This window comes from Cryptomeria japonica, chromosome 2, assembly GCF_030272615.1.
Source record: "Cryptomeria japonica chromosome 2, Sugi_1.0, whole genome shotgun sequence".
Taxonomy (NCBI): Eukaryota; Viridiplantae; Streptophyta; class Pinopsida; order Cupressales; family Cupressaceae; genus Cryptomeria; species Cryptomeria japonica.
The window spans coordinates 292638518-292710606 of NC_081406.1; positions in this window are offsets into that span (position 1 = coordinate 292638518).

Here is a 72089-nt window from a genome sequence, read left to right on the forward strand (position 1 = left end):
GTATGTATGTATGTATGTATATATATAATGTTTATATATTTATATGAATCAAATGTGTTTATAGTGGTTTTAGAATTTTAAATTGACTTAGAGAATATTGATTTGAAATTTTTATTGAATTTGGGATATTACTATTAGTAATTGATTTTTTTCGAAATTTAGGAATTTTAGAAAACTTGGTCAAATGTGAATTAGATGAAAAGAAAATAAATCTTTATTCTAAAATGAATGATGGTGTTTGTTTCATTTATGATTGGCTTCATAATTAAGTCATATTGCAAGTCCTTCGGTTATATGTGGAATTAGATATTTTCTTGTTGTCTTTCCTTCTGTAGTTGTGTCTCGTGAGTAGATCAATTTGACCAAGTGGTTAAACCTTTATGGTAGGGCTTGTGTGACAAAGTGTTTTACTCAATTATTTTTTAACTCCTTTTGCAGGATTGGCTTTTGTATTTTTGCCTTGGAGTTCTTATGGGAATTTTGTGTAGTGTCATAAGGAAGAGTGGCTTTCAAGTGGAGGTCGGGCCCAAAGAGGTTAGCAGGATAACCCCTTGAAAGTTGGATAATTAAGTGATAACCTAACAATATATTAGAGGTTTGGGTAACTTAAACATTAATTAAGATTAAATGTACCCCACTCATGGTTGAGTGCTTGTATAGACTCAGGATGCAATGGGAAGGCTTGGAATGGCAAACCAACAACCTTGTCCTCATGAAAGGATTGTTGGGTCTGCATGAGACTTGGATGGAGTCGAGGGTTTCAGAGAGGCTACTAGGATAACCCAAGATGGGGGTCGGGGCCTATGGAGGCCTGCTAGGATAACCATTCCAAGCTATGTGATGACACTCCTCCCTTATGGTCATTAGTGTGTATTCTTGTTGATATCACCTGGAGTTTTACTGTGGAGTCATTTTTGTGAGTATATTCTTTATGAGCTTACTCAATGTCGTGTCTAGACCATGTGTGCATTCTTGTAGTTGCTAGTGGGTCTTATTGCTATCTCCTATCATGTTGGGGTGGTTCTTTTTGAGCCACATGGTCAGGTGGTAGTGTCACTTTCCATCAAGTGTTTGCTCATTCCTTTTTGCGAGAATTTACTTCACAGGTGTTCCAATTGCTCATTTGGATTTGACAATCTCGTATTTCCAGTTTGATCCTATTTGTTCTTCTTGGATCATTCTTGTAGTTCTTGGACCTTATATGGTCAGTTGTATCATATGTTTATATATGCCTTCATGGCAAATTGTAATTTTGATGTAATCTTTATGTACTCTTATGAGACTTAGTGTTTAAAGTGCAATGTAATATTTTTTTAATCTTTCAATGTAAAGGAAATGTGTTTGATGAAAATTAGATGGTAGGATTTAAATCTTAAATTATTAGATTCATTGATGTAATGTAATTGAAAGTATTATCATGAATGAAGCATAGAATGTTAATGATATCACATGCAATTGTATGAATCAATCATTGTTTAGTGTAATTAAGTTCCTAATGGTTAAATTTATCTTAAGTGGATTAATTAACCTTAAGCAATGTTTAGTTTAATTAAGTAATCCATGTGGGGAAAGCCTTTATGAGTTTAAGTTAACTCTTACATTTGTGCAATTTAAATGCAATGTTTATCTTGATGCATCTTTTAGTTTATTCATGTTTTAAAAAAAATTATTTGCACTTTTTTTCAAGTTTTTTAGTTTAATCCTTTAGGGTTTCTTGGTGAGGCATTACAATTGGTATCAAAGCCCAAGTTTCAACACTAGGTACTCTGGTTTTATTTGAGCTCGTCTAACTATACCAATTGCTAAGTCTTAGTGCATGTGTCTTCCTTGTTAGTATCCTTGTAGTAGATCTAAAGTTTTGTTCTTGTGGTGTTGTTGTTAGGATTATGGCTGGTAAGGGTAAAGGTCATGATAGAGGTAGAGGTCATGGTCGTAGTGTAGGCCATTAGAATCCTTCACCTCATCCTATGCATGAGAGTGTTGAGTATCTTCCATCTGTTCACCAGAGTGAGCACGGGGATGCTAGTCAACATAGCAAGCAGCCTATTGTTCAACATGTTTCTAAGAGGCAAGAACTACATCAAATGTTCCAGGAGGTCTTGGCTCGACTGGGCCATAGACCTAAGCCTGAGCAGCAGGGTAATATGCAGTTCAGGGAATTGTACTAGCAGGATCATGTGGATAGAGAGAGGGAGAGGTCTCCTAGGAGGAGAGAGTATGTAGTTGACCAAGAGGCAATAGTCATTGGTCACATGAGCGATTTGTTGAGATCTTACCCTCCTACTTTTGATGGTTTGGGTAGTGGACTAGAGAATGAGACCTGGCTTATAGATTTGGATTGGTGTTTTTCCATGCATTTGTATGGCAGTAACACCAAGGCAAGATGAGCCATCATGCATCTCAGAGCTTTTGCTTCCACCTGGTGGAGACTTGAGCAGAAGATCAATGTGGATATAGGTTCAATGTCATGGGAGTTATTTTTGGAGAGGTTTGGGGCTCGTTTCCTATTAGCACAATGGAGACAGCATCATGCATATAAGTTCCATGAATTGCACTAGTTGGGTATGACTATAGAGAAATATGAGCACAAATTCTATGAGCTCAAGCAATATGTCGATATCGGGAATGATGAGGTGATGTTGATACAACACTTCATGAGGGGTCTGAATGATCGTATCAGTGGAGGATTTTGGGTAGAGTCGACTTCTATCAGGTTAGTCGTAGAGAAAATCTCAGCTAGTGGAGTAGAATCTTTCCTATGCACATGGTTATCAACCAAGGGTTCAAATTGGTAGTGTACCATTTGGTGGATCTAAGGATAGAGGTAGTCAGTCTCAAGCTATTGTACCATTTAGGAGTTTTCAGACACCCGCCAAGGATGGTTAGCAGCAGTAGTAGTAGCAACAAAAGCTCCAACCTAGGCCGAAGCAATTCTAGGGTTAGCATGGGGGTAATCCTTAGTTCAGGAAGGATAGGAACTGACAACAAGCTAGGCAGAATTTTTTGGGACAGTCCTCGTAGAGTGTTTCTCAAGCCCCTAGTACAAGTGGCTTTCAGCAATCTGATGGGCCGAGTGGAGGTAGAGGACCCAACAAAGGAGCAAGTTTCTCCTATGGTCAGTATGGCCACATAGTTGTGCATTATCCTCAGAGATCACATCAAACAGCTAGTCAAAGATTGTCGGCTTCAAATCCTATTGTTGGGGATGTAGGTCGATCTCACATATATTTTTCAGTGGTTGATAACTATCAAGAAAAGCATCAGGGCACCATAATTGAGACCATAGCTATGTTGGGTGGTATATCTATTTTAGTACTATTTGATTTGGGTGCTTATGATTCCTTTATAGCTTCCTCCATTATGGAGCGGTGTGGACCCACATCTACTAGACAGGCAGATAGGTGGCAAGTAGATTTGGCTATTGGTTTTCATGTGGTTGTAGATTCCTTCATTCCCAAGTGTGAGTTGGACCTAGAACCCTTTGCTACCATAGTTGACCTTTGAGTCATTCCTTTGCGGTCTTATGGCGTTGTGTTGGGGATTAATTGGTTAGCATCACATAGTTCTAGTATGGACTATCATCAAAAGACAGTAGAGTGTATATATGATCATGGCAAGAAGTTGGAGATAGTTGGGATTCCTAGAGTGTTATCACTCTGTATGATCTCCACTATGCAACTTAAACAATGTATGCATCAGGGGTGCCAACTTTTTACAGTTTCTCTTGAGAACTTGGATGAGGAAATAAGTCAGGAAATAGCTTTTGATAGTCACCCAATCACTTATCTTCAAAGGAAAGGGAAGAAGTATGTTTGGTCAAAGCAATGTGAGGCAACCTTTCATACTCTGAAGGAACTCCTTGTTAGTGCACCAATTTTGGCAGTTCCTAATCCATCTAGAGACTTCATGGTTTGTATAGATGCCTCTCTAGAATGCATAGAATCAATGCTTATGCAAGATGCTCATGTGGTGGCCTATGAGTCTCACAAACTCAAGGACCACGAGCTAAACTATCTCATTCATGACTTGGAGTTGGCAGTTGTAATTTATGGTTTAGTCATGTGGTGATATTTTCTATTAGGACATTGGTTTGAGCTACACAGTGATCACCATAACTTGCATTATGATTTTACTTAGCCAAACTTGAATGCTCGACAGCAGAGATGGATGGAATTCCTCTACAAGTATGATTTTAAGGTTTGATATATTTAGGGGAAAGAGAATGTAGTGGAAGATGCTTTGAGTCATAGATGGCATGAGGTTTCAAGATTGTCCCTTGGGGTGGATTTGAGAGAGAGAATCCTTGGGATTCTTCCACAAGACACCTGGTATCAAGAGGTTAGAGTCATGACTGAGACTGAAAGACCATTAGAGGGTAGATATTTTGGATATAAACTTGAGGCAGATGGTCTTCTTCAACATCTTGGGTGTATCTATGTACCTCCTTTGGATGGACATTGTACTTCAATCATGACTGGGGCCCATCATGCACCTTACTCATCACATCCTGGTGTCAAGAAGATGCACGCAGATATGAGATAGATATATCATTGGGTTTGCATGAAATGTGACATTTCTGATTTTACGTCAAAGTATTTGGAGTGTCAGTGGGTTAAGGCTGAGCATCAACACCATGCAGGGCTTTTACAACCTATTTTGGTACTATATTGGAAATGGGACATCATTTCCATGGATTTCATAGCTGGGTTGTCAGTATCTTTGCATTGTTGTGATTCCATCATGGTCATTGTTGACAGGTTGACCAAAGTTGCTCATTTTGTTCCTATTCTATCTTCTTATATAGCAGTAAAGGTGGCACAAGTTTTCATGGAAGATGTGGTGAGGCTACATGGGATTCCTAGGCATATCATCTTAGATAGGGATCTTGTCTTTACTTCAGCATTGTGGACCTCACTTCAACATGCTTTAGGGACCCAGTTGAACTTTAGTTCATCTTATCACCCAGAGACCGATGGTCAGACCAAGCGCATGAATCAATTTTTGGAGGACATGCCTCGCGCGTATGTTATGGACCGGCAGTCGCACTAGGAGGACTATCTTTATCTTGTGGATTTCATAGCTACATAGGTATGTCTCCCTTCTAGGCATTGTATGGTCATCCTTTTCATACTCCTTTGAGCTGGGATCGGTTAGAGGATAGGGTGCATATAGGTCTGGATATGCTTTAAGAGATGAAGCAACAGGTTGAGTGGATTCGTGAGCATTTGGTAGCAGCATAGGTTAGGCATAAGAAGTATGTCGATGCTCATAGAGTGGATAGTCAGTTTTCTATTAGAGACCAAGTATTCTTGAGAGTGCATATGTGAAAGAGTTTGATCTATTATGGAAAGGATTCTAAGTTGGCGCCTCACTTTGTTGGCCCTTTTGAGATCCTTGAGAGGATAGGACATGTTGCCTACCATCTTTCCTTACTACCAAACCTATCCCGCATCCACGATGTCTTTCATGTTTCTATTCTTATACCACATCATCTTGATGTCATCCACATGTTCTTGATTGGAATGCATTCTAGGTTGAGGATGGGAAGCTTTCCATGGAGCCCATGCACATTCTTCAGTGTCGGGGTTTGACCCTTAGGGGTCATACCATCGATCAGGTAAGGATCCTATGGGACCCGAATGATGAGACCTCAGCTACATGGGAGGATGCAATGAAGATGAGAGAGCTCTATCCATATCTATTTGAGGCTTCCAGGAGTAAGCCTACTTTTGGGGGGGGAGGATGTAGTATCCCTACCTCAATCAGACTTTTTCAATACTCATTTTAACCATGGTTGACTTTTTGGTGGTTATTGTGGATACACTATGTGGTGATGTTTTTATTCAGATATTATGCTATGTTGGATTTGTGTAGGGGAAAAAGTGAGACTAAGCATGAAAACCCTAACCCCACTCTCATAAACACTCACAAAATATGAAAGAGCCTAGGGAGATGACACACTTAGAGCTACTTCTTGTATGGAAGAGAGAGTCAAGAATCACCTCTTAGAGTATCTATTCCCTTGCTACAAATGAGAGAGGGGGATGATTCAAGAATGCAATCTAACCTAGGATGCAAGTAAGAAAGAAAACCCTAATCTAAGAATGCGGATCAAAGGACAACTGATATACTACTAAAAAGTACACTTCAGAAGGAAAAATTAGAGGTGCACCTGTGTCCAAAATCTGAGCAGAAATGTCTCGGACCAGGATGCCACACCACTATCCTGATTCTGCAATTCTGGAGTTGCAACTGACAGGATGGGTTCTGAAGCCTGCAAGACATTGTTCTAGAAAATCTTACTGACAGAGGGAAGGATCGTGGCACCACACCACTGTCTTGGGAAGGACCAGGGTTCCACATCCCTACCCTTAGGGTTTTTGCTAAGATCTGCAACCAAAAACTGTCTCTGTCTACTCTTTCGGTCTCAAAACTTCCAGCAATGCTCGGATCCGAACCTGTACCTGAAGCTGAAAAATAGGGTTTAGGTGGATATATAGGGTCTTACCTTAGTCAAACCCTATGTTGGTTATTTCCACATCCACAAATAGCTGATAATGTACTAAAAATGTGTGTGCAAGAACCTTGTGTACATGCAAGATCCTAAAATGAAAGCAAACATTCTAGAGAAACCCTAAAGAGTAAACCCTAATTGCTTATAATTGACAAAGTAAATGCTCTAAATCCATGATGCAAAGTTATCTAAAGCATTAATATGAATCAAAATGAAGCTTATGCAAAGACATGAAACCATACCCAACCCCAAGGGAGAGGTACAAGTCAATCATCAGTCGGTGATCTTTTATTGTTCTTCTACATCTTCAAAAGCCCCCAATTGATAAAATGATGCTTGATGAATGTTTGGTGGATGAACGTTCAATTTTTTGGAAGACTTCAAAGATCTACTCTTTTGCTGCAAAGAAGGCTCTTATGCTCCGAAAACCTGCTCTTAGATTCCTAGAAGAAGCTCCCTTCAAATGAAGAAAGAGAGCTCTTAAGTATGAAACACTCGATCTTAATTTCATGTTTAGTCCGACCTAGGATTTGAATTGCCCGTCGATCTTTTGGGGTTAATCATTATTATATCATAGGATTGTGCTCCCAAAATTTTGGGAAAAAAGTCGAGGACCATGTGCATTCCCACCACAATCCGACTAACTTTTCACCAAATTTTCAAGATCGTTAGGTATGATAATATTAGAGTGAATCCCAAAGTTACAGCTGATTCTGAGATGTTTTGATATGCAAATTTGGGCCTAAAAGATCAAAATAGGACATAATTAGGGTTTATGATTAAATGATTCATTGGAGGAATAAAATGGAAAGGGGCACGCTTACTATAAAGGGCCCAACTTTATAACATGTAAAGTGATGAAACATGACTTTAGATTTAATTTAATTAATTAATTAAATGATTAAAGAGAAATTAGAAATGCAAGCTGCAAGATGCAAGACATACTAAGGTGGATGCTAACCTAAGTGTGAAATTGTACCATCCTAGCAAGGGTGTACAATTTACGACACTACAGAATTATGCTTTTATTTGAGATTCAATGAATGTTGTTTATGCATTATCTCCTTATGGATGATTAGATGTTAATTTTATTTGTGTAGTTGACCATGGACTAACACATTTACCTTATGCATGAGATGCTTTATGTATATGTCTTCTTGTATGTGTGGCATTTGTATGAGGTGTGAGGAGATGATTTCCCGTCACTCACTTTGGTGAGACACAGAAAGTCATGATTCTCCTTCACCGGTGTGTTTACCATGTTTGTATGTGTGTGTGTGTGTGTGTGTGTGTGTGTGTGTGTGTGTGTGTGTGTGTGTGTGTGGTTCAGTGATCCAGGAATTGCAAGTACAAGGTACTGACTTCACATGGTTCCACAGGTCTGAGCGTACCTAATTAATCTGATGGAAGTGGAGGAGATAGTCTTAAGGCCCTAAATTTCATTCCCATCCTTGCTCGATAGTGAGCATTGTCAGTCGTCTATCAACCTTCCCTATCTGGTATGTGGATCGTGTCTCTGCTTTGTTTAGTTGAGTTTGTGTGTTATGCGTTTTGTGAATTTATTTATTCTCTTCTAGTGTTATTTAATGAGAAATTAATTTTTAATACCTTATGATTATTAATAATTAATGGGTATTGTTTTTATAAATTAAGTTAAAGATAAATGTATTATAGGCATCTTTTATGGCTAAACAAATAAATCAATTATTCTTAATTGGTTAGTTAAATTAATGGTTTTATTTATTAGTGAAATTTATATTATATCTTGTTCATTTTTTTAAAAAAGAAGAAGAAGAAGAAGAAAGTCATTTTTACCTTTTTGTAATTTAAAATATCTAAATTGACTTTTTAGTGTGTGAGCAATTTGAATTCAAATTAAAAAAAAATGTAAATGTATTGTTTTGGGAGAAAAGAATTTAATTTTCATTTTAGAAAAGGGGAAGTTTTCTTAAGGAAAAGAATTTTTCCCTAAAAGATATTTTTTGGGCAAAATCCTTTATATTGGGAAATTTCTCCAGATTATGGAGTCTTGGTTTTTGGGAAATTTTCTTCTATGTTTGAAATTGGTTTTGCTAGAGGAGTTGAAAAATTGGTGAAAGGTTGATTTGGTGGAGAGCCCCGGGATTCATCTTCAAATTTCTTCCAACAATAGCTTGCAAGGTTGGATTTTTAACTTCTGTTTTAGAAACTTTAATGTTAAAATTGAACTCTTTGTGATTTGTTTGTGTTTTATGTTTTGAAAAGAAATTTATTGTAGTATTTTGTTAAAAAAAGAGGGGTTTGAATTTTATTTTAGCAATGGAAATCCTCAATGTTGTTTGTTTTAAATCTCCATGTGAGTCTCAAGAAATATATTTTGTTAAACCTGAGTTTGGAAATTTTTAAGAATTCAAAAATCTATGGTTGTTGTTTATATACAACTATGATTTCATGAATTTGTTTCAAAATTTTGTATTATCAAGCTCTGTAAGAAAATAATTTGTTATTTGATTATTTTCAAATGGGGGGTTATGTTGTCCAATTTTTTATGTTTTTATCAGACCTGTGAATCTATTTTCTTTATTGTTATTGTTTAATTTTTTTTGTTTTTAAGAGAAATTGAGGAGACTAATTTATACTCTGTGTTTTTTAATCAAACCTAGGAAATTGTTATTAAAATTTTTCTATTTAAATTCTCGGGGCATTTTTATTTTATAAGCTATTGTTTAAAAAAGAAAAAAAAAAAGTGTTTGGGTTTCCCTTGTGGGACTCTCCTGCATGTTTATGGTGGTTTTGGAATTTTAAATTTATTAAGCGAATATTGATTTGAAATTTTTATTGAATTTGGGAAATTACTGTTAGTAATTGATTTTTTTCAAAATTTGGGAATTTTAGAAAACTTGGTCAAATGTGAATTAGATGGAAAGAAAATAAATCTTTATTTTGAAAAAAATGATGGTGTTTGTTTCATTTATGATTGGCTTCGTAATTAAGTCATATTGCAAGTCCTTTGGTTATATGTGGAATTAGACATTTTCATGTTGTATTTTCTTTTGTAGTCGTGTCTCATGAGTAGACCGATTTGTCCAAGTGGTTAAACCTTTATGGTAGGGCTTGTGTGACTAAGTGTTTTACTTGTTTATTTTTGAAATCCCTTTGTAAGGTTGGCTTTTGTATTTTTTCCTTAGAGTTCTTATGGGAATTTTGTGTAGTGTCATAAGGAAGAGTGGCTTTCGAGTGGGGGTCGTGCCCAAAGAGGTTAGCAGGATAACCCCTTGAAAGTTGGATAATTAAGTGATAACCTAACAATACATTAGGGGTTTGGGTAGCTTAAACATTAATTAAGATTAAGTGTACCCTACTCATGGTTGAGTGCTTGTACACACTCAGGATGTAGTGGCAAGGCTTGATATGGAAAACCAACAACCTTGTCCTCACGAAAGGATTGTTGGGTCTGCATGAGACTTGGATGGGGCCGGGGGTTCAGGAGAGGCTACCAGGATAACCCAAGATGGGGGTTAGGGCCTATGGAGGCTTGCTAGGATAACCATTCCAAGCTATGTGATGACACTCTTTTCTTATGGTCACTAGTGTGTAGTCTTGTTGATATCACTTGGAGTTTTACTATGGACTCATGTTTATGAGTATATGCTTTATGAGATTACCTAATGTCTTTTCTAGACCATGTGTGCATTCTTGAAGTTGCTAGTGGGTCTCATTGCTATCTCCTAGCATGGTGGGGTGGTTCCTTTTGAGCCACATGGTCGGGTGGTAGTGCCACTTTCCATTGGGTGTTTGCTCATTCCTTATTGCGAGAATTGGTTTCACGAGTGTTCTAGTTTCTCTTTTGGATTTGAACATCTCATATTTCTAGTTTGATCCTATTTGTTCTTCTTGGATCATTCTTGTAGTTCTTGGACCTTATATGATCAATTGTATCATATGTTTATGTATGCCTTCATGGCAATTTGTAATTTTGATGCAATCTTTATGTACTCTTACGAGACTTAGTGTTTAAAGTGCAATGTAATATTATTTTAGTCTTGCAATGTAAAGGAAATGTGTTTGATGAAAATTAGATAATAGGATTTATATCTTTTATTAGAATCATTGATGTAATGTAATTGAAAGTATTATCATGAATGAAGCATAGAATGTTAATGATATCACATGCAATTGCATGAATCAATCATTGTTTAGTGTAATTAGTAGGGATAACTTTAAGAAACCACCCCCCGGGCAAAAGTGTAAAATCCTAGCGAATTAGACATTATTTTGGGGTGGAAATTTTCATATTGGTGGCGAAATTTTTTTTCAAAATAGGGAAAAAAATTATTTTGTATTGGCGATTTTTTTCTAGGGTACAAAAAATTCCATAAATTTATGACAAATAATACCTTGTTCTATGGAGAAAATATATATTGTAGGAGGCGAATATTTTTTGTTAAAAGAAACAAATATATAATTGTATGGGCGAAAAATTTTACTCCGAAGGAAAAATTATTTAAATGTATTGGCGATTTTTGTCCACCACTTGAAAATTATTTAATTTGTTTTGGCGAATATTTTGTTATATATGGAAAAATATATAATTTATTGGTGATTTCATGAATTCATTGTCATTAATAGACAAGGCACATCACATCACATATGTACATCACATTGAGTCTAGACTCTACACATGTATCAATAAGTGTGGCCTCTTTGACACGTGAAGGGTGACACATACCTAAAATCCATCAATAATTTTAAACCGTTCGATGATCGTAGATCAATGGCTGAAGTTTTATTTCGGCCCAATTTTTTGAAGAGAACATAGCTCACCAGAAAGTGCCCAAAATGGAATTGGATTCATTAGACACGTATCAAATGTCACGAATCATGATCAATAATTTCCATCATTTAATATATATCTATTCACTTACTACAATCCACTTTGTCCCCACGACTTCCAATGTGGTACTTGCCAACTTAGTACTGGTTTATAGTTGTTTCCAATTTCACACACTCATGCATTTATGGGAAAGATTTGTAGAGATACGAAAGATTTAAAAAAATTTAAAATAATTAATACGATTAGAGAAGTAATTATTACAATCAAGAGCTTCAATTATTTATATACGATCTCTGCTTCTTTCATCTTCAATTAGCCTTTGCCATTTGGTAGATAAATCGTTGAAGCTCGCAGTATTTAAATTCTTCCTCTGGTTTAGGTTTATAGGCTCGGGTTGTTTAATTTGTTAATCTATTTTCTCAAGATGGACACTCCCATTTTCTTGAGAAGCATTTCTGTAGAGGACCAGAGGGCCTTTCTGGGCTCCGTTAGAGACCCAACCCTCCAATCAGTCTACAAGGAGGTTGGGTCATTCACCAATAAGGCTGTGCAAATGGTGTTGGGTAGATAGTTTCTACAAAATGAAAATAGATACTGTGTTAACACGGACATTACATCTCAGTTCTTAGTGTCTCTTCTGGACCTCGGAGGAGACAAGGTGGATATGTTGATGTTGTTGAGTAAGGTTTTTAAGGAAGACTTCATTGGAGATTACATTACTGTTGTCATCCTTGCAGAAGTAGGGGTGGGGATCCCTTGGGCGAGTGAATTATCCAAGCTTATCCTCCCTGACCAAATAGTGTCAGTGGCCAGGCAAGCATTTCTCCTGAACTTGAATGCGGAGCACTTGATGCGTCATAGGAAATGGGCGCAGATTGGTAGGGACTTCCTCCAGAAATGGTTGCTCCTAGATGACTTTCCAATCTATATGTGGCTTGAAGAATTCTCTCAACTTATGTTGTCTGAAGAAATCTACATGGAAGGAGGGCCAAATTCTTAGGGCAAAGTTGTAAACCATCCACTACTTGTGCCCTAGCCCCACCCCCTTGGGCCCCTGGTAGTTTTTTTTTCCTATGTCCTCGAAACCTAACAGGCTCAGTGGCTCACTCATTTTGGCTTCTAAGTTTTTGAGGGACTCAAGTCTTAGACGTAAAAATTGTAAATTTCCAAAGGATAAATATTAATGATAATTTTTCAAATTCCAATTTGTTTCAATTTGCCTCTTAGAGTCTTATGGATATAAAAATGTTTTCTATAATTCTATTTCATTTTTATTAATTAAAGTTTTTCAAATTCTTTTTGTATATGAGCTACGTTATTTCAATAATTTGTTAAACAATGGAAATAAATTTAATACTGTGATCTTTTTTATGTAATCCTTATTCCTCTATATTTAATATATTAAAAAAATTAGTTCGTTCCATTAATTATTTGTACATTGATTATGGTTGATTATAATTTTATAAATATATAGTTAAGATCTGAACTAAAACTCCAACTTACTTGTTGTTGAACTTGAAGTTTTGAACTAGCACATGCGTGGGTTGGTACTGGGTACATGCTATGGTTTATAGTTAAGATATTGTCATAATGAAGAAATTTGAGATATTTATGAAGGGTACCCGGTAGATGGGATCACTTTCATGGAAGAGAACAGAGGGCAAGGATGTCCCAACTTCACACAAAATTTATCTGAAGTAGGATTTAGGAATGATAGCAAAAATGACATCTAAGCACTTAGTACCAACCTTAATGGGAAGTGGAAGATTAATAGAACCTATAGTAGGACAAGAGAAACCATCTAAGATCTTAACCACTAAATAAAATTTATCATATCAATATGTTACTTCATGCAATTGTAAAGTATAAAGATATTCTTAACTTATTACATTCACCATACATGTTGGATCAATCATCAATGAGAACCCCTCGTGAGAGTATGTCTTTCATCTTTGTAGGTGATATATAGACTTATACTGGGCCATCAGGTGTTTCAAATTTCAATTTCCAATAGTCTTACTAGGATCAAAGGTAATGCATATTGCATAGGTCCTTAGGAGGTGCGGGTTTATCAATAAGATTCACCACATTATTTATCAATAAAATTATATTAAATTAAAATTTATATTAAACTAAATTTATGTTGAACTTGTATATATATTTTTAGTCTTTATTTATTTATTAAATTAAAATTTATATCACACTAAATTTATGTTGAACTTTAATATATATTTTTAAACTATTTTTTAAAATTATATATCGTAAACATATTTTTAAAGAACTTTGTTAAACTTTAAATTAATATTTTAGATTTAATATTGAATGTTTTCTTTTTTATATTAAACTTTTACCTTTCAAATTGTATATAAAATTTTATATTTTTATTTAGTTATTTTTTTTTTCTAGAAACTAAGTTTCATGGTTTATACTATTTTTGAATTTCATATTTTTACAAATAATATTAACATTATATTTAATAGTTATCTCAAACTATTGCACATCTTTAAATGTCTCTTATTATGGGACTAATGACATCTGACAATAGGTACCATCATCTGTTGGATGAGCAAAGATCAACGGCTTAGGGTGGATTTCGGCCCAAATGTGGGAAGTGAACACATTTGTGAGAACTTCACCCAGAATTGAACATTTTAAATTTAATTAAATATAATTAAGTCTATAAAGCTCTTTTTCGAGCAGAAGTTTAAAATGATTAAACACACTTAAAAAACAAACCCGAAAAGTAACATGAGTATGGTGATGTGCCCGAAAAATGGCAAAAGTCATGGGACCCACGACATCTAACAACAGGTACCATCATCCGTTGGATGAGCAAAGATCAACGGCTTAGGGTGGATTTCGGCCCAAATGTGGGAAGTGAACACATTTGTGAGAACTTCACCCAGAATTGAACATTTTAAATTTAATTAAATATAATTAAGTCTATAAAGCTCTTTTTCGAGCAGAAGTTTAAAATGATTAAACACACTTAAAAAACAAACCCGAAAAGTAACATGAGTATGGTGACGTGCTCGAAAAATGGCAAAAGTCATGGGACCCACGACATCTAACAACAAGTACCATCATCCATTCAATGAGCAAAGATCAATGGCTTAGGGTGGATTTTGGCCCGAATGTGGGAAGTGAACACATTTGTGAGAACTTCACCTAGAATTGAACGTTTTAAATTTAATTAAATATAATTAAGTCTATAAAGCTCTTTTTTGGGTGGAAGTTTAAAATGATTAAACAGACTTAAAAAACAGACCCGAAAAGTGACACGAGTATGGTGACATGCCCGAAAAATGGCAAAAGTCATGGGACCCACGACATCTGACAATAGGTACCATCGTCCATTGGATGAGCAAAGATCAACGGCTTAGGGTGGATTTCAACCCGAATGTGGGAAGTGAACACATTTGTGAGAACTTCGCCCAAAATTGAACGTTTTAAATTTAATTAAATATAATTAAGTCTATAAAGCTCTTTTTCGAGCGAAAGTTTAAAATGATTAAACAAACTTAAAAAATAGACCCAAAAAGTGACATGAGTATGGTGACGTGCCCGAAAAATGACAAAAGTCATGGGACCCACGACATCTGACAACAGGTACCATCATCTATTGGATGAGCAAAGATCAACGTCTTAGGGTGGATTTCGACCCGAATGTGGGAAGTGAACACATTTGTGAGAACTTCCCCTGGAATTGAACGTTTTAAATTTAATTAAATAATTAAGTCTATAAAGCTCTTTTTCAGGCAGAAGTTTAAAATGATTAAACAGACTTAAAAAATAGACCCGAAAAGTGACACGAGTATGGTGACATGCCCGAAAAATGGCAGAAGTCATGGGACCCACGACATTTGACAACAGGTGCCATCGTTCGTTGGATGAGAAAAGATCAATGACTTAGAGTGGATTTCAGCCCGAATGTGGGAAGTGAACACATTTGTGAGAACTTCACCTGGAATTGAACGTTTTAAATTTAATTAAATATAATTAAGTCTATAAATCTCTTTTTTGGGCAGAAGTTTAAAATGATTAAAAAGACTTAAAAAACAAACCCATAGAGTCACACGAGTATAGTGATGTGCCCAAAAAATAGCAGAAGTCATGGGACCCACAACATCTGACAACAGGTACCATCGTCCGTTCAATGAGCAAAGATCAATGGCTTAGGGTGGATTTCGGCCCGAATGTGGGAAGTGAACACATTTGTGAGAACTTCGCTCAAAATTGAACGTTTTACATTTAATGTCCTCAAAATTTATACTCAAGTAATGAATGTTTTGTCCTTCTATTAATGCATTAATAGCTTCTGCAAGATAAGACTTCTCTAACCCGTTCATCTCCTTTATTCTGTTATGGTTTATTCATCTATGCTATTAGATTATCTGATTTATGCTTTCCAAACTGAATATGTTTATCAGATTGTAACATTGATCATGATTATGATATTGGCATTAGATAAAGATGGATTAGATCGATGACTTGCTTAACATAGTTAAGTATCGATCTAAATGCTATCGGGCTAATAACCCGATAGCATATTAATGTCAATTCATTTATGAATCGGCATTAATATGCTATCGGGGTATTAACCCGATAGCATATGTAATGCTATTTGTTATCGAGTTTAGTTCATACCGATAAACATTTATAATCGGGCCATCAACAAAGAATCATAACTAACACCATTTCAACCGAGTGTTTAAGTATTAAATGTTAGTTACCAAACATAACCGAAATCAGGATGTGCAATATGGAAAGACACCGATCAATAGGTGCCTTGATCGGTCATGTCTTAAAGACATGATCGGTCAAGACATCTATTGATCGGTCTTCTAAAACATATAAAGCCTGACATGAATCATTTGGAGAAGACATATAAAAATATTAATGATCACTCTCTTTCAACCTGCAACAAAACAATTAGATTATCAGACAATATAATAATATAAAATTCTCACATATATAATTTGTTCTTTTATTACAATTGAATAAAACTTTACATGGTATCAGAGCCAGGCTAATCGAATCTGAGGCTATTCAATTTATGAATAATTCAAGAACAAAATTATATATTACATCACATTTCCAAAATGGCCAGCGCTATTAGATTCGAAGATAGACTCGGAGGTAGCAATGATTTCTCAGCTTGGAAGTTTAGAATCAAAATGATTTTGAGAGAAAACAAAATTGATTCATATGTTCAAATTGAAAGTGTAGCACCCAAGAATGAACCTGACAAAACAACATGGATTGAGGGAAATTAAAAGGCTATTAAAATAATAGTTGATGGGGTAAGAAACAACATAATTCCCATCATAAAGAAACAAGAGACGACTTACAAAATGTTCAAAGTGTAAAGTTCAGATGCCAATAGCTAACAAGATGAGAGGGGGGGTGAATCATATAAACTTAATCTTTCATAAAATCAACAAATTCAACCTTGGTAACTTATACTTCAGCAACATAACCAAAAACTACTAAACATGCTAACTCATAAACACATAATCATCATAACGCATATAACACCAGATTTAACATGGAAACCCAAATAGGGAAAAACCACTGTGGGATTTCGGACCCACTAAGAAATATACTCTTCTAGAGTATGCTCAGTTAAAAGCAAATCTTGTTAAAGATTACAAACACATTGCTAGATGTGACCCGGTTAAGGGATTTCCCTTAGATTTGTTAGGATCTTCACTTTGTTAGAAGTGACCTTGTTAAAGGATTTCAAACACTCAACTAGAATGTCACCTTGCTAGAGGATTTACAAATAAGACTGATAAGTCCACTCGGTTAAGAGATTTTCTATCACTTACAAAATAAACAATAGTAATAAATATATCTACAACTTCACATCTAAAATGCTAAAGCAGATTCTTATTTGCTCAAAACAATCTTGTCATAGGACTTATTTTGTCCCTCTATTGGGCTCCTTACTTTGTTATTCAAACAGGTCTTCAAGCTTCAGTTCTCAGTAATCACTATGTAGCATCCCTATGCTTACACTTGCCCACATGCATTGTTCATCAATAATTTCTTGTTTATAAACAATTTGCTAACTGTTGAATCTCCTTGATCACATTTCCCATGATCAATCTTAGCCATCAGATCTTCAATCTTGACTAGGTTCAATGCATCCTTTGATCTAAAAATGTTTTACCTCACCTTGGGACTTGCATTCCTTTCTTGGAACTTGCACAAGTTTATTGCGGTTCAATCTGCACTGTAGATCTTTCTCTTGATTTTCCATTGCCGTAGGTCCTTAACAAACTTCATGCACAGCATACCAATCATTTATACATCTCCAGCTAATCATTGTCCTTCATTAAATAATGTTTTTATCCATCCAATGCAATCTGTCATAACTCAGTTGCAACTCGGTAAATACTAAACTTTACTCGGTAGACATTCTGCCTTCATTAACCGATATCGATAACCTTAGGGTTTACCGACTAGGTTCCTTAGGGTTTACCAAATAGGTTCTTTGCTCAATGACATAGTATAGTATTAACCTTACAATCAACATCATATGTAGGATATCAAAATAATCTAAACATCATGATCTCATCATTGTCTAACTCGGTAATAGTTGCCCATTGAATAACATATTTCTCCCCTTATCATCACATTCTTTCTGTGTCTTTTACCGACATCTTAATTCTCTTCAAATCAATCTTCTCAAGACATGGCAACATTAGACTGAATCAGATAATCAATTTCTTCACATCAATGACAAAATAATGTTATAAAGACAGTTATCATCCTTTTTTAGTTATATCAATAATCTCTAACAACCTTCTCAATATCCTTAATGAATATCAACAATCTCCTTCTATTGAAATGCCAACAATCTCTCTTTCTACTGAAAATGCCAACAATCTCCCCCTTTGGCATTGATGGCAAAACCAACTTGTAAATGTAATACCAACAAGATATTCAAATTGATTCTGATTCTGATTCTTTTTAGACTTCTGTTATCCTTGACCTGTTAAAATCTCCTAAGTTCATCTCCCTTTTTCATTAGGCTTCTGAGTTGTTGTCTTGCATTTAGTCTTCTCCCTTTTGCAGTAATCTACTCCCCCTATCATTAGTCTTCCGTTCTTCTTCATTTAGGGCTTAACCATTCAGTCAACCATTTAGTCTTCTCCCCCTTTGACAACAATCCCAAAAAGTAAAAGAGCTAAATCATGATTTGTTCCTCTATGAAATGATTTGCCTTGTTGTGTATCATCTCAGTCTCGGTCAGAGCAACTTGTCTCTATTCACTATTTCCTACACACCTTTAGAAAACCTTCTAAAGTACGTAAATCAGCATCAATCCACACATAATATTTTGTAGATTCATTGAATTGATGCTTTCACCGAACTTTGTCAGTGAGTAGAAGATAGGGGTAGGACCCCTAACTTGCTTCTGAGATATTCAAAAGTGTCCCTTGGCAATGGCTTTGTGAAGATGTCTGCTAATTGCTCCTTTGAACTGATATATTCCAGCACAATTTTCTTCTCTTGAACTTCTTCTCTGAGATAATGATACTTTATAGAGATATGTTTTGTCTTGGAGTGCATTACCGGATTCTTTCAAATATTAATGGCACTAGTATTATCACAGAATATAGTTACTGGCTCGGTAACTTTCTCATTTATACCTTCCAACAGTTGTTTGATCCATGCTATATTTGTGCAATTCAATGCTGCGGCAACATATTCAGCTTCTGTTGTTGACTGTGAGATACATCCTTGTTTCTTGCTAAGCCAACTCACTAGTCTTTCTCCTAAAAAGAAAGCTCCACCACTTGTGCTTTTCTTGTCATCTATGTTGCCTGCCCAATCAGCATCAGTATAAACTTTTAAATCAAAATCATTCCTCTTTTCATATACTAAGCCATAATCTTCAATGCTTATCAGGTATCTGAAAATTCTCTTGATTGCTGTCATATGGGTTTCCTTGGGATCTGCAGAAAATCTTGCAACAATACCTACTGCATGTGCTATATCTGGTCTACTATGTACAACATATTGCAACTTCCCAATCATAGATCGGTAAAGTGTCTCATCAATAGATGTAGATTCATCATTTTTAGATAGTTTACAATTAGTACTCATAGGAGTACTTACTAGTTTAGAATCCTCCATTCAGAATTTCTTCAAGATTTCCTTTATGTACTTGGATTGAGTAATGAAGATCTCATCTTTCATTTGTAGTATCTGTAAACCTATAAAATACTTTATCTCACCGATTAGTGACATCTCAAATTCTTTGCACATTTCATTTCCAAAGTTTTTGCATAAGGATTCATTACCACAAAAAATAATATCATCAACAAATATGGTTGAGATCACTATTCCATTGTCCTCATCATTCTTCATGTACATGTTGATGTTTTCACTTGTCCTTATAAAACCAATCTTGATCAAATAAGAGTGCAGTCTCTCATACCATGCTCTAGGTGCTTGTTTCAGATCATATAAAGCTTTGTTTAGTTTACATACCTGATCTTTACTCTTGTCTTCAACAAATCCTTCAGGTTGTTCAATATAAACTTCTTCTTCTAGTATACCATTCAAAGATGTAGATTTAACATCCATTTGATATACCCTGAAATTTTTGATAGCAGCATATGCCAACAATGTTCTTACTCCCTCAAGTCTAGCCAGAGGTGCAAAGGTCTCACCATAATCTATTCCTTCTTCTTGAGCATAACCTTTGCAAACTAGTCTTGCTTTGTTGTGAATGACCTCACCTTTTTCAATTAGCTTGTTTTTGAAAATCCACTTAGTACCGACTACATTTTTGTCCTTCGGTCTTGGGATCAATGTCCATGTGTCATTCTTCTTGATTTGATCAATCTCTTCTATCATAGCATTTACCAAATCTTCACTATTAAATGTCTCTTTTACTATTCTCGGTTCAAATTCAAATATCAGACATGTGTTCTGTCTCAGTTTGTTCCTTGTCGTCACTGGATCATCCTTATCTCCTATAATCTGACTTGATGCATGATGTCTTTTGACATATTTGGCTAATATAGGCTTGGTAGGTTTTGTTTGATCTTCTTCATCACTCGGTAACTGGACATTATCTTCATTTTCTTCAGCAGCTTTCTCGATAGGACTTCTTGGTTGAACATAAACAAATTCTTCAAAATCTTCTGGTTCTTTGGAATTTCCTTCATCATTTCTTTCTGCAAATTCATCAATTTTCACATTTGCACTTTCCACTATTTTATTAGGTGATTTGATCAGACATTTAAATGCTTTACTTCTAGAATAATAACCAAGAAATGTTCCTATAGCTAGGAAATCAGAAAATCATCACAAGCAAATCAATACTAATCTAGCTCAATCACAAAAGCTCCAATGCAATGATCAATCTAAAACACACTCAATAAAGACATGAAAGAAAAACATTCAAAATTGAAAATTAAGCAAACCAAATGCAGATCTGAATGTCTCCTTCATGCGGCTCCATTGTCCTTCTTTCTTCTTCAAATAGCCTTTGTTTGTGGATCTCACCTTCAAGTGCATAAACCTAATGTGAAAGCAAGATTGACAAGTAGCGCAAGAATACTCAAAGCGTGATTGATTCGACCAGGTAGTAGTAGTAGGGGGCTTGATTGAAGAAATTCAATCAATTTATAGAGAAATTGGAGAGATGACAAGATTAGCATGAGAAGATTCGAATGGAAATTGCAAATCAAAAATGTCAATTATGACAAATTATGACAATTTTGCACTTTCTATGCAAGATTGATTGATTGATAATTCATGACAATTTATGACAAATTTCTATGTCAAAATTGATTGATTGTCAATTATGACAAATTATGACAAATTGAAATGTCATTCCCATGAAATTAGGAGAAAAATAGGAGAGAATTGAAAATAGATGAATTAGAAATTAGGAAAATTAGAAAAAGAGGAAAATTGATGAAAATTAGGAAATTAGGTGAATTGGAAAATTAGGTAAATTAATTAATAATTTGTCATTTATTAATTAATTCACAAAAAGAGGAATAATTAGTTAACCAATTAAACAAACATTTAATTGTGACACGAAGACTTAGGATAAATAAATAGTTTATTAATCCTAGAGGGAGAAATGACAAACAAGGTTAAATGATTAAATCATGAAACCCTAGAAGATGAAATGACAATTAGGTCTTGATGTAAGATTGATTTGATGCTGATTCAATCATGATTTTGAATTGATAAATGACCAATGTGATAAATGATTTGATTTAGAAACTGACTAAGATTGATAAAGAGACCAAATTGATAGGTGCCAATTGATGAGGAACAATGACTAATTGATCCAAATTGACATGATTGAGAAAGACGACGATCGATGACAAATCGATCGCAAAAATGACAAAATTGACAAGAGGACAAGGATCAATGACAAAATAGATTACAAAATGACAAGATTGAAAATGACCTCGATCGATGACAAATTGATCTCAAGATGACAAGATTGAAAATGACCATGATCGATTGACAAATCGATCACAAGATGACAAGATTGAAAAGAGGACAAAACCCTAATTAGGATTGACGATGTCCAAAATGATAAGATTGAAAATGACAACGATCAATGACAAATCGATCGCATGATGATAAGATTGATAAGAGGAAAAAACCCTAATTAGGATTGATGATGTCCAAAATGAAGACAAATTAGCACGCACATTGATGCGACAGGATAAGATTGACCAAAATCATGACTGAAGATTGTTGTCGACAAGACCGAATTCAAAAGCAAGACAAATGAAGAATGCAGAAGAAGGACTCAATGCTCGCAAATGATAAAGACCAAGAGCGCAACATGGAAGAAATGTTAATGTGATGCAAAAACCCTAAAATAAGGCAATGCGCAAATGTTAAAGTATGACTCCATAAGCGTTGACCATTTTTAGACGTCTACATTTTGCCCCTCTTTGAGACAATGCGATTCTAAGTGTTGTTTCAAAGAACAATAATGAAAATGCCCCAGACAATAATGATGACATATGCATGCCCCCTCGAGGAATTGGTCAGAAACATCCAGAAAAGAGGCCAATTGATCGATAAGAATGATAGAAAATGATAGGTTCAAGACTGCCAAGACTAACGGAAGAAATCTTAGTAAGCAGAAATTAGACAGAGGACAATTAGAGATGAAGGAAAACTTGCTTTCACAAATGCACATAAGTAGGTGAGAACCTTTATTTAATGTAGCAAAGTGGATGCAGAGCATCATGGCATTGAAGGCCAGAGCTAGAAATGCAACCCTTTTTGCAAAAGACAGACACATCGCAGACAAAAAGCAATCACAACAAAAAAAGAAAGGGACCATGAACCATCTCGGTCACTCTAAATCACTCGGTGACCTCATCGAGCAACATAGGAACATGATCGAAGAGAAATCAATAAATGATAAGACTCGCTAATTGCAACAAGTCAAACAAACATCTTGATCTTCATTGTCAAAAGTTGAAAGCGCTGAGAGGACGATCATGTTGTCTGGCTTCAGGACATGTGGTACCCTGTCTAAAACAGGACACAGTCTAGTTTCGAGTATACCACACCCTGTATAAGACCCATGATAATGTGCCAAGGATGAACGATATTGATGTTGATTGATTGATATGACAATTTTGATCAGTTTGAATGTCTGGTTTGACTGAAAAAGGTCATCTGTTAACACATGATTTCATTAAAGCACAATGTGTGATTACGTGGCGTTGGAGGTATGCTCAGCAAGCTGTCTATGCACAAAGGGATCATTTATTTGGATTTTAATGTTTTGAAATTTTTATTTTTTTTGCTCATTTTTTCAGGACTTTATTTGACTTTTTAGGGATTTATTCAAGACATTTTTCAATTTTTTTGGATAATTTCAGGACATTTTTCATTTTTTTTGATTTTGCCCCTAGTGTCTAGCAAGGCAAGGAATATGATAGGTGAATAAATAGGCTTTCTGAAATGATGGTGGATAGAGGGAAGACAAATGCCTTTTATTATGGAGACAATATGGATGCAATTTTCAAGGGCTATTGCGTGATGGGACAAGAGATTGGATATGACAATGTAAAGCAATGACATGGCATGAGGGATATGTCAAGAGGTTTTTGAAACCATGTTTAAATTTTTGCATCTTTATGTCAGATCAAGATCAAGGAATGAAAAAGAGTGTATGGATAGTGATAAGATATGGATAGGATAAGCAAGACCAAGAATGAATAAGGGACATGGACTGAAGGTCGGGGCAGGATATGGGATAGTGGCAGAAAGTTGCAATAAGATAGGGAATATGGATGAAAATTTTTAATAAGCAAATGGATAAAGACCAAAAGCTATGATGGACTAAAAGCTACAAACAAGATGCATGATGCTCATGATGATCCTCAACCTTGTCAAGATCAAAGGTGGAAAGAGGAAATGGACATGAGGGACAATAGGATAATGGAGGAGTATGACTTGGTATGATAGGATAATGAAGGGCAATAGGATATGAAGGAGGAAACTTGCCCCCAAGTGTGGTGTGCAAGAAGTTCATAGATTACACATGATCCCTGTTTGCCAGGTTTTCATCATGGTACTTTCCCAAGGCACTTGTTTGCCAGGTTTTCACCAGTAAATGAATTATTTTTGCTTTACTTTTTTTTTCTTTTTTTTTTCACTTTTTTTTTTTTTGATTTTTTGACTTTTTCAATAGAAGATGGACACATGACAGGGGATGGAAGAAGGACTCAAGCGTCTTTTTTTTTTGGATAGTAGCCTTGAAAAAAATGGACCATGACCTTTAAAAGTATGCTCAAAGACGTTGGTAGGATAAGGACATGGAAAAAGAGATGAAATTAAGGCAAGGATTTATGCAAAGGATTGGACTAAAGGGATTGAAGGATGTAAAATATGCATTGGATAATGGATAGGGTATTGGAAGAATTGGGCTTGAGTGGATGGAAATGAAGGCAAGATCAACATTGGCACACACCTTGAGGGGTGATGGACTGATGGAGGAAGAGTGGGTTTTGGATATGGAGATTTGGATGGAGGAATAGCTTGGGATTTTGGGACATACGGGCCCAAAATAAATGAAGAAGGTGATGGAGGAATAGAATTGGAAGGTTTGGATGGAGGAATAGCAATTTTAGATGCCAATTTTGTTGTTTCTTTAGGCTTTTGTGCTTCAAGGAGCCGCTTAGGGATCCACATGGTTTTTTATTTTTCATGCTTTTGTGGTTCCTTGGAGTGCATTGCTTGCACAAGGGATTTAGGAACCCATATATATTTTGACTTTGCTTTATTTTTCTCAGTGGGCCTTTGTGGCCTTTTGGATTTTTCTTTTTCTTTATAGATCAATTTGTTCTTTGTTTTGACATGTGGATTATATTGGACATGTTGATCCTTGAATACTTGTGGATTGCTAGACTTACGAATTTTATGCTTGGCATCCAAATTGCTTGGAGGGGGAAATGAATGCATGGATGAATATGAATGAAATTGAGTTCTTTTGGATGGATGAAATTTACTCAAGGATGTGTGCCTCTGTCGACCTTGCATAGAGGACAAATGGATATAAGGAGCTAAGATGGATGGAAGGTATGAAGGGGAAGGGATATGTTTTGATTTTGATGGAGGGATACCAACGTCTTGAGAGTGAGTTGTGTAGACATGACCCTTAATATTTCCTTTAACATGAAGGGATTCTTGCTTATGGAGATCTACTCCTTTGCCTTTATGAATATCTTGACTTGTAGGATACTCTTTTCTTTGGGAAGAAGACGCGAGTCCATTATGAGGTGGATATGATATGAGAGAAATAATGAGATCTTGAAGTGGATCAAATTGCAACAAAGTGGAAGAACCCATTATGCATGTCGAGGGTTCATGAACATCTTGCACTGACACGTTAGAATCATGAGGGGGAATAGGATCATGAGGGGGACTAGGATTATGTAGTGGACATGGTTCAATGACAAGCTCTTCAAGAGATGGAATGGGAGAAATAATGGGATCATCAAAAGAAATGTGATCTTGGAGTGTATATGGAGCATTAAGACAAGGATATGGAGGAACAAAAGGATCTTGTGGAGGATTTAAAGGAATAATTTGATCTTGACAAGGAGGAAGATCATTGGAATCCTCTTTAAAGGTGCTTTGCTCTTGACTTTTAATGGGATCATCGGAAAGGATGGAAAGGATACCTTGATCTTTCTTAGGAAGTGGAATGCCAATGGGATTTGAAACGACATTTTTTTCATGAAATGGAAGGGGATCGTTTGGGATTGGATGGACTGGGATATCTTGATCTTGCTTGGGGCATGGAGTGTCAATAGGACTTTGGATAGGATGGACAAGAATAGGGGAATCATCGTGAGTGTCTGGGAAGATGGGATCTTGGTCAACAATTGGATGGGATGATGAGGTTTCAAGATCTTGATCTTGATCTATTTCAAGACATGTTTCTGCATGCTCTAAATTATCCTCTTGACATGGGGTTGGACTTTGGATATGCATGGGGGATTTTGGCAAGGAATCAGTGTTTTGGCATGAAGGAAATGCACTTTGAACATTTGTGATGGATTCTGGCAAGGAATCAATGCTTGAACATGAGGAAGAGGGACTTCAAATGGGGTCCTCTAAAATAGGTAATGGCAATAAAGTGCATGGTGGCATTGGGTCTTATATTTCTAAAACATGACAAGGATGTGCATCATGAATTGGATTATCTTGACAATCAATTATGGATAGCCCTTGGATAATCGCATCCTTGGGTGTATTATTTGATGAGGACAATATGGAAGGTTCTTGTGAAACTTCTAGAGGTGTAGGGATAGATGCCACTGGAGAGTCAATTTGTTTGTGGGGAGATGAGGCATTGCTAGAATAAATTGTATTATCTTGATCTTCCTCAAAGAACTCACTTGGTAATTTCCTTAAGAGCATTGCAATAAAGCCACCTTTCTTTCGAGGTTTTGACATGGTTGTATCTGGAATTTGAACTTGTTTGGCAAGGAGTTGGTTCTGGTCTGATGTCATGTTTTGATATTGGACTTGGTTCAATTGTTCTGAAACTTGGCTTGGTGTGGGCTACAACCTTTGTTTTGAATGTTTGGTTGTGGTTGTTGATATTGATATGTTGATTGAACTTGTTGATATTCCACCATTGGTTGAACTATTTGTGGACAATGTATAGTTGGTTGGACATATTGTTGAAATTGGACCATTGGTTGTGTTGGTTGTATATGTTGGACCATTGGTTGTGTCTGTTGGAAATGTTGGAGCTGTTGAACAATTGGTTGTGATGGTTGAAAATCTGATTGATAGTAAACACCTTCTTGTTCTTGTTGTGGAGGCACATAATGTTGAAATTGATGTTGTCTCTTTTCTTGAAATTGTTTCATCATCTCTATTTGTGAGAGGAGAGCTGGTACGTCTGATCATTCAAGAAGAGATCTTACATCAATTGGCTCAATCTTTGGATTTCGACCTGGAAATTTTTGAAACATTTTGGACATTTGTGATCTATTCTTCTCAATGTTTTTCACTCTTTGTTCCAAAATCTCATTTTCTTGAGCTAGTTTCTCCTCTAGTTTTTGTATTTGGACATTTACATCATCATGATAAGTTTGATCCAAGTTCTAAGACATGTAGATATTGGATTGACATGATTGATTTCTCAATTGTGATGACATGGCTTCGTAAGAAGGTTGAGACCTCATTTCAACAAACATATCACTATGCAATGCAACTAATGGGATTGACAAATGCAACCTAAAAGGATGACAATGCAACTTAATGTTTTTGTTGTTTTTTTTCAAGATTTTGACAAACTCATGAATGCAATTCTAAAAATGAGACCCTTAGGAAATTGAAATGATGTCTAGACCTCAAAGGACAAAAGGACCAAGTGACAAAAGGACAAATTGACAATGTCTCACCTATATGCTTGGATACTAAGCTAGGTTTGACAAAATGACAAAAGATAAAAGTTTGATAAGGTCAAGACTTCTTAACAATGACTTAGGGTTTATCAAAGATTTGGATTACTCAAGTATAACAAAACCTAGTTTTGACACTATATGCAAAGGGACAATTACTATGCAAATGACCCTAATATGATATGATAATGACCTAAGCTTAATGAAGAGACCTAGGGTATGCAAATGTGACCTAATGTTATGAGGACAAAGATGCAAATGCAAATGGATGACCCTTATTGATATGAAAAGGAGTATGACCTAAGTGAAACTTAACCTTGGTATTTACAATGACTTTGCAAAATGCAAACCTAGGATGAACCTAAATCCAAGTGACATGAATGTTGAGACAAGATTTTGAACAATGTTTGACAACCATGTTTGGAGGTGTTTTGAATTTTGTTGGATGAAATATTCTTGTGTTTAACCTTGTTTTTAATTAATTTGTCTTGTTTTTGAAATGAGATGCAATTCAACTTTTGACAAGCAAAGAAGACAAGATATTTCAACTTAGACTCAAGACAATCATGCTCATTGACACATTTCTTATGGTAGGCAAGGACATTAGGTACTTGAGAGGTAGACTCGTTATGGGATTCAAGGAGAATACATAGATGCTTGACCCCACGGGCTCCCGTCCACGGCACTCACTTCTCAGGGCAGCCAAGCATCAGTCCCCATGGAAATCTCCCCATGGTGAACTTAGTATCTCTTCCAAGTATCTGAACTTGTCCTTCTCAAGCAACTAGAAGGGTTTTTGGCCTCTAAATACAAGGTGTTTAGTAAGGATTTATGTTAAGTGTTACTCCTTGGTGTCACGCAAGCGTGATTGAGACATTAAGCCCACCAAGATACCAAACAAATGTAGTTGCACAAGCACAATTTAGACCATGAGGTCCTACTTAGATGTTGATATGAGAAAGAGTTCAAGGGTCATCACTTCCCAAGTAACTACAATTCCCATGTAACCCTTCCTTCAAAGCTTTCGCTCATCAAGTATTTATTTATAGTGAGTTAGAATGCCAAGGTATTCTAGTCGTACTCACTTTGGGTCGTTCCCTTCTCACAATTGTCACTTGCTTGCAAAAGCAAATGGTCGGGAAGGCAGGCCCTCTAAAGGTGACACACAATCAAAAACATGAGGATGGTATCGAAGATCTGGATTTCTAATCACCCTAAGAAGGATGAGAGCATACTCTCCTACTCCAATGTCAAACTCAACAATCAAAGCAAACATATATTCATTCCATCCTATTTAAAAATCATACTAGGTGCCTAAATATTAATTGCAAACACAAAGTTTAGTTGTAGTCTAAGGCAACCTGCAAAACCCAAGTCAGAAGTTTGATATGTTTAGTCTTTGACTATCGAACCTACATAAAACATGTTAGTAGTTTCATTTGTTGTCTTTGCCATGCGTAATGCCAAGTTGCTGCACAAAGAATCAGTGCCAAAAAGCAAAAAGCAGAAACAGAATGCAAAAAAAAACAATTTTCAAGTAAAAACATTGCTTTTTTTACCTCTGTTTCTGGACTTACACAGGCGCAAAATGCTTGACACAGGCACAGAATGCTTGACATAGGTGTAGATTGTCCTTGACATAGGCACAGAATGCTTGACACAGGCGTAGATTGTCTCACACAGGTGCAGAAGTTCCCAGAAAGCCCTGCATTACCCTGTTTCTTGGGTTTTTAACCTGCAAATCAACTCAAAAGCATGATTAGGGGGTTAGTTCACGTCGGGTTCACCAATTAATGTAGCTAGGAAATCAGAAAATCATCACGAGCAAATCAATACTAATCTAGCTCAATCACAAAAGCTCCAATGCAATTATCAATCCTAAACACACTCAATAAAGACATGAAAGAAAAACATTCAAAATTGAAAATTAAGCAAACCAAATGCAGATCTGAATGTCTCCTTCATGCGGCTCCATTGTCCTTCTTTCTTCTTCAAATAGCCTTTGTTTGTGGATCTCACCTTCAAGTGCATAAACCTAATGTGAAAGAAAGATTGACAAGTAGCGCAAGAATACTCAAAGCGTGATTGATTCGACCAGGTAGTAGTAGTAGGGGGCTTGATTGAAGAAATTCAATCAATTTATAGAGAAATTGGAGAGATGACAAGATTAGCATGAGAAGATTCGAATGGAAATTGCAAATCAAAAATGTCAATTATGACAAATTATGACAATTTTGCACTTTCTATGCAAGATTGATTGATTGATAATTCATGACAATTTATGACAAATTTCTATGTCAAAATTGATTGATTGTCAATTATGACAAATTATGACAAATTGAAATGTCATTCCCATGAAATTAGGAGAAAAATAGGAGAGAATTGAAAATAGATGAATTAGAAATTAGGAAAATTAGAAAAAGAGGAAAATTGATGAAAATTAGGAAATTAGGTGAATTGGAAAATTAGGTAAATTAATTAATAATTTGTCATTTATTAATTAATTCACAAAAAGAGGAATAATTAGTTAACCAATTAAACAAACATTTAATTGTGACATGAAGACTTAGGATAAATAAATAATTTATTAATCCTAGAGGGAGAAATGACAAACAAGGTTAAATGATTAAATCATGAAACCCTAGAAGATGAAATGACAATTAGGTCTTGATGTAAGATTGATTTGATGTCGATTCGATCATGATTTTGAATTGATAAATGACCAATGTGATAAATGATTTGATTGAGAAACTGACCAAGTTTGATAAAGAGACCAAATTGATAGGTGCCAATTGACGAGGAACAATGACTAATTGATCCAAATTGACATGATTGAGAAAGATGACGATCGATGACAAATCGATCACAAAAATGACAAAATTGACAAGAGGACAAGGATCAATGACAAAATAGATTGCAAAATGACAAGATTGAAAATGACCTCAATCGATGACAAATCGATCGTAAGACGACAATGTTGGTTGAAAATTTTGTACACTTGGGGAAATATACAAAATTGTGGTTTCAACTACAGCACACGAGTAAAAACTCTCCTAATTAAGGGAAGGCTCCCCCTATCTAACTACAACTTGGAAAATAAAATTGGATGGGACAGCAATCTTTCTTCTTTTTTTTCAAGAAAGACAATATCCTTTTTCTCTTCACAGAAAAGGATAGCGATTGAATAACAGCAGTAACCACTTTCAAGTAAAATGAGAGAAAGGAAGTGAAGTTTCCTGAAAGCTCAAAGACTCCTGTCACTTCCTTCGGGACGAGACAGCAATATCAAGCTCAAAGACTTGACTATTGGAAGTCCTATCTACCCTTTGCTATACTAAATTTTACAACGAATAAAAGATAACAGCTCAAAGACTGAAATAATCTATTCTTTTAACACAAAGACAAGAATTAATGCAAGCTCAAAGACTTGCTGCTATTTCTTATCAAACAGTAATTTTCCTCAAGAATAGACGCAAGCTCAAAGACTTGCTGCTCCTTCTAGAGATTTTCCTATTTTAATTAATCTTCTCTACTTGCAGCTCAAAGACTTCAAATCAGATTGGACTAAGCTCCTTTAGAAACGCTTGGCATAGAAGAAATAAAAGATTCAAACTCAAACATGTAGCTCAAAGACTCAAAACTTGAGTAGTCCTTCTTTATTATTTCTTCAAAAACTTTCAATCCACATACATAAGCTCAAAGACTTCTTGTTGTAAATTTGGCAGAGTTTTTGCTTGCTTTCCCAAAAGATAAATATTACAATAGACTCCTCCAGTATTTATAGAAGAGGAGCCTTGAGAAAAAGGTGGGAGGATCCTAACTAACTTGAGAGATTCTCTCAACCACCAAGACTCATTCAATAACTAACTGAGACTTATTCCAACTACAGTCCTAATCGGACACAACTTGTAGTTGTCTTACATGTAATTACAAAAGTGCAAGTAATGTGTAACTTGCATTTTACAAAAAATATTTTTACATGTAACTTGTCAAAACGAAATTACAAATGCATAACTAAAACTATTCCATGTGTCTAAAGACACGACTCTAACTGCATCATCCTTTGTCTGTGATGATCTTCATGTCGCTTCAGGATGCTAGAACTTGAAGTATTCTAGATTGGTAAAGACATCTTGAACCGGAACGGGAACTTGCATCCTTGTCTTCTTGCTTGGGGTAATACTAGCTTTTCAAGAGGGAACGGGCTGCCTTCCTCTTTTCATGTCATGACCATCTTTGTCTTGAAAGCATTCTATGCTCTCAACCATGAATTGTTGTTGTATCTCTTCTTTGTATCATCCTTCATTCTTGAAATCTTCTTGCAAAATAAGGCCCATGCCTTAATCCATTGATTTGGTAGATCGTGTGTGCAAACCGGACTGACAAGGGAAGGGATAAATTGATGCGAAAATGGGCTCACAAGTGAATTTTGGGTTTTGGAAGCTGCATTACATGTGTGGGAAAAACAAGAGCATTAACTTGCAAATGTGGGAACAAACATGCAACTTCATATGTGTAATGGGTAACTACAAGTTTGCACTTGTAATTGGTCCTTTAAAACTCATTTTCAAGTGTTTTTTGAGTGCATTTTGGACCAATTTCGGGTTCTGGATGGCTGACTGCAAGTAGACTTTAAATGGGGAAAATGAATGAAGGTGTGAAATGAGTGGATGAATTGGTATGTACGGATGAGGGAATTGGAAGCGGATAGGTAAAAATGAATTTCAAGAAGATCACTTGGAACTTTGCCAATGCAAAAATGGGAAGAACTTTCAACTTGCAACCCGGATTTCAAAAAAAAGATGGTTAAATCTTTTATCCGTAAGGGAAGAACAATGATTTTCATCCAACTTGTAATCGGAATTTAAAATCCCGAATACAAGTAAAGAGGGAAAATGGGGAAGAACAATGCAATTCTAAAATTGCTTTACAAAAGGGAAAATCTCTCTCACAAAATCTGATTTTTGGGGAAGAACCAACCATTTACAAATTTACAACTAGAAAGAAAAAAAACAAGAAAACAAGAAAAAAGAAACAAGAAGAAAATAAATCTTACCTTGCTCCAATGTGAAAATGCCTCTCCAAAAGATAATCAATCTTTGAAATAAAGAAGAATATCTCTTAAAAAGAAATTAACCGTATTCCAAAACCCTAGCCACGTTTTTGAAAAAATGGCAAAAACTGAAAAACGTGGCAGCAAATGCATGAGAAATGGCATGGAAAATGGCCAAGACTCTTTCTAACCTCAATACCTTAGCATACCAAGCCAAAACGATTCATAACATTGCTGATTCGTGGCATTTTTAATGAAGAAAAACGTGGTTTTTTAGCAAAAACGTGTTTGCTGTTATAAACCTAAAAACCAGCAAACTTAACCTCCATGTGGCGTGAAAGGTGTCTAAAAATGCATGGAAATAGGAAGGAATCCAAAACGCCTTCTATCTCCCAAAAAATCTCCACAAAAATTTGCTAAAAATCTTCAAAAAACATGTTTTTCCTTGCAATTCGGGTTTTTTGGAACAAATAGCAAGTTTAAAATGTATGAAACAATGAAAATCGGGTTTTTTGGAGGATATGACAAGTTTAAAATTTCACTTTTTCAACATGTTAGGCAAAATCGGGATTTTTTGGCCAAATAGCAAGTTTAAAATGTCAAAAATGCACTTTATGAGCAAAATCGGGTTTTTTGGACCAAAGTGCAAGTTTTAAATTGTCACTTTTTCACTTACAAGGCAAAATCGGGTTTTTTGGAGCAAACTGCAAGTTTTAAAATGTCAAAAATGCACTTTATAAGCAAAATTGGGTTTTTTGGAGCAAACTGCAAGTTTTAAATACTTGTAAATGGGAAATAAAATCCCTACAACAAGTTATACTTGCTTGCACATATGTAATGGGGATTTAAAATCCCTATTACATGCAAAAACCATTAAAGTAGGGGTTTTTTCACCAAACTGCAAGTTTACTTGCAGTTGAGCCAAAAAATCCCTATTTTAACTAAAAATGACCAAAAAACAATAAAAAGATAAAAACAACAAAGGGGAAATTTAAAATAAATTACAAGTAACATATTTGAAATAAAAGTGCACATGTAATTGGTCAAAAATTCCCCTACAAAGACCAAAACAATGAATATCATTAAAACTTGCAGTTTGAAGAAAATTCTCCACCTGCAGTTGGGGTTTTAAAACCCGACTGAAGGAAAGACATAGCAAACGAACCCAGAATTTGACGAAATTCGAAACGTAGTTCGAGGATGGACTGAGGATTAAGCCAGTCCAAGGATTAGTCGAAATTCTGCCTCGGGAAGCATGCCATAGAGTAAATTTTTTCATTTTTTCACAAAAATTTCATCGTAGTGGTCCTTCATTTTTGGAAACAAAAATGAGGACAACAGACAAGATTGAAAATGACCACGATCGATTGACAAATCGATGACAAGATGACAAGATTGAAAAGAGGACAAAGCCCTAATTAGGATTGACGATGTCCAAAATGATACGATTGAAAATGACAACGATCAATGACGAATCGATCGCATGATGATAAGATTGATAAGAGGACAAAACCCTAATTAGGATTGACGATGTCCAAAATTAAGACAAATTAGCATGCACATTGATGCAATAGGATAAGATTGACCAAAATCATGACTGAAGATTGTTGTCGACAAGACCGAATTTGAAAGCGAGATAAATGAAGAATGTAGAAGAAGGACTCGATGCTCACAAATGATAAAGACCAAGTGCGCAACATAGAAGAAATGTTAATGCGACGCAAAAACCCTAAAATAAGGCAATGCACAAATGTTAAAGTATGACTCCATAAGTGTTGACCATTTTTAGACGTCTACAGTTCCTTCCTCACTTTTCTGATCAAACTTTCCATTTCTATCATCTTTGTGAACATAGCATCTACTTCCAAAGATTTTAAAATAACTTACATTAGGTTTCTTGTCATACCAGATCTCATATGGTGTCTTCATAGTTCCTTTCTTCAGGTGTACTCGGTTCAGGGTGTAAACAGTAGTGCTGATTGCTTCTCTCCAAAATATTTGAGGTACCCTCTTTTCTATCATCAGGGTTCTGGCACAATCAACAATTGATCTATTTCTTCTCTCGGCTATCCCATTTTGATGAGGTGTTCTCGGTGCAGACACTTGCCTTTTTATACCATGATCATTGCAGAATAAGTTAAATTCATCAGAAGTGAATTCTCCTCCTCTGTCAGATCTAAGACATTTCAACTATCTTCCTGTTTCATTTTCAAATTTTGCCTTGTACCATTTAAACATTTGAAAAGATTCTGATTTTTATTTTAAAAACATAACTAACATCATCCTTGAGTAATCATCCACCAATAATATGAAATACTTATCACCATAATAACTTTGAATTTTCATGGGACCACAAAGATCAATGTGTACTAGATCTAAAACTCGTTTAGAAGTGTAGGACTTACTTGTAAAGCTCAATCTTGTCATCTTACCCATCTGGCATCCTCGGCATATAGCATTCTCAGGTTTTTCCAGACTCGGTAGACCTCTTACTCGGTGCTTATTACTTATTTTGATCAGATTATCAAAATTTACATGACAAAACCTTTTATGCCATAACCAGGTATCATCTATCTTTGCATAAAGACACTTGTTCTGAGTTGAGTCAAGATGAAATGTATTACCTTTTGTTTGTGTCCTGGTAGCAGCAAACTTTCCATGCTTGTCATGAACTCTGACAATTCCTTTCTGAAATTCTATTCCGTATCCTGTATTGTTTAGTTGTGCTACACTCAACAAATTATATTTCAAACCTTCAACCCAATATACATCATCACATTTAACATTGTCAAGAAGTGTTATAGATCCTTTACCTTTCACCGGACATGGTACATCATTACCAAATCTTACATAGCCTCCATCATAGTCTTCTAATTTAACAAACTTGTGTTTATCACCTGTCATGTGATGTGAGCATCCACTGTCTATGATCCAAGAATCATTATTATTTATGTGAGATATTAGGGCCTTTTCTTCATACCTTTCTTCATTAGATCCATCTTTAATAGCCACATAAACAACTTCCTCAGTATCAGTTTCATCAGATTTATCATCGTTGGATTCCTCATCAGCTACTAGGCATGTCTTTATGTCTCTCCTTCTGAAGTCTCGATGTCCTCTATATTGGTTGTCTTTCTTCTTGTTATCTCGGTATTCTCTCTTTTCACTAGATTCTTTGTTAGGACAGTTATAAGCCATATGTCCTATTTTATCACAATTGAAATATTTTAAAGGTAGCTTTCCTTTATACTTACCTTTTCCTCTCAATAACCTTTTGGTTAATAATGCTTCAAACTCTTCTTGCTTCTTGATTTCCTCATACAGTTTGTGCACTTCTTCCATGTTCTTGTGAAATCTTTCACTTGCACCACTTTGATTCCCTTCAAAGTACTTACTCATTCTATCATTATAATCATTAGATTCACCAATATGAAAAGAACTAAATGCAGATTCTACTTTATTTACCGAAGACCCACTATTATCAAAATTACTTAACTCAAATGCATGTAGCTTACCAATAGTAGCATCCAAAGAAACTGACATGTTAGGTACAGACCTCAATTCATTGATTGAAGAGACTCGAATGGCATAAGCAGGTAGAAGGGTTCTCAACAACTTACTTGTTACATCCTTTTCTTCAATAGTTCCTCCTGCTCCTTAAATTTGATTGACAGTCTCCTTTAACCTTGTACTATATTGGGTTATGTTCTCACCTTCATTCATTCTCATGGATTCAAGTTGTCCTCTTAGACTATCTACTTTTTCTCTTTGAACATGTTCATCACCGCCATACACAGATATGAGCTTGGTCCACATTGCTTTTGCATCATTACAGCCTTCTAGATCATTAAACTCTGAGTCGGTCAATGCTGATGTTATTTCAATCATAGCTTGAATATGTTCTTGCTTTGCCTTTATCTCTTCCAAGGTCATCGGGTTGGTGCTTGGTGGTATGTAATCATTCTCCAAATAATTTGTTGCATATTCTCCAATTCCTGATAAATGCAGCTTCATCCTTTTCTGCCATGTGGAGAAACTTGACTTGTTCAGCTTTGGTGCATCTCTTTTATACATCTTTGGATCTTTGCCTCAAGTACCTTTAAACTTTTTCTTCCGGAGTCCAAAGCTCTGATACCAATTGTAAAGTTTTGATGCCAATAGCTAACAAGATGAGAAGGGGGGGTGAATTGTACAAACTTAATCTTCCATAAAATCAACAGATTCAACCTTGGTAACTTATACTTTAGCAACATAACCAAAAACTACTAAACATGCTAACTCATAAGCACATAATCATCATAACACATATAACACCATATTTAACGTGGAAACCCAAATAGGGAAAAACCATTGTGGGATTTTGGACCCACTAAGAAATATACTCTTCTAGAGTATGCTCGATTAAAAGAAAATCATGTTAAAGATTACAAACACATTGCTAGATGTGACCCAGTTAAGGGATTTCCCTCAGATTTGTTAGGATCTTCACTTTGTTAGAAGTGACCTTGTTAAAGGATTTCAAACACTCAACTAGAATGTCACCTTGCTAGAGGATTTACAAATAAGACTGTTAAGTCCACTCAGTTAAGAGATTTTCTATCACTTACAAAATAAACAACAGTAATAAATATATCTGCAACTTCACATCTAAAATGCTAAAGTAGATTCTTATTTTCTCAAAACAATCTTGTCATAGGACTTATCTTGTCCCTGTGTTGGGCTCCTTACTTTGTTATTCAAACAGGTATTCAAGCTTCAGTGCTCGGTAATCACTATGTAGCATCCTTGTGCTTACACTTGCCCGCATGCATTGTTCATCAATATTTTATTATTTATAAACAATTTGCTAATCGTTGAATCTCCTTGATCACATTTCTCATGATCAATCTTAGCAATCAGATCTTCAATCTTGACTAGGTTCAATGCATCCTTCAATCTAAAAATGTTTTAGCTCGCCTTGGGACTTGCATTCCTTTCTTGGAACTTGCACAAGGTTATTGCGGTTCAATCTGCATTGTAGATCTTTCTCTTGATTTTCCATTGCCATAGATCCTTAACAAACTTCATGCATGGCATACCAATCATTTATACATCTCCAACTAATCATTGTCCTTCATTAAATAATGCTTTTATCCATCCAATGTGATCTATCATAACTCGGTTGCAACTCGGTAAATACTAAACTTTACTCGGTAGACATTCTGCCTTCATTAACCAATATCGATAACCTTAGGGTTTACCGACTAGGTTCCTTAGGGTTTATCGACTAGGTTCTTTTCTCGGTGACATAGTATAGTATTAACCTTACAATCAACAACATATGTAGGATATCAAAACAATCTAAACATCATGATCTCATCATTGTCTAACTCGGTAATAGTTGCCCATTGAATAACATATTTCTCCCCTTATTCATCACATTCTTTCTGTGTCTTTTACCGACATCTTAATTCTCTTCAAATCAATCTTCTCAAGATATGGCAACATCAAACTAAATCCGATAATCAATTTCCTAACATCTATGACAAAATAATGTTATAAAGATAGTTATCATCCTTTTTTAGTTATATCAATAATCTCTAACAACCTTCTCAATATCCTTAATGAATATCAACAATCTCCTTCTATTGAAATGCCAACAATCTCTCTTTCTACTAAAAATGCCAACACAAAGCACTTGAAAGGACATTTGAGATATCAAATGCAAGTCGTACTCTGGCATCGAAATGAGAGATAAATCATATCATGATGAACAAAGGGGAGACAATCAACTCCTACTTCATGCAAATATCAACCCTAAGAGATGAACTTACAACCCTTGATTATGAGATCTAGAGTAAAGAATTAACACTCATTTCTCTAGATGGGTTGCCCAGTGGATGGAATACATTTGTCCAAGGCATTAGTGCAAGGTCCAAATATCCTATGTTTGAAAGGTTAAGAGATGATTGTCTCCAAGAAGAGTCAAGATTGAACAAAATTGGAATAAAACAAAAGAACATAGACGAAGACCTTCAAGTCCTAAATACTAACGCAAATAAGAAAAGTAAGAAGAAGCAATTTAGGAAAAGAAAATGTCATTGGACAAAGACAAGGCTATTTGTATGAGCTATGCACAGAGCCCAACTTAGTCTTAATTCATGAAGCCACAAGTGCAAATGAGGTGTGGCATAGAAGACTAGGCCACTTGAATTATAGGGCTTTATCATCTATGGGAAATATTATCACAGGTCTACCTAAGTTGAAGCAATGTCATTCAAAGCATGCAAGGGATGTGCCCTAGGCTAAAAAATTGAGGGTGCCTTCCAAAATAGTACTAGGAAGACAAGCAAAATATTAGAATTAGTTCATTCTTATGTATGTGGACCTGTGTCCGAACCCTCTCTAGGGGGATTTTTGTATTATGTAATATTTGTTGATGACTACTCTAGGAAAACTTGGATCTACTTTCTGAAATGTAAAGAATCAAAAGAGATCCTAAATAGGTTTAAAGAATTCAAATCACTAACGGAGAACTACTCAGGAAATAAAATTAAAACCCTAAGAACTGACAATGGGGGGAATATACTTCAGAATTATTTAAAGATTTTTGTAAAAATTTAAGGATTTAGAGGGAGTTAACAATATCTTATAATCCTCAACAAAATGGGGTAGCCGAGAGGAAAAATAGGACTATTGTAGAAGCTGCCAAAGCCATGATCCTTGATCAAAATCTAAATATCAAACTTTGGGCAGAAGTAACTAGCACTGCAGTATATATACAAAACAGATGTCCTCACTCCCACCTTGAAGATTAAATTCTTGAGGAAGTCTTCACCAAAATAAAGCCAGATATCAGCCACCTTAGGATATTTGGGTGTCCTATCTATATACATGTACCTAAAGAGAAAAGAATAAAACTAGAACCTTCTGGAAAAAGGGGAATACTTGTAGGATATAGTTACTTGTAGGATATAGTGAAACATCCAAGGCCTATAGAATTTATATACAAGGTCAAAGAAATATTAAACTTAGTAGGGATGTAATCTTTGAAGAAGACTTAGCCTTCAAAAGAGCCCAAAGTAAAATAGAACCTAAAATCTATGTCCCTACTCCTAACATAGAAGAAGATCCTACTCCTGAGCTTCAGAGGGAGAATCCTAAGGAGACTATAGGTGAAACTCAAAACCCACCTAGAGAAAAAACTCAAGAAAAGACCACTATGGGCCACCAAGACTGTAATAGAAGCTCAGAACTTTGCTGCTCCTTTAGGAACCTTCAGGGAAAGTAAAAGGCCTAATAAATTCACTAGCTATGTTGCCCTTATGAATGATCTCTCTAAAGTTGAACCAAACAATGTATCAGATGCACTTGAACATCAAGTATGGAAGGACGTCATGTCTGAAGAGTATCAATCCATTATGAAGAATGATGTTTGGGAGATTGTTCCTAGGCCAACTAAGAAATCTGTTGTTTCATCTAAATGGCTTTTGAAGATCAAACATGCTGCAGATGGCAGTATTGAAAAACACAAGGCCAGATCTGTAGCTAGAGGGTTCTCACAAAGGGAAGGAATAGATTATGAAGAAACATTTGCACCTGTTGCCAGATATACATCAGTAAGAAATGTACTAGCCATTGCAGTAGCAAAGGGATGGAAGGTACACCAGATGGATGTTAAGACAGCATTTTTAAATGGTGAGATCTCAGAAGAAGTCTACCTAGAGCAACCTGAAGGGTTTGAAATTCATAATGCAAAGTCTCATGTATGTAGACTTAAGAAAGCTCTCTATGGGTTCAAACAGGCTCCCAAGGCCTGGTATGAAAGAATTGACAACTATCTCTCAAAACTAGGTTTCACTAAAAATGATGTAGATCCTAATCTCTACTACAAAAGAAATAAAGGTGATATAATAATATTGATTTTATATGTTGATGACCTATTAATCACAGGATATGATCACCTTATAGATCAATGCAAGAAATATCTATCCATGGAATTTGATATGAAGGACTTGGGACTACTTCATTACTTCCTAGGGTTAGAAGTATGGCAGAATTCCAATAATATTGTACTAAACCAAGGAAAGTACACCTTGGACATTTTGATGAGATTCGGAATACTAAACTGTAGGACCATGACCTCTCCTATGGAAACAAACTTACATAAACTTAAAGAAGCAGCAGCAGAATCACATTCCACTGATCCTACTCAGTATAGGCAAATGATTGGGTCCCTAATGTATCTATTAATACAAGGCCAGATATTTGTTATGTTGTTAATGCTCTAAGTCAATTTATGTGTGAACCTTAGGAGATATACCTAGTGGCAGTAAAAAATATTATGAGATACTTACAAGGTACCCTAAACCTTGGTCTTAAATATGAGAAAGTTAATATAGATCTACACAGATTTACAGATTCAGATTGGGTTGGCAGCGTGACTAATAGAAAAAGAACTGCAAAGTGTTGTTTCAGTTTAGGTTTAGCCATGATATCTTGGATCAGCAGAAAACAGTCTTCTGTAGCTCAAATTTCCACCGAGGCCGAATATATTGCAGCTTCTATGGTTGCCCGAGAGGCAATATGGCTTAGGAAGTTGCTTATGGGATTGTTTGGAGAACCTATGAAACCTACTATTATTCATTGTGACAATCAGAGCTACATAAAACTTTCAGTAAATCCAGTATTCCATGACAGGTCCAAACATATTGAGATCCCATACCACTATGTACGAGATATGGTTGACAGGAATGTAATTCAATTAGAATATGTTTGTATAGGAGATCAAACTGGAGACATTCTGAACAAACCTCTTTCCAGAGTGAAGATTGATCACTTCAAAAAAGGTTTAGGTATGATAGAAAGGTAATCTGCTTTGTAAATAAGATGTTTAATGTGTAAACTTCTTTTGTCATGTTGGGACATTTTAGGTTTCACCCCCTGTGTTCATATCTAAGAGGTGACGATCTCTCAGATTATGAACACTTGTATGTAGACATCATAAGGTGACAATCTTATGATTCTCTAAACCAGTTGTCATGTTGGATCTCTAGTATGTCATGGATGTGCCATGATGGTGTTGTGGTAAAACATTTTTATAAAATGTTTGGGCACATATCACAACTTGGATAGGATGATAATTTAACCATCCTCATATGTTTATTCATAGTATTGCATGTTTAAGCAATATTGATATCACATGTTCAGGTGATATATTGTCATAATAAAATGATGAATCTTCTATGTCACATGGTTAGGTGATACTCTATGTCACAACTTAGAGTGATGTTTTATATTTGTATCTTGTGTCCTAATGGTACTTCATATCATATGTATAGATGATATATATTCTTGGAGACTGACATTATTCTAGTTATGAAAGAGAAATGTGATGCAGGTTACTTTATCTATCTTCCAAAGCTAAGAGGGAGTGTTAATGCATTAGTAGCTTCTGCAAGATAAGACATCTCTAACCCATTAATCTCCTTTATTCTGTTATGGTTTATTCATCTATGCTATTAGATTATCTAATTTATGCTTTCTGAACTAAATATGTTTATCAGATTGTAACATTGATCATGATTATGATATTGGCATTGGATAAAGATGGATTAGATCGACGACTTTCTTAACATAGTTAAGCATTGATCTAAATGCTATTGGGGTATTAACCCGATAGCATATGTAATGCTATTTGTTATCGGGTTTAGTTCATACCGATAAACATTTATAATCGGGCCATGAACAAAGCATCATAACTAACATCGTTTCAACCGAGTGTTTAAGTATTAAATGTTAGTTACCAAACATAACCGAAATCGGGATGTGCAATATGGAAAGACACCGATCAATAGGTGCATTGATCGGTCATGTCTAAAAGACATGATCAGTCAAGACATTTATTGACCGGTCTTCTAAAACATATAAAGCCAGACATGAATCATTTGGAGAAGACATATAAAAATATTAATGATCTCTCCTTCAGCCTGCAACAAAACAGTCAGATTATCAGACAATATAATCATATAAAATTCTCAAATATATAATTTGTTCTTTTATTGCAATTGAATATAACTTTACACCTTTGGCATCGAATAGTTATTAATAATAATTAATAAAATTACAACATGATTCTAGATATTTTGCCCTTTAGGTATTACTTTTGTACTTTTCAAAGTTTTCAAAATAAGAGACTCGTAAATCATAATCCTATTTCATTTCATGGACAAACCAGTAAATCGAGGGAGATTCAGAAATAGCTATTAGATTGAGGAATGCAAGTTGCAATAGAGACTGTCTGTGCCAATCTAGTGAAATAGAAATTTTGGGTAAAATCTAGAACACCTACATTCCGCCTTTTTTGCTTTTTTTAATCTCATGGTCCAATTTGAGGGTTAACATTTTCAGGTTTTTATCTAGCATTATTTTGAATTATTAACAATAATAGCGATGGGGAAAACGGGAAGCAGTAGTTCAACAGGAAGCCAAGTGAAAAATAAAATGTACCTAACCGAACTAGTTAAAACACCAAGTTTCACTGATGAATACCATGATATTTGTGACCCTGTTATCCATGGTGAAAAGTGTATCATAGATATTAGATATGCATTGTCTAGTAAGGCGGCAGATGCATCGAGGGCAAAATTTATTGTTTTCAACCTAATGTTAAAACAAAGAACAAATAAAATTGCATCGTGGGATGCTGGATTGGGAAGCATGGTGTTACCTAGAGTATTCCCTTTCCCTGATTTTGTCATGGTCTATGCCAAAAATTATGATGAAGATAAAAAAGCAATTGTCAATAAAAATACAAAACAGGAAATTTTATCCATAAACGAGGGAGAATTTGCTCGTTTGTTGAACCTAGGATTTGAAGCCCAAAACTCAAACATCCAAATTGACCTTGGAAAGTTGGCAAGGAATTATGAGAGTCTCGATCCAAGTCACAGAGATTCATTTATCAAAGCTCTAATAAAGAGTTGTATTGGTATTCTGTTGGATCAGAATCATAAGCCTCCTTATGATTCTAACATTTTTGTTACATGGGTTGGGAATACTATTTCCTTGCTGTCGTTTTGCCTAGGATTGGAAAATGATAGGGAAGTGGGTGCAATCCTTCTTGAAATGATTTATAATATCCATTGTGTAGGTCAGCCAGTAAGATATAATTTTATTGAGCACATTGTTCAATCCATGCAAAAACAATTACTAATGATCAAAAAAGGTTCCTGTAGGACATTTAGGTTCTCATCCTACTTGTGCTATCTCCTTCTTTCCAAGTATCGTGCAATATTTGAGACCAACAAAATTCAAATTGTGAACTATAAAATTAATGAGAAGACTTGGAACAGAACAGAGTGTCCAATATATGAATGGATACCAAAGATAAGGATGTATGATAACAAAAAGAACTACAAACATTTTGTAGACTTCTTTTTGGCACCAATGTATAATGAAATTACAAGCACTCCAATGCCTAGGTTGCCTGAATCTTGTAGAGATTGCATTCAACTCAGAAGTCAAATAGAATTGGCTGACTGGTTCTTCATGGAAGAATTCATTGTGTTAAGGTTTTATAGATCGATAGTAAAACCATACAGACTTCCAATATATGTGACAGAGAGGGTGTTTGCATTGGAATATGTACGGAAATTAGAGAGCACAGATAGGAACTTCCATGGTAAGAAAAAGAAGAGCATATTTCCTTCCTTGCCTTTCTCATGTGGAGGGTTCACATTTGAGAGAAAAGCATTCAATGTGGCACATGATTTTTTGGCAGTTTTTAACTTCGGTGATGAGGGTCTCTGGCAGTATGATCTAATCGGTGTAGTTCAAGCAAGGCTTAAGAAAAATGGGAACTCTTTAGCGTTATGTCAACATGAAAGTAAACCATTGCTAGAAAATCTTAGAAACATGGACTCCTGGGATGAGGTTAAAAAAGAGATGGAGAAAATTGCAGCTAACAATAACATTTCAACAGAAGAAATTTCATCACAAATTATGGCAATGCACACATAGAGGACAACACAGGAGGGCCAGGGCATCCAAAATAGGAGGTCCTACAATTTCTACCAAAAATCTGCTAACCCATCTAACAAATCTATTCTCAAATCAATTCTGCAACAATGTAAAGAGAGTTTTTGGAATCAAACCAAAATAAATGATTTTTGGACTATGAGGAAGAATCTCGGTGAACCAAAGACCAGTGCAAAATTTGAGACCATCGACGAGGATGGAGAGTTTAGAAAATTATGGAATATGGAGCAGCCCACAACAACATATGACAGGAGTGAAGATGATGATGAGTATGAGGTTGAGCCCACTCCAACAACTACTACAGTACCTAAAATATTAGGTGGAGTCAATGAGTCCATGAAAGAAAAATATAGCAAAGGGGCAAGCATTGTGGAAAAAATGGGTTTTGAAGGTGGTGGTCTAGGTCCTAGAGGAGAGGGCATTTGGTATCCACTTCAGGTACAACTTCCATCATAGTCAAAATCAAAAGCTCATGTTAAACCAGTCATTCGACTTGATTCTTCAAATTCATCACGGATAGGTACTACTCATTACCCTTAGGGTCCACCTACATTTTTTCAGGTTCAAATCCACAACCACCACCACATCATGGTATTCCCATTGGTGGTGAATCAAGTGCCACTACCACATGTGGGGAATCTGGGGATAGTATTCCAATTATTGTTCAATCAGGTGTCATTGTGATTGGTGGGGTTGTCATGGGTACTATTACTGATACTAGTTGTCTTGGTGTTGGACAAGGGCTACAACAAAATATCTCTCGCAAGAGACCACTAGTGGTAGATACTCATACTATTCAGAATCCTATCAAGTGTCACTGACACTACAAAACAATCATTTGCATCTTTAGATCACACACCTAAAAAGATTATGAAAACTACACATGAAAGTGTCAGTGGGAGTGGGACAGGATCAGGATTTGTTGTTGGTAATCCTAGTCAAGCATTAGTTAAAACCACATGAATAAGTGGAACTGGAGCCTCTTTTATTCCTATGTCACCTTTCAAACATTCAATTGCTTTAGCAAGCCCATATTTTCAATTTCGTGATTACTATGAAAAATATGAACACACAACAAAAGCAAATAAAGAAAAAAAGAAAGCATTTCATAGGGTTGCCCTGACTGAAGTTTTAGACGAACAGCCTGCAAGGAATAGGGTATTTCCAACATATCACCCACAGAAAGATATGATGGAGTTCATGGTTGGTATGCCCCCAGCCTCAACTAAAGATAAAAATCCCCCACACAGTTAGATAGATCCCTCTAAATTTCAAGTTAGCACCCTCCAAATAGATTTTTCTAAAGTACATAAATGTGGACAAAATTAGTGTGTCAAAAAGGACTAACGAAGTGGTCTACACTTCACTGCTAAAGGTGGAGAGAGAGAGAAAAATAAACTGGAGAAACAAATAGAAAATTTACAGGCAAACCCTGAAAACGAAAAAATCAAGGAGGAAAGCAACAGATAACAAGTGCAATGATTTATAGAAAAGGATAAAAAATTTGGAATCTGCAGTAGAAATTGCAAAGCAGGAGAAGATGGATGCAGAATTGAAGGACCTAAGAGAAAAAATGGCTAATAGCAGTAAAAAAATTGATGAGGAAAGAGCTAGTTTTCAAAAATTATACAAAAGTTATGAGTCTACTACTGCCGAAATAAGAAAAATACAGGACCTATTGGATCATGGGAAGGAAAAATAAAAACATTTGCAAGAGGAAGTAGAGGAAGAAAGAAAAAAATGTACACAAATGAAAGAAGACCTGCACAATGCAAATGATAAAATAAAAACTTTGGAGGATAGATTGAAAGATAATATGAAAAATACAATGAAGTATATACAAGAAAACATTTGGCAGCAAATAATGCAGAGGAGTGAAAATTTGTGTGAATGGTTTAAATTGAATGAAAGTCTGAGAGTAATTTATATGAAAATCAAAGGGCACTTTGAAAAGAGCATACATGTTTATTCAAAAGAGGATATGGCAAAAAAGATTCTGCAAGTAGTCTACAATACCAGTGACAGCTACTTGGCATCCAAGGGAATTAAGAGCCGCATTGATGCCACAGTTAAGACATCATCTATCATTCAAAAATGCCAGAAACTAAGGGAAACATCAGAAGTTATGGAAAAATGTGGAAAAAGGATATTGAAGCTGCAAGAAAACAAAAATAATTTGATTAAACTTGGTTTGCCTAAGACCGTTGACCCATCAAATAAATTTATTGGAAAAGAAGCTTACAAAAAAAGCATGGAGATAAAAATGAAGTCTGATTTAGACTTGCTTCCTAAGGACACAACTCCCCAAAGCTTTCTGGAATTCATCCAACCATTTACAACTCTAAATTTGGTATTGGATGAAACAGTGATGTCAAGTCAATCTTCTAAACATGGAATGTTGATGAAGTTGCAGTTGACTTTCCATAGTTTATAGAATATTGACCTTCCATCAGACGAAGAGTGGAGCACCCTACAAAAACTAGCACAGAAATCTTAAGAATCATAGTATGTATTGCACAATTTTCTTCTTTTACTCTTAATTTCAAGGTTTTATTTTTTTTTCTGTTTGGAATTTGGCATCGCTTGAAATAACTCTGTTTGTGAATAGGAAAAAACCAGCACTCGCTATTGCTAATTTGCTAATCCATCCTATGGATCTATGATGCACAGTGCAAAACTTCAGCCAGTAAATTCGTATTCTCAAATTCTTCCTTGCTTTAATATTTATGCATTTCTCTATTTCTGATTACTAGGTTTTAGGCACTGTTATTAACTTTATTTAATTTGTCATGGCGTGAATTAATATTTAATTTTGAACTCTATTTTTTGAACAGGAGACATCAGACATGTAGTAGATATTAAATTGCTAATATGGCCTGTGATGGCCATATAAATCTGTGTTGAGTTTGTGATTTTGATGTTGAGTCTTCACATGTTGCAAACTTGCAATTCGACCTGAAGTTGTTGTTGCTCCCTTGTTTCTATACAAGGGAATTCAAGGTCATTTGCAAAGGGTTCTGAAACTTTGTATTCACTTTTGCATGGACATTGGAGAATCACACAAGAGTTGTTGTTGCTCTCTTGTTTCTATAAAAGGGAATTCAGGGTCATTTGCAAAGGGTTATGAAACTCTGTATTCACTTTTGCAATTTGCATGGAGAATCACACAAATTGGTGTATTACTATTGAATGAATTGTATTATATGGCTATATTTTGAAAGAATTAATGAAAATCTAAGTTCTCGACATGTGTATTACTATTGAATGAATTGTATCATATGGTTCTAAAATGTATCACACAGATTTGAGACTCAAACATGTCTAAATAAACAATAAACATCTATGTATCAATAAACACATTATGGTCTTTTATTATGCTATTTTAAATCTGGAAATAGAAAGTTGAAATAGAACTTTTATTAAATTCTAATTGCAAAAAGTAATATGATTTTGTAATATGAATGATGAGATATAATAATAAGATTAATAAATACCAATCTCTTATAGTTGCCATTCATCCTCATCAAATTCAGAGCTTTCTTGATTCTTGTTTGTGGTTTCTTCACTCTAAGTCTGCATACCTTCGTTGAACTGCATCTCAATGCTACCAGTAGGTCCAATACATGAGTCAATAGTTCCACTGGCACTTTGGTTTGAAGTGTTTCCCAAACCTCTTCTTTCACATTTGGACCTCCATATTTGCAGTGACCTATCGTAAGAAAAAGTGTGGACATCATACCTAGATGTATAGAGCCTCAAGCAATTTTCCAAATTTTTGTCTAGTTTGTTTCTTAGCTTTGATTTTAGACACCCCAAAGCATTGAAAACTCTCTCATCTTCCATAGAACCCAATATCATGGTAAGACATAAATCAGCAAGCTTCAAGTATTTTGGCATTGAATCACGCAACGCTACATTCTCAGCTATAATTTTCCAAAGCCTTGTTACTGATCCCTCTTCATGGGGGTTCTCTATTTTTTCATATTGTTCTCTCATAGTGTATGCAAAACAAGATGATTTCTCTCGAAGATGAGTTTCATCTAATATTCCATTTATAGTTATTCCATTCAATTCTCTGGATATGCAAAATTGTTTTATCAAAATCAGTAGCTTACTTCAAAAATCAGATGCAATGTTGAGGCTCCAATAATGAGGAAACACAATAGACACGGCTTCGAGTAGGTTGTCAGGAGAGAATGCACTTCTAATTTGTGAGGAAAGATCATACGCAATTTTCTTCATAGAATTAGTTACACTTTCAACAATCTTGTCGAAATCTTCCCTTGTAACTCTTGCTAGTTGCTTGCTGGGGTACTTTCCTGGTTCCTTGAGGTCGATCGTTGCATAGAAGTGCATTGGTATCTCAACTCCCCGTACATTGGCACATACCTCCCCATCTGCACCAATTTTAAAAAGTTATCAAGATTGTTCAAATTTGTGAGTGTCCGCCACTAACAAATTTTTCATCAGATAGTGTTGGTTGATTTCAATAGAGATTGTCGAGGGTCATGCATGTCATCTTACGCAGCGTAGCATATTTTGTAATATACAAAGCTCTTTTTTGGGCAACCTTCATAATATGCCTCATTTCCTCTAGCATGGGCAAAAGAGCTACTAAAGTTAAGAGTGTCTCTAAATTACTTAACCTCCGAAGAAGGTCAGGAAATTTCGGTTGATTTAATTCATCGCGAGTTGTGTGAAATAGTCCAATCAAGGATGGATATTCTGAAAACACTCAATGCGTTGGACCATCCAAAGAGATCCATCTGGTATCATTATCCTTGAGAAGCTTTTTCCCATTAGTTATTCCATCAACAAAGTGTTGAAATTCCATAAATTGCTTAGGACTTTGACAGAAGTGTGAGTAGAGCTCTCTGATTAAAATTTCAATTTTTTTAACCGAAGCAAACTTGCTCACAATTCCAAAAGCTAGATTCATTATGTGACCCATGCAGTGAATTGCAGTAATGTATAGTGCAAAAGAAGTTTCAATCCTTTTACAAAGACTATTCCTGTGACTTTGCATTACTGAAGCTCCATCTGCTCCAACACAAACCAATTTTTTGGCTACCGTCATGTCATCCATACCTCCATATTCAATTAAACTTATCTTTACTAATTGAAATAAATTTTTCGTTGTCACCTTCATTTTAGCAACAAATAGTAGATGAGGTTGGTGGGTATGATTCTCTATAGTATAAACATGCATTGTCTACTGTCGTAACTTTGTCTAAATAAAATGCAATAAATTTTGACTCTCTTATTTTTTCTTTTACATCTTCTTTTTCAACCTCAGCAAGACAACTTGCCCATTCCCATCCAATGTTTACTGACCAGTGTCTATTAGCATAGTTAGGAACTTTCAAAAAGTGTAATAAACCACTAATTTATGGGAAATCTATCATAGCACGCCCTCTATTCAAAATATAAAAAACAATGCTTAACTGAACAGCTTTTCCTAGTTGTTCTATTTGCATTGCTTTTCCAAAACTAGCTTCAATAGAACCTTTAACTTCAACAGGCTTCGTCTGTATTTTCTCATGAAAATAATACTCTTTGGCATTCCTCACATGCTTACATTCCTCCTTTGTTTTCCATCTTATCACTGATTTTTCAACCTCATCTATCATTTTTTTTCATAAACCTTACCCATATGCTTTTCTATGGTGTCAAATTTTAGCTGCAACCTAATTTCCTTGTTATGTTTCCAAGTACAAATCTTACACCTGCATTCTATTAGAGGCTCACCTTCAATTGGATTTTCCATTGGTTCAATGAATGGATACTTTGATGCCCAATTAATTTGAAAATTCCTCACTAACATATCTCACTCCCGATCCTTTTTTTATTTTGGTTCACCCTTTTTTGATATGGCTTTTCTTTTCCCCTTCCCTGCATTATCATCAATGGCATTATCACCCATCGATTATATCATTTCGGCTAACTTGGGCATCTACCAGATAATCTTCTTCAAGATCATCCTGATCTAAGATATCAGGTTCGCCGCCATCTTCAACATGCGGTGTAGGTGGTGAATTTTGTACTTGTACTTTTGATGATGTACCTTCCTAATTTTCACCACAATATTTTACAATGCCAAAGCACGAAGACAATGTTCTTCTTTTTGTTGGCCTCTCATGGCCTTCCCGACATTAAGGTTTCCTACCCCTCTTCCTGTTCGACATCTCCAACGAAATAAAGGCTGCCAAAAAAATATCAATTTGTTGAAGAAGCAATAATAGACTATAATGTATAATATATGTTTCATTGGCCCTACGACCTACAATCTAGATCTCTGAGGTCTAAATGTTCCCCCTGAGTCCTGACTACTTAGCACTGATGGGTCACCACTGAATAGAAATGAACTCAACAATACAAAGAAATATAGATAAATTTAGAATAATATTATAACATTTCAAAAATATGATAGCTCGCCTTTAAGTCACTAGCAGTCGCCAATGCAGTCAACAACAATGATTTTCCTTGGTCTGAAACTTCACTATTGATCAGAATTCAAAGCCTAGAACCCAACAGATTGTGTTGAGATAGATCTAATCTTTGCATGTATTTATACCAATCCTTATATGGCGAATTCCATGGGATTTTTATATGGTATACAAATATTTGATGAATCTCACGTAACTATAACATGACTTATGTAATTTTCGAGGCGATTATAGGTCATCCAAATACAACTTATGTAAATTTCGAGATGATTATAGGTCGTCCAAATAATTGGCAAATACAATATAGTTGGCGAAAGTTAGGGTGAATGGAGACACACGTCGGCAAAATGTCAAGTGAAATAGGTCCTCCTGGCTAACAAATCTTCACATGCCTATAGGCGAATTATGGTCGTCTATTAAGGCAACCTCGGAGAGTGCAGACGAAAAAATTAAATTTACCGCGTGTCCACTGTATATTGTATTGGCGAATTATCAGATAGAAACATTTAATTGCATAAAACATATGGCAATCGGGTCGTGACTTTGATGGAAATTGATAATGTTCTGGCGACATGGCCACCCCTAGTTGGTACAAAATATTCGCCATTTCCGAAATGGCCGACATGAAAAATTTGCCATTGGCGAATATTCACCACTAAAGTAATCTCTAGTAATTAGGTTTCTGTTCATGGTGAAAATGGATACAATAATAACAAGATTGAAAGGCTAAATGAATTCAACCACAAAAACCCTAGCCTAACAACAACAAAGATCCACCATAACATATGAAGATTACCTAAGACAATGCAAATAAAACAAAATCACAAAATGATACCATCACATGTCCAATAGGGTTTTGATCTCCATTCTTCCTATCTCCATTGATCTTGCTTGATATATTTGCTCTCAGATTTTATGTGCACAAGAGCTCAACAAAGAACGGAATGTGGTTGCAAGTAGGATCGTAGTGTAGTCAATTGATCAAGTAGTTAGGGTTTGATAATGAAGAAGGCATCTTCTTAAATAGAAGACACAATAAGAAATGGAGGGATAAGATTGAGAGGTGTAAAAAGGAGGTCGGCTAGGATTAGAGGGTAGGTAGAAGAAATAATAAAATAATGAAAGAGGTAGGTAGTGTAGGAATTAAGAGATGAATGACATGTGTCGTGTAAAAAAAAGATAATAAATTAATTAAATAAATAAAGATTTATTTAATTAATAGAAGAAATAAGATCAATTAAATAAATAAAATATTTATTTAATTTAGGAAAATGATAATTTAAATAAATAAATGTATTTATTTAAATGAGAAATAAGGCTAGAAGACGATAAATGAATTAATTAAATAAATAAGGATTTATTTAATTAATAGAAGAATTAAGCTTAGATAATTAAAAAAATAAAATATTTATTTAATTAGACATGACAATTTTGGGTGTCTACATTTTGCCCCTCTTTGAGACAATGTAGCTTGTCGCGTTGTTTCAAAGAAGATAAGATGAACTGATACAAAGTTGCCCCAGTATGGGAATGATATGCCCCCTCGAGAGATTGGATGAAAATGTCTAAAAAGATTGTAGACAATCTCTCGATAAGAAAGACGGGATAGAATGGATTGACCGGATAAAGTGACAAAGTCACGGGATGAAGAAGACTGACTCGAGAAATGAAGGCTAAGGCTAGGGTAGGCTATAAGATAGACCACGGGAAAAAGACATCCTCATTGTCATCTACACCTTCACAAGATCAAAGTGCAGAGCGAGAAAAGAGCAACAGCAGTCAGCAGCGATGGCCTTCGTACACAGATTCGACTGCGTTCGACGATTTCAGAGGCCAGCAGAGGCAGGAGAGCCAGTAAGTACCACCAAACCTCCTCGTACTTTGATGCATTTTCTTTTATCATTAATGCATGTTAGTTAGAGCAATAAATGCGCTTAGGAATAGGGTACAAAAAAAATGCAAAAACGTGAAACCGCGTCTGCGTCGGTGTCAGGCGCGTCTGTGTCCGCCAGGCCCGTCCGTGTCCGCCAGGCACGTCTGTGTCTGGAACCGCGTTTATGTCGAATGCGGGCACGTCTACGTCCTGCAGGGGCGTTTATGTTGCAAAGTCGCGTTTATGCAGAATAAAGGCATGTTTATGTCAAACAGGTGCATCTGTGTTGTTTAGGCGCGCTTGTGCAGTCTATAAGCGCGTTTGTGAGTTAAAAGCGTGTTTATGTCCAAAAAATGCAAGGTTTTGTCTTCTAGGTCAAATTGGCAGTTCTGTGATGAACATAGGCTGTTGATTGGATAAGCTGTTGAGAGGATACACTCAAGCAGGTCCTCTAGGAAGAGTAGGATAGATCAAGGCACTTTGTGATGAACAGGGAGTACCCAAGATATGAGCAGCGCTTTGTGATGAACAGGGAGTGCAAATGTGAGTAACACTTTGTGATGAACAGGGAGTGTCACACACGTAGTACTTTGTGATGAACAGAGAGTACTACTAGGATAGAAGCAACACTTTGTGATGAACAGTGAGTGTCACTACGATAGATAACCATATGCATTTACATAAAAAGTAGCATTTTGTGATGAACAGTGAATGCCACCATGACTGACATGATTGATTTGTTTAACTGCAAGAGTATTTGCCTATGTTGGAGTCACGGGAGAGATTCCCGTCGACACAGAGATTGCGACCTGAGTTGTCATTTCAGGATAGAGCTGCCATCGAGGAGATGGGTTTGAGACATGTATTGTATGTGCCTGAGTTTCAAGAAAACATGGGTTTGTTGACTACGCTGGCCGAGAGATGGCATTCAGAGACTTGCACTTTTCATTTGTCGATGGGTGAGATGACAGTCACCCTGGATGATGTCTACAGGATTCTGCATATACCGATTGATGGAGATTTGATTCCATATGATCATGACGGAGACAGAGAGGCATTGAGACAGGTGTTTCAGGATCCCGGATTAGAGATGAGGGCAAGACATGTGGCATGGGACACCATGATAGCCATAGGGTTAGCATTGCCAGCTGTGATCGGAGGAGCTATCAGTGGGTTCCTATGTTCGGACAGGGCGACACGAGGGGTGGTTGCAGGGACGAAGACAGGCATAGGGACCTAGGCATGTACAGAGACAGGCACCCGCAGAGGGAGAGCCACAGGCAGAGGCAGAGGGTGGGGATCTAGAGGAGGATGAGCTGATTGAGCTCAGGGAGATCTGCTAGGGCCACACAGATGAGATACAGGAGCTAGAGAGAGAGAGAGACCAACTCAAGACTAGGCTCAGGGATACTGAGCAGGAGAGGGATCAGGCGATTCAGTGTTATACGGAGGCTGAGACAGCACTGAGGGAAGGGAGGCAGGCGGTAGAGGACGTAGGAGCAGGCTATGCATATGTCCTACGGGTTGGAGAGGAGATTGCCTACTGGAGGGACCTTTATTATGGTGTCATGCTAGCAGATCAGCAGGCGAGAAGCTTCCACAGACCATCGCGTACAGCAATAGCTACGGGAGGGAGCCGGAGGAGACAGGCATCGAGTGGTGGGGTCATGGGTCCTCCACCACCACCAGATAGAGGGGACAGGTAGGGTGATCCTGGGGCGGGTCCTTCGAGAGCTCAGATTCTGTCGAGGCTAGGCAGCTCCGAGGGAGGGAGTTCATCATAGCCTTAGAGGGCTCCCTTGTATTAGTATTTGTACCATTTTTGTATTGCAGACACCTGCGGGTGATTTTGTAGCCATATGATTGTTTTTGTCATCATTGTACCAGGACACTTTTGATTATATATGAGATGATTCATTTTTGCGGTAGCTATATGCATGTGTACCTATGTGATGAGATGTTTCATGATGTATGTTTATGATATGGATGCAAATATGTATATGATGCAATGCAATATTTTTGTTCTTTTATGTTTTATATGTGATGTATGATGCGAATGTGAATGTATGTGATGCAGATGAATATAATAATGTAAATGTAACTTGTGCTAACAGGTGTTGTGTGCAGGATGTGATGCAGTTGTGATATCTATATGTATGTATGCAATGCTTATATGTGGTAATGCAGGTGCAACTACATGAGATGCAAATGTTTTTGGTGTGTCATTATACTCAGTCATGTGATAATAGGCTATGCGGACTCGAGAAGGATGATGGAAGTCAATCAAGAAAGGGGGATGGAAGACAGAAGATATGAACGTGAAAGAGCTTCATGTGCGTTATCATCATTGAGCTTATTATGGCAAGTAGGTTATGACAATCGAGGCATATGTTCGACCCAGAAAGTCATTGTACCTGTTTGCATGGAGATAACACAGTCACAAACAAGGAATGCCCCAGTTCACACTAGACTCACAGTGTCCTCATATCCTTGGACAAGTCATAGCATTACTAAGAGACAATCCACAGACAGCAAATGCAAATAGGTGATGATACCCCATCCTCGCCTTTCTAGTCAAACATCCTGGAGATAGAATCTCTAGTCAGAGACATCCTAGAAAAGCTAAAAGACATGTCACCAAAAAGATAAAATCAAAAAGAAAACCAAGACTCGACACCAACATCCACTGTAGTCCTCAAGTTTAGTGTCTCTTGTCACTTGTTTAAGTCTTATTTGATTGTAGTCACAATGTTTTCTTTCACAAAAAGGATAGATAGCACTGAACCATATGTTGTTTGAGTCTGTTGAAAGATTTGATTTGTTGAAGCCCATTGTTGCTGCCGTGTCTCATCTGAAACTGACTGAATCCATGAAACTGATACTTTATTGCGAAGATGAAACTTTATTGTGGACTAGTGATGCAAATGTTGCTTTATTGCTGATTGTGCGCGGATAGACTGAAGGAAGCTGGAAGAAACTGTACTCCTCGAAACATGTGATGTTCTTAGTTCCACACCCATCACTAGACATAGGATTTGCTTAGCCACAGATAGGATCTGATTTATTATGGATGGAAAAGGATGAAAAGGGAGGTTTATTATGAATGGCTAACCAATCTTAGGTAGATCAATAACAAGCCATGATGGGAATGGGTAAGTTTATTATGAATGGATAGGTTGTGAGTGTGTGCAAAGTGAAGTGATGAAAGAGAATCCTGAAGGAGGGAGGAGCAATGTCTCTACACATGGCACTAGTGACCCAGTTTTCACCATGGTACTTGCCCAGGGCACCACTGAAGTGGTTTTCACCTTTGGATGAAATTATTTCTCTTTACTTTTTTTATTTTTCAATTTTTTTTGTGTCACAAGGCGCCTGTTTGCCAGGTTTTCACCAAGTAACGATTTTTTTGTTTTTATAACTTTTTTGTATTTTTTAATTTTTTTGATTTTTTTGTATTTTTGAATTAGGATATCCCAAAGAACTATGTGTAGAACTTGCGAAGGTGCATGTTGTTGATAGGATCCTCCAAAGGTTCACCTTCTATAGTTGAGAGCTGATATGCCCCAGATCCATAGATTGTTGTAACGATGTAAGGACCAAGTCAATTTGGTTCGAACTTGCCCTTCTTCTCTCTGTCTTGCTGATTCTTAGGGTTTTCTCTGAGAACCAAGTCACCTACCTCAAATGTGCGAGGCTTGACTTTGTGATTGTAGTTGCGACTCATTCGTTGTTGGTAAGCCTTGAGATGATTAAAAGCAGTTTGTCTCCGTTCATCCAGCAGTTCTAGTTCTTGTAAGCGAGAGATCCTATAATCTTCATCATTGATGATGTTTTGCAAAGAGACCCGTAAAGAAGGTAACTCAACCTCAATAGGCAAGATGGCTTCAGCGCCGTAGACAAGTGAGTAGGGTGTAGCTCCTGTAAGTGTGCGGACACTTGTGCGGTAGGCCCAAAGTGCAGGATTGAGTTGGATATGCAAATTACGGCCAGCGTCGTCGACTGTCTTCTTGAAGATTTTAAGGATTGTTTTATTAGACGCCTCAGCTTGGCCATTACCTTGGGGGTAATATGGTGTGGAGAAATAATGGGAAATATGGAAGCGATCACAGAGTTCACGAACATCCTGATTTTTGAAGGGACGCCCATTATCCGTAATAATGGAATCAAGAATACCATATTGGCAAATGATATAGTTAAGAATGAAGGTAGCAATCTGTTTTCCAATGACTTGTGTGAGAGGTACGACTTCAATCCACTTTGTGAAATACTCTGTGGCTGTGATAATGAATTTATGGCCATTGGAAGAAGGAGGGTGAATCTTGCCTATGAGATCAAGTCCCCACTGACAAAAGGGCCAGGGAGACGCGAGTGGTTGTAGTTCTTGTGTTGGTGCATGTATGAGGTCTCCATGAATTTGACATTGCTTACATTTCTTGACAAACTGATATGAGTCTTTTTCCATATTGGGCCAGTAATATCCAGTCTTGATGAGTTTCTTGGCCAAGGTAGGACCACTAGCATGCGGACCACATATCCCTTCATGCACTTCATGTAACGCAATCTGAGCTTCGTCACTTTCTAAACATCTAAGAAGAGTGCCATCAAGACCTCACCGGTATAGGATATCAGCTAAAATGACATATCGAGAGGATTGGCGAATGAAAGTGCGACGTTGGTTATTTTATAGGTCAGGAGGTAAGGTATTGTCGCGAAGGTATGTGAAGATGGAACCATATAGTTGGGATTCAGGACCAACAATGCATATCATTTCAGTAGGAGTGATCTCATATGAAGGAACCAACAGGTTGTCCACTAAGAACTCATAGCAGGTCTCATTTTGAGGTAGATCAATTAGTGAAGCAATTGTAGCCATGGCATCTGCAGCACGATTCTGCTCTCTTGGTATCTGCTCAAAATCTATCTTTGTGAAGTGTTGTTTCAAATCATCCACCATTTGTTTGTAAGGCATTAATTTTTCATCTTTTGTTTGGTAATCATTAGCTGCTTGACGGATGACAAGTTGGGAATCCCCAAAAACGCGAAGTTCTTGGATCTTCCACTGAACTGCAACTCGTAATCCAGTTGTCAATGCCTCATATTCCGCTATATTGTTAGTGCAAGGAAATGATAAGCGGTATGATTTTGGTATAGAATCACCTTGAGGAGTTATGAAGAGAATACCAGCTCCTGCCCCATGTTGTGTGTATGAGCCGTCAAAGTATAGTTGCCATGGTCTTGCATGTGATATTGTTAAAATGGCTTTGTTTGGAAATTCTGAATTTAGAGGAACATCATCAATCATGGGGGCATCTGCTAATTGATCTATGATTTCTTGTCCTTTTATTGTTGTTCTGTCCACATACTTGATGTCGAATTCACTCAGGATCATTACCCACTTGGCCAGTCACCCAGTAAGTGTTGCTTTATTGAGAAGGTATTTCAATAGATCGATTCTTGCAATCAACTTAGTCTTATGAGTGAGCATGTAATGTCATAATTTTTGTGAAGCAAAGACCATAGCGAGACATGCACGCTCGATTGGTGTGTAGTTTAGCTCATATCCCACCAATGTGCGACTGATATAGTATACTGCTTTTTCCTTGCCGTCAGCAATTTGTTGTGCTAGGAGTGCCCCCAGTGCTGTTGGAGTAGCTGATATGTATAGTAGCAAAGGCTGATCTGCAACTGGTGGCATTAGAACTGGCGGATTCAAAAGATAATCTTTGAGCATCTAAAAAGCTTGTTGACAGTTATCATCCCATTTGAACTTGATATTTTTATGTAGCAGGTGCTGGAAAGGATTACACTTATCTACAAGTTGTGCTATGAATCTTCGTATAGACTGGAGTCTCCCTTGTAAGGATCGAAGTTGATTGATATTTCTGGGTGGCAGCATGTCCAAGATAGCCTTGACTTTTGCTAGATCGGCTTTGATTCCTCTTTTGGACACAATGAATCATAGGAGCTTCCCGGAGGTTACTCCAAAGACACATTTCTTGGGGTTTAATCTTACTTTGTATTTTTCCAACCGATCAAAGATGATTGAAAGTATGTCCAAATGTGTATCTCTGTCTATTGATTTACCCAAGAGATCATCAACATAATCTTCCACAATTATGTGCATGAGATCATGAAAGATAGTGGTCATTGCTCTTTGATATGTAGCACCTGCATTTTTTAGCCCAAAGGGCATGACATTCCAACAGAAAGTTCCCCACGAACAAGTGAATGATGTCTTGTGTTGATCCTCAGGTGCAATCCTGATTTGATTATAACCAAAAAATCCATCCATTAATGATAACATTTCGTGACCTGCTGTAAGATCAACGATCAAGTCAATATTTGGTAATGGGAAGTCATCCTTTGGACAAGCTTTGTTAATGTCTCTGAAATCTGTACATATTCTGATGCTGCGATCTGGTTTACTGACAGGTACTAAATTAGAGATCCATTCGGGATAATCAATTGGGCGTATGAATCCGACATCCAATAACTTCTCCAGCTCTGCTTTGACTAGTAATGCCACTTGTGGATGCATTTTCCTTAATTTCTGTTTCACTGGCTTTGCCCCCGGTTTGACTGTCAAATGATGCATTACCAAATCCGGATCTAGTCCAGGCATATCAGCATATGACCATGCAAAGTTGATTTGTCATTCTTTGAAGAAGCTTATGAATTTTGACCTTTCGGACTCTGTCAATGATTGAGCCAGGAATATATTGTGTGGAACCTCTTCTGTACCAATGTTTGATTTGATAGTATCCTCTACCAACATGGATGACTTTTCCTCATACGAGGCTGGGAGAATGTCGAGCCTTCCATCTTCGGGTGCCTTAGAGAGGTTTTTGCCCTCAGATACGTCCTTTCTTTTTACTTTTTTGGGATCAGATAGCGCCATAGGGTGGTTTTCGCCATAAAACCCTTGATTTGTTCTTATTTTCACATTTTTGCGACTAGAAGGTCCGACACCCTCACCAAAATATGCCATGTTGTTGAGTTCTATGGTGTATCCTGCTTTGTGGTCCCCAGGGGGAAGATCATCTCGTATGCCAAGGTAGTCAATAATAGCTTCATCATTTTGAAATGTGTCAAATTGTGCTGGTCCTTCATAATCTCAGTCAATGAGTTGGTGGTGAACAAGGGAAGGCCTTTAATGTTTTCAGAGTTTGCGGGGCTAAGAGTGAAGATGTGGTTATATTCGGGTATATCAAGGCAATCGTTGAGGTCATCGATGGCACTCTCCTCGTCAGTCTCGATCGTAAGAGAATCCAAATTGTCGTCACTAGTAGCGCATTCCGGGACAGGTGTTCTCATCCTATGTGATTTCGACCTAGAACCTTGAGACGAAGACTGTGCGGAATCCTTATGGGTTATTTCTTGACCAACTCTGAACTTTTTATAAAATTCCTCTTCTTCTGTGGGATCCTCTGGCTCTCTGAATGTCTCGGTGAGCTCATAGTCACTGGAGGATTTGTCTGAACCCCATTCCCATTTGTTGGAATCAGTGGAATAGCGATCCTCTTGTTGAACTTTGGCAACTTTGATTTGTGATGTCTTTTCTGTCCTTTTAGTGTGGATCTTGGAAGTTAGAAAACCAAGTCCCTTCGAGCATTCCCTTTTTACAGTCAATTCAGGTTGTAAGGGCTCCATAACGCCTTCTTTGCGTAATCCAAGAGGGCTTTTTCCATCATACCTGAATTTTTGTAGAATCTTGAAGCCTTTTCCATATTTCTTACAGGGTATATTGATCTGATCTTGTGTGTCCTCTTCAATGTCTTTGTAGAGCATTTTGTATAAATCTTCCTCTTCCAATTCACCCCATCTTTGAAAGGTAGTAGGATCCCATTTGAGTATCATGATGGATATTTGCTTGTTAGGATGTGGCCTTCCATATTCTTTTGGAGAGCTCATGACTTGTCGTAAATACATGGTCTGATTTAAAGTGTATTCTCCCATGCCTTTGTCCTAAAATTTGCCTTTAAGTTCACCTTGTTTTGATGTCGAAGGTTTCAATGACTCAGGGTCAATGTATGTCGAAGAAGGAACAGCCTCATGATTACTGGGAATGATGGTCTCAGTGTGTGATCTCAGGTTATTGCAATATATGAACGGATTAGGATCACCATTAACTATTACCTCGACTCCGTTGTGAGGAAACTTAATGCATTGGTCATATGTCGATGGGACCGCCCTCATTTCATGAATCCAAGGATGTCCTAGCAATATATTATAGGTGAGATCCAGATCTAGGACCTGACAAACCACATCCTTTGTGACTGGCCCAATTCTTAGTGGTAAGGTGACTGTGCCCTTGGATGAGCGCTCTTCATCGTCATATGCCTTGATGGTGATTTGATTTGTTGAATTCACAGCTTTATCAGAATATCCCAATTGTTTAATGGTGCTCAATGTACAAATGTTTAGACCAGCTCCTCCATCTATCAAGACTCACTTTATTCGATGTTTGTGTATGAAGGCTTCAACATGTAATGGTGCATTATGTGGCTGACTTATGGAGGCGTCATCGGCTTCTGTGAATGTAACGGAATGTGGAACGGAAAGGTAACCCACCATGGCTTGAAACTGGTCCACGTTCAGATCAGTAGGAACAGCAGTGTCTCTCAAGATTTTGTCAAGAATGGCTTTATGAGCGGGGGATATGCGTAAGAGCTCAAGTATGGAGATGAGCGCGGGTGTCTTCCCTAACTGTTCTACAAGGTCATACTTAGGCTTGGTTGATGAAGAAGTGGTGTTTTTAGTAGAGGCACCTGGCAACATAATTTTACCTCGACGAGTTGTAACATGACATTCAGAGGTAGTTTCGGAAGAAGATCCAACACCTCTTAGGACAATCTTGGGTCTCTGAGGAGGATTCTCAGGATTTTTGTTCTTGATGGTAATAGTAGAGATATGATTGTCCATCGAGATATGATTGATAGTTGAGTCATAGTTATAAGGTGCTCTAGTATAGTTGGCCTGATCATTTGTGACTTTGGCTTTTCCCTTGTCATGCTTTGGGAATGGTTCCTTAAACATCTCATGTTCTTGATTGGATGAGTGTCCCTCAATCTCAATAACACCTCTATCAATGAGATCTTGCACAATGTTCTTCAATCGATGACAATTTCCTGTCTTATGACCTTTGCTTTTATGAAATTCACAATATTCATCATCATTCCACCAATTTGGTTTGACCTTTGGTTCATATGGAGGAAAATCTAGAACTGTGATCACTTTGTTTGCCACAAGCTTTTTGAAGACTGACTCAAGTGATTCTCCCAATGGGGTGTACTTCCTTCGTGATCTAGAAGTTGTTTGAGTATTCACTTGGTTGTTTGTAGAACTTGATCCCGAAAAGATGAATTTGGGTCGTACTGTATTGGCATCAACAACACCATCATTGACTGTGTTCTTGTTTTTATTCCAAAATCTTGGCTTGTCTTTCCCTTTAAAGTCATCTTTGTTTTCCTTGAATATCTTAATGACTCCTTGTTCAATTAAGACCTTTTCTGTTGCTAAGCCCTTTTCAATAACATCCTTGAAGGTGGACAAACAAGCTTTCCTTAGATCATAGCCAATGTCTTTGTTAACATTTTGAGTGAACATTTCCACCATTTGTTTCTGTGGAATTTCACAAGAGCATCTGCTAGCTAGATTTCTCCATCTTTGCAAAAATGATGCAAAAGATTCTCCTTTTTGCTTAGTATTGCACAAAGTAGTGATTGAGATATCTGTCTCTATATTGTAGGAGAAATGTTGAATGAATGCCTCTGCTAAGTCACCCCATGACTTAATACCAGGTGGTAGTTGAGAGAACCATTCCATAGCTTGATCGCCTAAGCTTTGTGGGAACAATCTCATCAAATATGTTTCTTCTGCCGCTACCTCAATGCAAGCTGTGAAAAATTGTCTTATGTGTGCCTTGGGGTCTCCTTTTCCTCTATACTTATCAAATTTAGGCGTCACAAAATGTGCAAGAAATGGAGGCATTGGAATTCTTTTGTCAAATGGATAAGGACATATGTCTCTCATTGTATATGTTGGTTTTGGTGTATTTATGTCCTCCATTTTCTTTTGTAAATCTCTGATTTGTTGCTCCAAATTGCTCCTAGGTGGAGATTGACTTCTTGAACCATATCCCATGTTTGAGGCACCCATTGTAGGAGGAGCATATTGCATGTATGGATCATATTGATCATACACATGTTCATATGGAGGAGGTCTATATTGATGCGGCATATATGGAGCACTTGGTATAGCTTCATGTTGAGGAACCCCATATCTATTTTGCGCATGTATACCATATTCTACAGGCATGTCATGTTCTATTGTGTTGCCCCCAAATTTGACACAGGGTTTCCTTGTGTCCAAATTTTGAGCATGCCTTTGAATGTCCAATTGTTTTGGTTGATCCATATCTTGAGCATATCTATCTGCATAAGACTTCCATAATGGTCTTCGAAGGTAAGTATCATACGTTTGAGCATGTGTATGTGGGACTTCTGGTTTTTGAAGCAAAGCTGATGGTGATTCAGGTACCATACGTGGTCCTTTGTTTCCTCCACTATTAGGTCTCCTTTGATCCATGTTGGAGTGAGTTTGTTGCGAGGGTCGATTTTCCATAAGTTGAGACATGTCAAAATCATGAGGTATTTTGGCTCCACTTTGTGCCATCATGTGTAAAAAGTATTGTCTATCCCTCCTCATTATCTCTTCAACCAATCTATTGAAATGGGGATTCATAATGGATTCTTCTACATCTACTGAATGTATTGAAAAGTTGTCCACATTGTCATTGTGTGTAGCATTGTTGTTTGTAGTGTCTGCGTTTTCCACATTGGGAATGTTTCTATAAACATCCATGTCAGGTAATGTAGTGTGCTCAGGATTGAAAAATAAATCATTGTCATATTCATAAGAACTCATGTTTGTGGACTCTTGAGCTTCTTTAGCTTTTCTCCTAGATTTTTGAAGACGGGTTTCAACCATGAACTAGGTATTTGACCAAGATGTGAGAGACTAGATGAAAAATGGAAAGAGTATGGAAGACCAAGAGTTGTATGGAGTGTAAATGAATCTGAGGTGTACTTGCAATGTCCAAAGTGTAAGACCAAGTATGTATGTAGTAGAGTAGGTGTGACTTCCAAAGAGAGGATAGTTTCTCTTGATGAGGTAAGTTGACCTTGACTCTAAGTAAGACCAAATGAGACCCAAAGGTAAGAAACCTTGATGAGGGACCACTTAGCAAAGTGTTGTTGTATGTAGTATGTTGACAAAGTATGATGAGGACAAGCAAGTGACCTTTTGACTCAAGTTTAGACAGGTATGAATGTAAAATGAGATGTGAAGCAATGATGGACTGTGTGAGACCCAAAGACAGGTTGAATGCTAGATAAAACCTGAAGAAACAACCTAGGAAGCTCGAGTATTCCGAAACTGATTTCTTTTGTTTGTTGGACTGTGAAATTTTTCAATTCTGGACACAGACGCTTCTGTATACTTCACAGACGTGATTCCCAGACACATACGTGTCTCTGTTCGACACAGACGCTATTAGAAACACAGACGCTATTATGCCCTTCACAGACGCGTTTAGATGACCCAGATGCGGTTAAAACAGACATAGACGCGTTTCTGTAAACTTCGTGCAATTTTTCCAATTTGTGAAGTCATTTTGTTGTGACCAAATCTGACTATTTGACTGTTTTTCGTGACAAGAGGACACAATGTTGATGAGGACTCAATGTTTGCAAGTGTTTAGACTCCAAAAGTGTGTTGTTTGATGTAAAATGTTTTGCATACACTTGAAGACACAAAAGAAACAATGTTTTGTTGTTTGGTCTTGCTTGTTTGAATGTTTAACATAAGACAAGCACAATTCTTATGGCTGGCCAAGACAATAGTTGTTGATCCCACATAGGGTTTTACCCCCGAGGCTACGCTATTCAGAGCAGATACTTAGATGCTTGACCTCACTGGCTCCACCCTCGGCACTCACTTCTCGAGTCAGCCAAGCATCAGTCCCCATGAAAACTCCCCATGGCGAACTTTGTATCTCTACTAAGAACCGTATGTGTGTGGGCCGCTACCAAAGGTCCGACCTCCTGCCCCAACAACTAGAAGGATTTGGGCTTCTAAAACAAAAAGGTGCTAGTAAGGGCATCCACTCATGTGGCCATACATGCGGCACTTTTAGCTCTGTAAATACAGAAGGCTCCCAGCCAGTAGGGGTTACGCCGTACAAATGATCAAATAAATTTGATCAAATGGGTTTATGAGGAGACATAGTGTCAGTATGAACTAATCAGCACACGTTATTCATAGTTTTCACCATGAATACATTTGATTATAGTGGTTCGGAAGAGGTGGGTTTTCCTCGCTACCACTTGGGTCATTCTCTTCTCACTAGTAGTCCTAATGACCACACGGGAAGACAGGCCCTCTAAAGATTAAATAAAAAGAGCCTATTGCTCAAGACACAAAAGACAATGGTTCAATTTTAGTGCACCAATGGAAGTGTTTGTTAATCTATGAAAACAAAGCACACAACAAAAATTCAAAACCCTAGCCAAGGACCTGCAACAAAAGTTGTTAGTAGTTTGCTTTGTTTGACATAATCACCCCTTCCTGCAAACACACAAGTTAGGTAAATTTAAAAACCCAAAAGACTTTGTGAAAGAGGGGCCTTCAACAAAAACGTTTTGCTTCCAAGACAAGCTGCACCAACTTAGTTAGCTAGATCTGAAAGGGTTAGTCCAAAAATAAACCAGATCTGAAACCCTAAGTGTGAAATCCGAAAAACTGAATTAATGAAAACTTCAAAATTTTGAAACAGTATATACACAGACGCTGTTACCTTCAACACAGACGCGTCTGGATAACACAGACGTGGTTATGTGATGCACAGATGCGCCTAAAAATCACAGATGCTCCTTTCCGACACAGACGCTGGCAGAAATAATACAGACACGTTTCTGAAACACAGACGCTCCTGTCTAAAACCTACAAAATAAAAAATTTTGAAAACACAGACGCGATTCTAGATTCCGCAGACGTGCTAGAAAATCAAAGACGCGATCCGAAAGTTCGCAGACGCGGAAAAACCTAAAATGCAGTCGAAAAATGTCCGATCTGCAACTTCAAAAACGCAAAATCTGCAACAAGGAGGTTAAATGCAAAGGGACAAGAGTCCCACCGGGCGTGCCAAAATATTCATGGTGAAAATGGATACAATAATAACAAGATTGAAAGGCTAAATGAATTCAACCACAAAAACCCTAGCCTAACAACAACAAAGATCCACCATAACATATGAAGATTACCTAAGACAATGCAAATAAAACAAAATCACAAAATGATACCATCACATGTCCAATAGGGTTTTGATCTCCATTCTTCCTATCTCCATTGATCTTGCTTGATATATTTTCTCTCAGATTTTATGTGCACAAGAGCTCAACAAAGAACGGAATGTGGTTGCAAGTAGGATCATAGTGTAGTCAATTGATCAAGTAGTTAGGGTTTGATAATGAAGAAGGCATCTTCTTAAATAGAAGACATAATAAGAAATGGAGGGATAAGATTGAGAGGTGTAAAAAGGAGGTCGGCTAGGATTAGAGGGTAGGTAGAAGAAATAATAAAATAATGAAAGAGGTAGGTAGTGTAGGAATTAAGAGATGAATGACATGTGTCATGTGTAAAAAAAAGATAATGAATTAATTAAATAAATAAAGATTTATTTAATTAATAGAAGAAATAAGATCAATTAAATAAATAAAATATTTATTTAATTTAGGAAAATGATAATTTAAATAAATAAATATATTTATTTAAATGAGAAATAAGGCTAAAAGAGGATAAATGAATTAATTAAATAAATAAGGATTTATTTAATTAATAGAAGAATTAAGCTTAGATAATTAAATAAATAAATATTTATTTAATTAGACATGACAATTTTGGGTGTCTACAGTTCCTAATGGTTAAATCTATCTTAAGTGGATTAATTAACCTTAAGCAATGTTTAGTTTAATTAAGTAAACCATGTTGGGAAACCCTTTAGGAGTTTAAGTTAAGTCTTTCATTTGCGCAATTTAAATGCAATGTTTATCTTAATGCATCTTTTAGTTTATTAATGTTTTAAAAAAAAATTATATACTCTTTTTCAAGTGTTTTAGTTTAATCCTTTAGGGTTTCTTGGCAGGGCATTACACTACCAAATAATTATGTGGCAAAGTTATTTTTTCTTCATAAGACTTCTTCCTAAAAATTAGAAGCTTAAGCCCCCTCATGGGACCACCCCCTTGGAGTTTTCAAAAAGATACTTGAAAGAAGGGAAATATTTATAATAAGTTGTGGTCCCATGGGGGGGGCTTCCTAAAAAATAGAGCTAGAGTTGCTAAGATTTTTTAGGAATATTTTAATGTTAGCGGTCCATTGAATTTTGATTTGCATTTTAGCTTAAAAGTTTAAGCTCCTAAATTTAAGGATGTTGACACGCCATATTAAGTTTAAACTCTTTAAATTGAGCAAGTTGGTTGTAAATAAATTTATTTTAATTTCAAAAATTCAAATGATTGACAAGTGGCATAAAATGTTCCTAAGTTGGTGGGGCAATTTCTAGCCCCAACCATTTTCACTACTTAAAATTACATGCCTAAAAAGTAGGGGCTCCTATTTTTTGAGAAAAGATTCTAACTAATCCCGTAGTAAAAAAAATATTTTTTTCATGACACCCCCTTTTCCTTAAAAATAGAGCTTAAGCCCCTTCCATGGGACCCCTGCCTAAACAGCCACAAAGATTATTTAACACAACATATGAGCATGAAAAATAAACAATGCATTCAAACACGGAGGAAAGACAGATTTTGCTCAAAATATTTGAATGAAAGAAAATAAAAAATAATAAATTTTCATTAACATGAAGGCATAGGCCAAATTATAATGGAAGAGACACAAAATAAAAATCTTTGTAAAGAATTGAAGGAAGAAACCCTTATAGTTAGGGTTTGAACCCTAACTTGGACCTTGCATTAAAAGAATAAGTTGGATCTGCTAAGACATTATTGATCTTCTAGCACAAATAACTTAATGTATTAATTTGAGCAGCTGAGGAAACTAATTTCTGATAGATTTAGTCACCCTAAAATTGATCTGGACATTCTCTAGTGGTAGAAGGATTTTGAAGACTCTGAATAGGTATGGCTGCAAGAAACTGGAGCATATGGAAGTATAAAATGCATTCATGGCTCTTTAATGGAACAACACTTCTGCCTCAAGCTTGAGAAAATGGCAATTGGGAGTGTTGGGCATTTACTTCTCTATTCATCATGATAAAATCTATACAAGAACCCTAACACATAATAATTGGGCAACATTCAAATTTTGACCATCAATATAAAATTGATAGGGACTATCAAGTGGTAGAGATACATATAATCATTCCTTTAAAATGGTATTGTGATCCTCACGATGAATGGCCCATTCCTTTACAACCAACTCTATTTACCAAAAGTCTTAAAGCCCTTCTAATATTCTTTTGAAAGCATGGGCTTCTTCTTCTGAGCAACTGAGAATGTGGATTGGGAAGTTTCGAGAACTAATTCAAATCCTTGAAAACCTTGTCAAAACCCCAAACAAGTTTTGAAATTGGATAAAAAATCTAACAAGTCATAACTTAGTAAAAACTTACCCTTTCCAAATCAAATTTTCTTGTAGAAGGCTAAGGAAGTGCACACTTAAGTTTTCTAAAATCAGTTTTCATCAAGGGGCATTAATGGGCACATAAATGACAATAGGTGTCATATACTTTATAATATTATGATGTTTGAAGTATTTATTTAGTTGTTTGTACCCACGGAATCTAGGCACCTCACTTGGAGTGGAACTTGATGTTAAAAACTTTATGTCATGGAAGTTCCTAATTCCAAGCATTTAAACTTGTAATGTGTATAACTTTCCAAAAAGGAAAGAGTGTGATAGAAGGGAATCAATATGGACTTCCAAAGAAAATAGTGGAGTAGCTAGGGAAAAAGCAAGATAGGACTTTTTGAGTACCCAAAATGGATAGTGGCTATTTTTAATTTGTTGTTAGTTAACTAAACTTTATTTAAGAATTGGGATTTTCAAATGAAAATGGATGTTTAAATTAGCTTTTGGTTTCTAACACTTGTTTTTAGAAACCATTCACACTTTTTCATTTTACTCATGCCTATATATTGCTTTCTTGAGTTAAAGTTATTATGTGGAGGTTTTGCAAGTATTGAATTATCCTATCAAAATTTCTTCAACAATATATTTGTATGTTCTAGAAGGCTAGAGCCTTAAGTTTTATTGTAGTCATTATGGTTGTTGATAAATTAGATCTAATTTAGAGGTTGGTTTTTTTCTAAAAGGAATTTCGTATGGTAATACTATGTCAACTGTGTATTTTGTGGGTTGCATGTCACTTGCATGTTAGTGCATTTTAATCCACGTGTTGTTTTCTTATCTAGAATTTCTAGGTATTTGTCTATATGCAATATTTGTCATCATGGATCAGTGTAGGAAGTTTTTATACCATCTTAGCTTCATTTGATTGGTAGTGGATTGTAATCAAATTAGGTCCTACATGTTAGAAAAACCAATTTTTGTTTGACTGGGAGTTGTGCACAAAGGAAATCTTTATTTCAGGTAATAAAGAAAGAAAATATAAATTAGAGATGGAAAAATTTATCAACATAAATTTGGGATATGGAACTCAAGATGGATAATTTCTCATAGATTGGTATATATGGGTTACTATAAATACAAACAAACCTAATTTGATGAAAAAAAAGACTAGATTGTGTTAGATATAAATGAATGAAGCTTTAATTGGATTTTTGTTAGCAAATTCTTTTTTGTTGAATGTAAGTGAAGAATCAACCATAAAACATCTCTAGAATATGTTATGGAAGTAAACCATTTACTTAGCTATTTTTTTCAAAGGAATAATTTGTGTACTTTGAGGATGGGTGAGTGATTTTGTTAGTGAGAAACTAAATGCATTAAAAATGACTATAAGTGAATTATACTAAATTAATGTGAAAATGGGAAAAGATTGACTCATGGCCCTATTGTGTTATTTTCCAAATTCATGGGACAACTTGGTAATAATATATTATAATCATCTTTTCAAATCTTATTCTTCATGAGGCAGTGGGTGTTTTTCTCTTGGAGGGTATGGAGCAAAGTGGTTCCAAATCTAACAAGGAATCTTTGACTACTTATGAAAAGCCAATGGAGAAATTCAATAAGAGTAATAAATGCATATCTAAATCTCATGGAACATCTAGGTCTATTAGTAAAAATTCAAGGCAAAATGCAAGAACTCTGGCAAGATAGGTATATCCAAAATTAGGTTTCTTAGTAAAACAATTGAGGCAAAATTATAGAATTATGGGAGAAGATTGACTCATGGACATATTGTGTTATTTTCCAAACTCTTGAAAAAAAAATTGATGTCTATTAAAAGCATTATTAGAAATCTTATTTTGATGAGGTAGTGGATGTTTTACTCTTGGAAGAGGTGAAGCAAAGAGCTTCCAAATTTACCAAGGAACTTTTGACTACTCATGGATAGCCAAAGGAGAAAGGCAAGAAAAAGGATAAATGCAAATCTAATTATCATAGAACATATATGTCTCTTAGTAAAAATTTAAAGGCAAAAAGCTAGAACTATGGGAAGATAGAGCATTTAAAAGGACAATGTAAGAAGGAGAAAAAGAAGAAAAATAAAGATAGATATGATGATGATTTTGATAAATCTTCTCAAGATGATTCAGGTGATGTATTTTTTTCAATCTTAGGCTTCATGGATAATTCACTTGAAAATTAATTCACGTGAATCCCTATCAAAAGTGATTTATAGACTATGAAAGTTTTCATTTTGGGAAGGTATATCTTGACAATAACTCATGCCTCAATATTGTTATTATGGGAGTGTCAAGTTTTGATCCTTTGATGGGACATCAAGGGTATTTATAGATTTATACATATCCTTGGTTCAACACAAACCTATTTTCTATAGATAAAATGAATTTTGCAAGTATGAAAGATATCTTTAGCGATAATGGGTGAAATATCATTCTTTGCCTTGATGCAAACCATATATATTCAATATAGTAGCTCTAAAGTTTGGTAGCATGTGCAATAGTAAGATGGAACTTGATGACCAATGGAATTTAATTTTCAAACTAGCACTTTTGTAACAACAAGCACTTTAGTAACCACTTTTAGCAGCATCTGAGAAGAAGAAGAACCTTCATCTCAACTTTTTGAGAACATATATTTGACACAAGAGGAAAATAGAGAAGTATATCTCATAGATTATATTAATTCTCATGGATTATATTAATTTTTGGAGCTTTTCCATGGATGAGGAGATGGATGAATTGAAAGGGAATGATAATTAGGAGTTAGTTCAATTACATGTAGTTCACAAGTTGAGGGATTAGAATTTGGTGATATTTTTTCTTCAATTATTAAGCTAACGTATATTACGTTCTTGTTCTATGTTTCAACAACATATAATCTTAAGATAAAATAGATGTATGTGAGGGAAACTTTGTTACATGGTGACCAAAGGAAGAAATCTACATGACAGAGCTAGAGCACTATGTTAGGTCCCAGAGACAGTTGAGAAGGGGGGGGGGGGTGTGAATCAGTTGTTCAATATATTCAAACCAAAATTTAGTGCTTAATGCCGGTAAACCAAACTTGATGTCGGTAGATAGTTTTATCAATTAATTGCAATATCGGTAAAGATTAATGCATGAAACAGAAAGACAAATAAAACATAACACAATTATTTGTATGCAGAAACCCTATAAGGAGAAAAACCACGATGGGAAGCCTTACCCACAATTAGATGATACTACTGCAGATAGTAAGTGTGTACAATATGGAGTTTGCACATGCAGAAAGATCGGCTGCCTAGAACTCACTGCTCAATTACAAGATGGGAGTCACACTGACTACAATTGGATGATTAAATCCAATGATAATGTACTGCTCAAAATAACATCTTCTTATGTTGGATTCAGTACTAGTTAAGCTCTGATATGTTGCTTCAAATACCTTCCTTCAATCTTCAAATGATATATGTGTGTATAGCTCTTCTTATTTTCGCATATACCTTATTACAATCCTTTTTTCAATTCATATCATATATTCGATCTCACAAATAAGATCTTACATTTTTACCATAACCTAGGACCAAATGTGTAGGTCGGCTCCCTAAAGATATTACAATAAAATCAATTACAAGTAAATCAATATCCAATGCATCATGTCGGCTCAATGCATTTACAATAATAATAAATCATCTCCATAACATGTCGTGCTAATCTGGAATAGATATACTTGTCGGTGTATAACCTGGACCTATTTGCCGATAAAAGCAAATATGCAAAT